The following is a 69974-nucleotide window of genomic DNA, read 5'->3' as shown; positions in this document are numbered from 1 at the left end:
CGGGCTACGGCCCATGGGAGGGAGGGGCCCAGGCTCCGGACCCCACGGGATATGATGGCAGCTCGTCTCAAGTCTGCAAGCTGCATGCATGGGCCGGGCTTTAGAGTGTAGACCTACCGCGTATACGCGAACGTGACGCGAGTCACGTGACGACACGCGAGTGCTCGCGTCGCTGAGGCCGAATGCGAATCGCCGTTCTCATTCCTTCCGCTTCGTCGTCTGATTCTGATCGTCTATTCGTCTTTGTCTCGTCGCGGTCTCGCGGACGGCGCGCGCCGCTCCGGCCATCCGCTCCCTCGGGCGAGGCTTTTTGGCGCGGGCGCGCGGCATCACGGACGCCGGACGACTGGAGAGCCCCTTCCCAGTTCCCCTTGGGACGACCGTGCGGCGCATGGACTCACGGCACCGCGCCGAGCAAGGCGGCGGTATTTTTTTTTGATCATTTTTAATCTAAATTAATTATTTCGGACTTCTAAGTACTCGATCTCATATAGTTTGGAACTATCTTTTTACGAGAAACAATGTCTATTATCGAGTTATATTCTTCCATAAGGCGTGCCTTACGAGCTCATCCTCGAAGACCTGGAGAACAAGAGCGAGCTGCTCCCCACGCACAACCCCATCCATGAGAAGGTTCCTGTGCTCCTCCATGGCGATCGCACCATCTGCGAGTCCCTCGTCATCCTTGAGTACATCGACGAGACATTTGACGAACCGGCCACCATCTCTCGTCCTTAGCTTTAGTACCGATTATTTTTGAACTTGATACTAATATTAGCAGCATTAGTATTGATTCTAAAATCGGAAGTCCTCGGCGACCCTCCAGCGCAGCGCCGGATGCGGATGGAACCCGACCTCGACTACCGGTTCGAGCCCCTCCCGCGAGAGGATTTAAGATTTTTTTTTAAGCACAGCGCACAGCGGCACAGCACAGAGCGGCACAGAGAGGACTTCCACTCCTCTCTCCTTCCTCTCTTCTCTCCCCATAGCAGATCTAGCACGGCGGGGCGGCGGCGGGGGAGGCGAGAGGAGGTGGCCGGCAGGGTGGGGTGGGGAGGTGGCAGGCGGTGACGGTGACGGGCAACCAAACATGCTAAAGCATTACTAGATGACGATGATGATGAGCTCAATGTTTATTTGGGCAGCGTCGAGTTGGCCACCAAGACGCACTTCTCCCTGATGGCGCCGAAGTAGGAGAGAAGCCGGGCCCTGTCCGGCAGGCACTCCTTCACCGCTTCACTGGAGCTGTACTCCGCCGCCCACCGGCGCAGAGCCGGGTATTCCTCCTCATCGTTGAGGACACGCACTCCAGCGACCTCCTCGAGCACACCAAGCCAGTGCGCCAGCAGGCCGCCGGCGGCTATGTCCGCGAGGCCGATGGCTTCTCCTAATGATGGCTTCTACTAGAATACTGCTACAAAGGAGAGTCAATTGACCAATGATGGAAGACGGGAGGGACGAAGCTGCTAGGAAACAACACTCTGTAAGAGAACAAATTCGCAACACTGTCGCCTTTTATTTCTGACACTTAAGAAACAGCAATAGATGTCACCGTCACGATAATACAACGCCGATCATCGTTTCAAGCAACTCCATCAATTCGGCGGCAGCATGGATTTGGCTATCGAGATGCACTTGTCCCTGTTCGCGGAGAAGTGGGCCACAAGCTGGTCCCTGTCCGGCAGGCACTCCTTGACGGCTTCGTCGGCGAGGTACTCGTTCGCCCAGCGGCGCAGGGCCGGGTGCTCCTCGTCGCTCAGGACACGCACCCCGGCGACCTCCTCGAGCACGCCGAGCCAGTGCGCGAACAACCCGGCCCCGGCTATGTCCACGAGGCCGATGGAATCGCCGCCGAAGAACCTCTTCTTCTTCTTCCCCCTGAGCTGCTCCTCAAGTATCGCCAGGTTCTCCCTCGCCACCGCCATTGACGCCGCCTGCGCCTCGCCCTCCGTCCACAGCGCCGGCCACAGCGACTTGAGGCACTTGTCGTCGAGGAAGTGCGCCCAGAAGTGGGCGGCGGCGCGGTCGTAGGGGTCGGCGGGGAGGAGCGGCGGCCCCGGGAAGGCCTCGTCGACGTACTCGACGATGATGAGGGACTCGCACACGGCGCGGCCGCCGTGGAGGAGCACGGGCACCTTCTTGTGGACGGGGTTGTGCTGGAGAAGCAGATCGCTCTTGTTGCCCATGTCCTCGCGGATGAACTCGTAGGGCACGCCTTTGAGGCGCAGCGCCACAGCGGCGCGGTGCACGAAGGGGCTGCTGCCGGAGCCGATGAGCTTGACCGCCTCGCCCATCTTGGACTTGGCTAGTGTTGCTTGTCGAGGCAAAATGGTCTGGGAACTAACAACTGTATATAAAAGGCAAAATAGACATTTTAGTCCCTAAACTTTTGCAAGTTCATCCCTCAACTTTAACTTCCGTTTAGGTCAAACCCATTCTTCATTTTACTCCCTGAATTTTACCCGTTTAGGTCAAACTCATTCTTCATTTTACTCCCTGAATTTTACACGAAAGGTTAAGTTTGCCCCTCAACTTTCAGATAGGTCAATTTACTCCCTTAACTTCCGTTTTCAGGTCAAACTCATCATTTTGCTGATGTGGTGCTATATATCTTAGTATGAGACTAATGTGAAAAGTCTATTTTACCCTTGACTCATGAAGATCAAACATGTATATGCTCATACTCCCTTGATACATACACACATCAATATATTTTTTAACTGATATAAAATATAGTTTTACATGTTCTCGTACTCTTTAAAATCATGCATGTGTTCACACGGATTAAATTTTGATACGCAAAATGTAGGTGCTGATACTCTTTCATGATATACACAACTTAGTACACATAATTTAAAGTACTCATGGTAGTGTATACATGCTTCAGGTATATATTCGTACTCTCTCGGTAAACATATATATATGCTCATACTTATTTTGGATAATTGAGGAGGGGAAGAAGAGGCCAAGGGCAAACATGACTTCTCGCATTAATTTTAAGCTAATATGAAGTCTCATGTTTGATCCAAAACAAAAATTGAGAAATTAGATTGACCATTTTAGAAGTTGAGGGATCCTGGGATCAAAATAGCTATTTTGCCTGTATAAAACAGTAGAGTGTCTTGGTTTAGAAACATTATTTCATACCGCATATTTTAACTGACATTTCACGCCACCTCTTTTACCGCAGCACCAAGGCTGGCTCAAGATTATGCTGCTGGAGCACTATCAGTGATCTGCACAAAGCACCGGAAGGGGAAGTACAAGTGGGAGAACTCTAGACACGCTGGTACTACCACTGATAGTGCGCTAGCTGGTACTACTACTACCTCAGAGGCTACCCAAATTAGCAGATCGCGAACTGAAAGTCCAACGGCATGCTGAATCCCAGCTCTCCGGGAGTCCGGGATCTTCCCGCCTATCACCACTACGGCACTGCCGGCTCGCCGTCCACCAGTTGGCGCCTGGCCCACTGATGTAAAAGCCAAAGCTAGCATCCCAGCAGCCCGAAGACTAGAGGAGGGAGAAGAAGGATTCGGACCTTTTCTCAATCAGGTGCAGTGTGAAGTGTTAGTTCTATTGGATCGACTAGCAGTAGATCTTCGGGTTATTTCGGTTTCAACAGTGGAGTTCTTGTGGTGTTCTAGTGCTAAGAGAGAGAGAGATACCCTCGCCAGCTGAGGAGCTGGAACTTCCGGCCATGGTGAGAATCTGCGCTAGGCAGCGACGCGAAGTGCAGAGTCGTGGGCGCAGCGGTGGCGGTCTTCCCGTCGCTTCTGCGCCTCCCCTATAGATCGGATTAGGGATGTAGGTGGGTGTAACGACTTAGGTTTAGATCAGCCGAGCTTAATCTTAAGACAAGTTTCCTGATCTGGTCAATTAAAACTCCTTTAGCCATTATGGCTAAGTCTGAAAAATTAGTCTGATCTCACGCCTTAGGGCGGACTTATCTTTGGTAAGTTGAGCTGAACGTCCAGAAAATTCCTTTATGGAAGTTGGAGAACGAAGTCCCTGCTACAATTTTGTTAGTTGGACCTTGGTCCAATTCACCTCCGAAGATCCCCAAAACTACAGTTCAAATCAGCCCCGACCCCTGAAACTCAGCAACCCGCTGTTTGTCTCTAAGTCCCGAAACCAGTGTTCCTCCAAACTTTGGAGCTTTGGATCCCCAAATCCATTGCGTTTTTGAACTCGGTCCAATTACAAGAGTTGGGCCTTGGCCTGAGTTCTACAACTCTTGTTAAGGGAGTCAAGGTGGTGCAGTTCAGAAATTGGGAGAGCTAGAGACCGGAAGATGGACCCAGAAAAAGGATCCCACGGTTCTCTCGGGCCAAGCGCGCCAGAGTGAGCGTGCGCCCTGTCTCAGAGCCTCTCTTCCGCGTGGCGTAACCTCACCGACGAGCGTCGCCTCGCCCAGTCGCCGGCCGCGACAAGATGGATCAATGCGCCTCCTTCCCAATCACGCGCAGAAGCGCCCTACAAACTCTCCACCCCGTCTCGTCCCGCCCGAGATCTCGCCGGCCGTGCCAGGCGTCCTGCTGCCGCTGCGACCGAAGATTGGCCGCTGCCGCGCCAGTCCGCCTCGCCTCCCGCGCACATCTCCTCACCAAGATCCCCGGCCGCGCGCCCCAACGTCTTCTGGCTTTTCCGTCGTTCCTCAGTCGCGCTGCCCACGCGCGCGCCCCGCGACGATACCGTCTTCGCCAACCACTGCGCCGGCAGTGACGACTCATTTCCCTCGCCTCGCCAGTAGCGTGCCACGGCAAAGCCGCTAGTCCCGCGCCTGCTAGCGTCGCTGCTTGCCTTGTCACCTCGCCTGCAGCGCCCTCGCCTGTCTCTCTCTCCCTCCTGTCCGCCGATACAGAGCCACCGCAGCCAATCCGGCACCTGACGCTACCATACACGCGCTCGACCTCGCCAAATCCTTCCGTCCGGCAAAACCGCGCCTGCATAGCGCTGTCTTCAGTGCCCAATACCGTAAGACCCTGTCCCCGGAGCTCCGCTTCACCGGTCAATGGAGGCGTCGACCAATCGCCGCCACGGCAGAGCACTCTATCCTCTTCGACCTTATCCTCACACTGCCCGAACTCCTTCTCTTCCGCGCAGCTATAAAAGGGGTACCAGAGCCTCTACCGAAGTTCCCTTCGCCATCGTTGCCTTTGCCTCATCTTCCTCTGTTTCGTGCTCAAGCGCTGCCGCATAAGCTCTTTGAGGAACTCCCCCTCTCCGCTCAGCACCCGCCTTTCCAAACCCACCAGCCACTTGCTTCATCCGCGCTGAGCTAGAGCTTACTTGTTGTCCACAAGAAGCACTGCCGCCGCCAGAACACCGCCGGACCTCGCCACCGCCAGAACCCTAAACGCCCTTCGACGTTCCGCCTGAGTTTGCTTCTCCCCGACCCCAAGCCTTCGTCGGTAGGCCCAAAGGTAAGCTGCCGACCCCTGTCCATTTCGCCCGACCCCTTTCCGTTTCGCCCGACCCCTATCTGCTTCGCCCAACCCTTGTCCGCCTCACCCGAGGGCTCGACTGTATCCTTTTCTTTGAACCAAGGGTATCTGTGTAAAATTTCAGAGACTTCTCTGTGTTAAGTCTGAGGACTCCGGTACAGTTATTCCGTAGGTCTAAGGGTCAGATCGTAAGTTTTTCCCGGTCCGACTCTTTATTCTTGTCTGAATCGACCAAGCTTGGGAAATTCATCTTAAATCGAGGAAAACTCAGAAAAATGTGAAATCACTTGGGTTGGAATCCTCTTTCTGAGTAGAATCCAATAAAATGGGATTTCACACCTTTCCTGTAGTTTTCCTACAGTTTCTAGCTAAATCTTGCAAGTGTTGTTGAAATAACCACCTAAATGTTGACCCTTGCATTTGCATTTCGTGTAGAGCTAAACCTCGCTGATGGCACGTACGAGCTGCACCCGATGCCAGAAGACGGAGTTGTAGCCGAGCTGCCGCCTGCAGGAGCTGAACCTGAGAGCGCCGAAGATCAGTTCGCTTCCACGCCTCTCGAAGGTAAGTCCCGAAGCATAACCCAGTCTTTCGAAACTTGTGCATGCCTTCATTTGTATGTATGTGCATTTACGTTACAGGAGTTGTTTGAAACCATAGATGCATGACTTAGTTCCCTTGATCTGAACACTAGCATGATAGGCCGAGTAGTTGCAGTGCTTAACAGGACTCGGTAAAAGTCGAGTGATTCCCTGTCACTCGCGATTTATAGGAGTTGCTTGTTCTCCTTTGGCACCACTATAAGGACGGTGGACGGGGCAGGGCCTTGTGAACTATTTTGGTGGTTGGTGGATTGCCCCGTCTGTCTACTTGAAATTGGACTAAGGTCGAGATGTTATAGTGTTCGTCATCAAGTGTTTGAAAGTACTAATATCATACCTAGTATGGGATGGGGAAACCTAGTACTTGATTGAACCAAGACGTGAGCGGTTCGATCCACTATCTCTGGAACAGAGATTTTTCCCTTGCGGCCGCATGTGGTGACAAGTGTGGTCACAGAACGGCAGAGGTCGGGTTCGTGGAGCCTTGTACCAAGAGAAGTGGGCCTGACACGGGTCAGGGGATTGATGGGGACGACTGACAAGGGAAGCGACCCTCTGTGGTGCACGGATGTCGTGAGATTAGGTTCGCCATGCACGGTTAAGAAATTCGGATCGATTCGTCTGCCTGTCACAGATTGAGACTACTTGATCACTATGCTACACTGAGTAAAGATGGATGATGATGATATGAACCTTGATGCTTGTTCATTAAGTTGTTTGAAAACTATGTTTGTTTAGCATAAGTTGCTAATATAGACTAGTTAATGAACTTAGAATCTGAGCTAAAATATTGAAAATAAGGACCTACTGTAGTCGCTTTTGGCAAAACAAACCCCTTAGCCAAAGAGCCTTGCATGTCTAGAAGTTGGTGGAGTAGTTTCCCACCGGTTGGTTAAGTTTTGTTGAGCTTAGCAGCTCAGCCTTGGTTGTGGCACATCTTTCAGGTGATGTTGAAGCTCCCGAGTTTACCGCTTGTGGCACTTGGCCTCCCCAGCTTCCTCCTGGGTGGACGGTCGAGTGGCATCCCTCCTCGGACGGCGAGGAGAGGGATCAGTGATGTCCTGATCGGCCTCATCAGTGACATCCGACCCCCGGCGCTAGCTTCCGATGGTTTATCTTTTTCCACTGTTTAAACACTCTGTGAAACTCTGATTTTCAAAACAGTGTTGTAATAAATTATTGAACTTGTTTAATTGTTGGATGGTCTGTTGTATTCTCTGGAACCACTCACCTTTGTGTGAGCTCTGCTAATCCGGTCCTGTATAGTGGTTCTATCGGGTGAAATCCGACGGACTGCCGAATTAACTTGATTAAAGCATGTGATCGCGTGTCAGACGACTTAACCATGCTTTAGTTAAGTTAATCCGAGCGTTTCCACCACAGCGGGGTGGCTGGCGACGGCAGCGAACCTCGTGCCCCGAGCCGTGGCCCCCACCTCCTTTATATAGCGCAGAACGACAGGGGCCCACCACCCAATGTTAGGGTGAGCACCCCCGATCAGGGCGCGGATCAAGGTCCTATTGGGCCGTTGGGCCCATTAGGAGAGAGATCAATCTAAATGTCGGGCATGCATCCCAGGCCCACGAGTAGACCCTGGACGGCCCACTAAGGGACGTACTCGGATATGGTTAGGATAAGGGATAGGCGTATCCCACTCGGACTAGTCAAGTATGTGTATGGAAAACTACTCGGGCCATACCGAGTAGAACTCTGTAGTAGTACTCGACTAGGACTCAGACTTGTAACCCTGCCCTCCCGTGCATATAAGGGCGGGCAGGGACACCCCTCAAATAGAACAACTCTGGCTCATCCAAGATCAATACAAACCAACACACAGGACGTAGGGTATTACGCGATCTAGCGGCCCGAACCTGTCTAAATCGTGTTCCTTGCGTCACCATTGATTCCTTGATTCTCGACGACCCTTACCGCACAAAAACCACCTAGGGTACCCCATAGGCGGGTTGCCGGTCTAAAATACCAACAGCTGGCGCGCCAGGTAGGGGAACTCGTCGAGTTTCTCAGCGCGAACTCAATGGCAACGGTCATCATCAAGCCCGTCTTCACTATCGAAGCAAGCGCCACCTTCGTTTTTGGATCCTGGCTCTGCATCGCCGATGGCGCTGGTTCGTTCTGGTGCCAAATCATCAACGGAGAAGAAATCGGAGGGTTTGGTCAGAAAAAACTAAGATTTCAAAGTCGACAACTTCGAGTTCGACTACGTGTCGGACTCGACTTCGGTTCGGACTAGTCGGTCCCAGTCACTTCCCAAGCCGGCTTCGACTCCAAAACAGTTTCCGCACGGACTCCGCAATGCAGCCGAAGTCCACCAGGGTTTTCTTACTCGAATTCAACTCGAACTCGGGCACGACGAAGACGACGACTCCGACTCGGTTTATCCCCCAGAGATACCATTATCTGGTCTAGCCCAAGGACTGGTAATAACTTCAACGTCACAAGGTAGATTCGTACATTGGCCAGGTTTGAGACCATCTCTTCTTGCCCGCGACTACAACTCGCGCCTTGTCGCTTATATAGACAACCTCCCATATCAAGAGGGTGTCCCACTCACTTCCAATCGCGAGGAAAGTTCCACAGAGATTGCAACATCAAGCTCCGGAAGCTACTACCCAGACAGGGAAGTCCTTATTATTACTCAAAATAACAACCCGGGTACTAGCCAGAACAGAACACCTAGGCGATTAGCACAGCTCGACAACATCTCAAAAGACGAGTCTACAGCTGACGCCCCACAAAATGAAACCTCCGATCAAAGGAACCAAAGAAGGATGCGCAATGCTACTCGAGCCGAGCGACGGCAGCCGATGGCTACAAATATTCCCATCACAAACATTGAAAGAGCTTTCGACGCAGTTCAGGCTCAAGAGCACAATACTCCACTTGCGGCAATCGCTTCTATCAATCTTTTAATAACGTTGATGCCTCAAGACAGGGACAACGAAGCCACAGCTCAGCTCGTGCAGTGCGGGAACGGACTAATCACACAACTCGCGGAGCAAGCCTACAAGCTACTCAACAAAGAATCACCAATTCCGTCTGTTCCTCGCATCACAGCTCACCAAGAAGGTAGCAGAGGTGCTGCAGCCAACAACAACGATGCTCCAAGAAACGACAATGAAGTCGTCAACCAGCCTCGGCAACACAGCAGGGGCCCAAGCAAACACAAGACCCCAACACGCCATAAGGATGTTGGATAGGCCAGCTGCACCAACTCGGTAAAAAGTATTCGCCCTACTCGGAAGAACCACGAAGTGTCAAACTTCAGTGACCTACGAGAAATCCTCAATAGTCGGCGTGAGCGAGAAGTCGACAACTACAACCACTTTCCTGCTTTCACTAATAGGGTAATGAAGACAAGACTACCTGACAAGTTCAAGCCAACAGGAATTACCAAGTACGATGGTAAGCAAGACCCTATCCAATGGCTACGATGCTACTCCTTGGCAGTTCAGGCAGCCGGAGGCAATAATGACACCAAAGTCATCCACTTCCCTATATGCATGGAACCTGCACCATTGACGTGGCTAGAATCACTCAAACCCAAGTCAATTGACTCTTAGGCAGATTTGACAAAAGCTTTCACCAACAACTACGCCGGCTCCATGGCTAGACCAGGCAACAAGATCGACTTAAGTCAAATTAAGCAAAAAGAAGGCGAAACCTTACGGGACTATTTACGACGGTTCTTCGAAAAGAAGGTAACCATAGTTGACATTTCAGAGACAGACGTCATCGAGTGCTTCCAGAACGGACTCTACGATCGACGAACATACCAAGACTTCGGTCGACGACGACCGGCTAATGTCAAAGACCTTAAAGTTATGGTACAACAGTGGGCAGATGAAGAAGACAAAGAGCGAGAACGGTTCGGCTCCCACCACAACCATGGACGCGACAACAACAACAATGACTAGGATAGAACTCAACACAATGATACTCGAAACAACTTCTCGAGCAATCACAATCGCAAAAGGAAGCCCGACAACACTGTTGCTGCCATGACCAATTCCAGGAAAAAGGGATCCCGCAAAAACGATGAAGGGCCGACCTTCACCGAACTACTCAAAAAGTAGTGCCCATGGCACCCGACTAGCAAACACTCGGCAATAGATTGCTACAGTATGCGCCGAGTAATGCAAGACTTACCCGCACCACCACCCCCTGAAGAGTACACCAAGAAAAAGGATAAGGGCAAGAACAAAGCCCACAACGAAGAAGAAGAAGAAGGCGACTTCCAGACCGCCTCAAAAACAGTCAACGTCATCTTTGGCGGAATCCCAGGCACCGCGTCCAAGCGAGCCAACAAACTCGTACTCAAGGAGATCATGGCCATCGAACCAACAGATCCAACACCGCTAAAGTGGTCAGAAGTGCCCATATCCTTCAGCAGAAAGGACCAATGGACCAAGTTCTCAGAACCAGGCCGGTTCCCCCTAGTACTTGATCCTGTTGTGGTAGGCTCAAAGCTAACCAAAGTACTCATCGATGGCGGAAGTGGACTCAACGTCATTTTCGCCAAAACATTGAGGAAGATGTGCCTCGACGTTACAGAAATGCTTACTCCAACAGATTCACCCTTCTACGGCATCGTGCCTGGAAACGCAGCTATATCACTAGGACAAGTCGTCCTCCCAGTTACCTTTGGAACTAAGGAACACTACCGTACCAAGTACATCAGATTTGAAGTCGCCGACTTCGAGACATCTTACCACGCCATACTCGGAAGGCCAGCACTCGCTAAGTTCATGGCCATACCACACTACGTTTACTTGGTACTCAAAATGCCAGGCCCCAAGGGAGAACTAACGCTACGAGGAGATCTACGGCGATCCTACGAATGCGACACCGAAGTCGTGGAAATTGCTGCGACTTCTCAAGCACCTAGCCCCATGCAACAAGTCTTCACAGCTTCAAAGAAGCTCCGTCCAAATGAACTCGAGATCCCAGAAAATAAGTCGGGGCCTACAAAGGTGAAACCCGCAAGCGAGCAAGACTTCAAGCCAGTCGATCTCCAGACGGGCGACTCCTCCAAGACAGCCCTGATTGGAACAGGGCTAGATCCTAAATAGGAATCCGCGCTCGTCAGCTTCCTTCGGGCTAACCACGATATCTTCGCTTGGAAACCAGCTGACATGCCAGGTGTGCCCAAGGAACTAATCGAGCACTCTCTTAATGTTGTTCCCAAAGCTACTCCAAAACAGCAGCGACTTCGCAGATTCGCTCAAGACAGACAAGAAGCAATCAAAAAAGAGCTAGCTAAGCTACTCGCCGCAGGGTTCATCAAAGAAGTCTTTCACACAGACTGGCTCGCCAACCCCGTGCTCGTTCGTAAGAAAAACAACGAGTGGAGAATGTGCGTCGACTACACCGACCTCAACAAGAACTGTCCAAAAGATCCTTTCGGACTACCTAGGATCGACCAAGTGGTCGACTCCACCGCTGGGTGCGCTTTACTATGCTTTCTCAACTGCTACTCCGGCTATCATCAGATAAGCCTCAAGGAAGAAGATCAAGCCAAAACAGCTTTCATCACACCTTTCGGAGCTTTCTGCTACAAAACAATGTCCTTCGGACTAAAAAATGCAGGAGCAACCTATCAACGAGCTATACAGATGTGCTTCAAAAAGCAGCTTCACCGCAATGTCAAAGCTTATGTCGACGACGTAGTCATCAAAACAAGAAACCAGGAGGAACTCATCGCTGATCTGGAGAAAACTTTCTCTAGTCTACGAGCTTTCCGATGGAAACTCAATCCTACTAAGTGCGTCTTCGGAGTACCTTCCGGCAAGTTACTCAGGTTCATCATTAGCCATCGCGGCATTGAGGCCAACCCGGAAAAAATATCTGCCATCACTAACATGCAAGCACCAGCTAGCATCAAGGATGAGCAGAAACTCACAGGCTACATAGCCGCTCTCAATCGGTTCATCTCGAGACTTGGAGAACGGGGACTACCCTTCTTTAAGCTTCTCAAACGCCAGGACAAGTTCAAATCGATAGAAGAGGCAGACAAGGCACTAACGCAACTCAAAGACTTTCTGTCAAAACCTCCTGTACTCACCGCTCCATCTCCAAACGAGGACTTGCTCCTATACATATCAGCTATTACTCATGTCGTCAGCACGGCAATAGTAGTCGAACGGTCTGAACCGGGCCACGCTTACAAGGTCCAACGACCTGTGTACTTCGTCAGCGAAGTACTCTCGGACTCCAAAACTCGGTATACACCGATACAAAAACTTTTATACGCAATCCTGCTCACCTCCTAGAAACTGCGCCATTATTTTCAAGAACACAACATCACAGTCATCTCTGACTTCCCGCTCGGCAAAATTCTCCATAACAAAGACGCCACGGGTAGAATCTCCAAATGGGCAGTTGAAATCGGAGCTCTAACCTTGGACTTCAAGCCAAGGACAGCCATCAAGTCCCAAGCTTTGGTCGACTTTGTGGCTGAATGGACTGAAATCAAGTACCAACACCAATCGAGCGGCCAGAGCACTGGGTGGTGTATTTCGACGGGTCCCTCAAACTTGAAGGAGCTGGTGCAGGCGTACTCCTCATCTCCCCAAAGGGAGACCAGCTCAAATACGTACTGCAAATCTTCTGGGAGGTATCAAACAACAAAGCCGAGTATAAAGCACTGCTACACGGCCTTCGCCTTGCAATCTCCCTCGGCATCAAAAGACTATTGGTGTACGGCGACTCACTAGTCGTTATAAACCAAGTCAATGACGAATGGGACCGAAACAAGGATAATATGGACGCTTATTGCAAAGAAGTCCGCAAACTGGAAAACAAGTTCTCAGGCTTGGAATTTCATCACATCGTCCGCGACAACAACGTAGCCGCCGACGTCTTATCAAAAATGGGCTCAACTCGTGCAGAGGTTCCAGCAGAAATTTTCGTACACGAACTGCACAAGTCGTCCATACCTGAACAAGTTACACCGCCAGTGGTCCAGACTACTGACGCCACTCGAGAAATCATGATGATAGAAGTCGACTGGAGGACACCCTTCGTCGACTACATCAAAGATCATAAGCTACCATCCGACAAAAATCAGGCTGAACAAATCTCCCGGCGAGTAAAAAATTACGTTCTAGTCGGAGACAAGCTCTACAGGAAAAGTGCATCCTCAGGGGTACTCATGAAGTGCGTTACCCGTGAAGACGGCCAAGAAATCTTAGAAGAAATTCACAAGGGAATCTCTGGCAACCACGCATCTTCACGAAAAATAGTTGGCAAGGCTTTCAGAGCAGGTTTCTACTGGCCAATGGCTCTGGCCGACGCTAAGCAACTAGTTCGAAAGTGCAAAGGTTGTCAGTTCTTTACCAAACAGCAGCATGTACCGGCCTACAAGCTAGTCACAATACCTCCAACATGGTCGTTCTCTTGCTGGAGGCTCGACATGATAGGGCCATTACCAACTACGCCAGGAGGATTCAAGCGAGTACTCGTGGCAATCGACAAATTCACCAAGTGGATCGAGGTCAAACCAGTCACTTGCCCCAAAGCAGACCGAGTCCTCGACTTCTTGGATGAAATCGTACACCATTACGGCTTTCCCAACAGGATCATCACAGACCTAGGGTCAAATTTCAACAATCATGACTTCTGGAAATACTGCGAGAATAGCGGAATCGACGTTCGCTATGTCTCGGTCGCTCACCCACGAGTCAATGGACAAGTCGAGCGTGCCAATGGCATGATACTCGATGCCCTCAAGAAAAGACTACACGACGTCGGCAACACCAAAGGCGGCAAATGGCTCAAGGAGTTATCCAATGCTCTGTGGGGACTACGAACCCAACCATGCAAGACTACTGGGCTCTCGCCCTATTTCCTCGTGTATGGCTCGGAAGCCATATTACCCGCCGACATCATGTGGCAATCACCCTCAGTTGAACAATACGATGACAAACTGGTAGAAGAAACAAGGCGAACAGATCTAGACAGTCTAGAAGAAGCAAGATGTGCAACGCTAGTGCAATCTGCCAGGTACCTTGATGGGTTAAGGCATTACCACGACCGCAACGTCAAGGAATGATCTTTCAACTTAGGCGATATGGTCCTCAAGCGAATACAAGACACGACAGGGTTGCATAAACTCAATTCACCATGGGAGGGTCCTTACATCGCATCAAAGGTTACGGGACCCGGATCTTACAGACTGCAAGAGCTCTCAGGAGAACAAGTACCAAACTCTTGGAATATAGAACACCTTTGTCGCTACTACCCGTAGCAGCACCCGAGTAATTGCATCAAAGCAAAAACTCGTGTCAACTACTCGAGCCAACAGCTCGACTACCAACTACAAGATATACTACTCTTGACTCAAGACTATCAACTCAACAGGCATTACTGCCCCGGTACAAAGTTTCAGCGGTGGAGTAATTCTTTACTCAGGACCGAAGATACATCAACAAGTTACATACAAGTAAAAGTACTTGAAATACAAAAGGACTACAAGCAACTGCCTACTGGCGGGCTGCATTTAAGCCTCAGGCTTTTACAATATCACAAGGCCACTCAAATCTGCCAACTACAATGGGGAGGGCCTACACGCAAGGAAGCTGCGCAAAACGCAGCCATATCCAGGTCCTCTACCCAAGGCGACGCTAGGAACTCCTGCACCGCCGCTGCCTTGACAACGGCAACGATGAATCCCGCACGCCGCGCCAAGAGGGAACCAAGGCTACTCTTTTGCTAGCCTTGCCGAGCCAACCCACTCTACGGCCACACCTCCACCTCTAAGAGAGCGGGATAAAGACCGCGTCACTCGTCACCTGTCACTTGCGAGTTCCAGCGCGTACTCCATTGGATCACGAGCTGCAAGATGAGGCGCACGATGAAACCTCCTACGAGGATTCTTCTAGCATCGCGGCTATCCCTACGAGCGCTAGAGTCTGTGGAGGAAAGGTGGCCTCAATATACGAGGAATCTTCTAGCACCGGTGTACTCTCTGAAGGCTCTCTACACTCAAACAACAACAACCGAAGGCAATCCATTGCTACTCAAAAACTTGATTCAGGTCGACCTCCAGGGGGATCTATTTATAGCCAAGCACTGCAACTACCACCCACCCAGGAGTTACTATGCGCCCGTGATCAATGAGTCTGACGACCTCTAACTCTGCCCACGTGAAAGCATTCACGCTACAATGGACAAAAGAGTACAGTACACCCGTGCATCCCCAAAGAGCAGAGTACTCGACAGCATCACGACTACTCGACACTCAGAACTACTCGACACTCAGGGGGCTTGGAAAAGGCCGACCCTCTACTCAAGGGTCGGGCGATACGAAGCCTTACGACAAGGGGTCGGGCGCATCCGACCCTAGGACCAAGGGTCGGGCGAGGCGGAGTTCCATCCTCTAAGGGTTCGATGCATCCGACCCTGGGACCAAGGGTCGGGCGAGGCGGAGTTCCATCCCCAAAGGGTCGGGCAGATCCGACCCCGAGACCTTGGGATGGGCGAGGCGGAGTGAACTACTCTTCGCACACGTCAAGACAGCTACTTCAAGCAACAAAAAGAGAACAAGCATTCATTTCTCAAAGTATCGTTCAGGGTACTCGAAAAAACTACAAGAGTATATAAAAGTTCAAGGCTCCTCTGGAGAGACAAATTCAGATTGGCTCCACCTCCTCGAGGTACTGCGCATAAGCTTCTTCTGTGCAGTTGCGCGCCACGCCGTCACCAGCCGCCGACAAATCTGCCCTTGGATAGTATGACTTTACCACAGCAAGGACTTGTTTGCAAACAGCCTTGTAGAGACCTGCCACCTTACTCGGGGCAGCCTTCAATTGCTCGACTAGTGATTGAGGTCCGACGTCCTCTTCCACGGGGGCAATGGCGTTCACCAGATCTTGAGCTGCCACAGACAACTCTTGGAGTTCGCCCCGAAGTCTTCCTATGGTCTGGACATGATCTCTACATGCCACCATGGCCATAGCAAGTATCACCCCATTCTGAGTCTTCCTGTCTCGCTGATGCTTGCAAGCAGCCTGTGCTTCTGTCAGCGCGACCCGAAGACGTTCAACTTCATCCGCCACTCGGTCGTGCGCGTTTCTCCAGTTAAGGAGTTGGCTACTCGTAGTAGCCTCTTGCCTCTTGAGCTCTGCGAACACGGCCAAGTTCAAACAACAACCGACTACAGTCGGACATACTCGAAAGATGCAAAGTACTCACCTTGATACTTTTTATTCAAAGACTTGTAGCGGCTCTCCAGTTTCTGCTGCAAGATTTCGTGATCTGACCGCTCCACAGCTTCATGAACCCTCAAGGATTCTGTAAGTCGGGCACACTCCTGCTCCAATTGATGGCTTCGTTCCTGCAGGGCCCGAATGTGCACAACAATGCGATCAGTCAAAGATCTTAAAATTACTCAATATGTTCGACAAAGCAAAGACAACACACCCGGAAGCTTCGAAACACATCGACAGCTCTCTGGAAATCATACTCCGACGAAAGCCTGAGTACTGGACTTTACGTACTCTTCGCAAGATGAGGAGATGCACCCAAAGCAGTACCTAAAAAGTTATCATCAGTCACCTGAATGCCACGACTACAAAACCAAGACTACGAATACATACCTGGAGCAGTTGATTCTTTGGATTTTTCCACACCCACTACAGCCAGAGCTCCGCTAGTAGATGTCGACAAAGATGCATTCCCAGAACCCGAAGCAGTGGAGGGGACCTCCACCGAGCGGATGACCTCTTGAAGCATGGACATAGTAGCTCCAAGACGACCAGCGTTAACTTCGAATACTTCCTCGACAATCAAATCCTCCAAGGGAGCCGATAAAGTAGTCGGGGGATACGACTCTATTCCTGTCTCCACAGGGATAGTTTCCTCCACATCCCTACATCAAAGCACAGTCATTATATGACTTCAAGACGACTTGACGATACACACCAAGGACAAACAAACTCACCGAGTTGAGCGTGGCGGCAATCGCACACGTTTCTTCTCAGCAACAGTTGGTCGAGTACTCGGCGCTGCAGGAACAGCTGCTGGCACTGTCTTCTCGCCAAGGACTGAGAAACACAGAGTCAAGACCACAAAACAATTCAGACTAACACAGCTAGTCGCGAAAGAAAGCTTACCACTGGCAATTACACTGGACAACAAAGAGCCAGTAACAACTACTGGCGACACTTTTTTCGCAACACCCGCTACTCCGGCGGGCAACCCCAAGACTGCGTGGTCAGTAACCGACAGCGCGGCAGCCGACGGAGCCTGTGCGGTCAGCTCGGGGGCTACTTCAGCATCCGTTGGCGGCACCTCCTCTGGCACCTTCTCAACAGACGCAATACCGACGCTCGGGTCGGTCACGACTACTTCTCCAGAAGCAGCCTCATCATCACCAAGTGCCGCATCGATAGCCTTTTGAACATGACAAAGTAATCACAAGATTGCAAGTTCAAGTCTATCAGCTACAAGTGAGTACACGGCTATATACCTTGGCACCATGAGACTTCTCAGGAGTTGAAGCAGACTTAGCCGTAGATATCTTGCGGACTACTCTGTGTTTCTTCACAGGAGGAGAGGGCTCATCCTCTGACTCCTCAACAACAGTTTCTTCTTCTCCCGACTGCGCCAAGTAGTCGGCAAGAACTCGGGACTACAAAAAACAAGTCGATATTTAAAACAAATATCACAAAGGTCAAAAAGTACAAGTCAAGTGCAAGGACATACCACTTCTGGCTCATACCACGCATCATACTGCCGAAGAGCTGCAGGGATTACTGGTACTCCCTGGTAGTTCCTGAAGAACTTGGCCAGCAGCGCCTCCATATTATCGTCAGATATATCCTCATCGGACATACGCGATGGATCCTTAAAACCTGTGTAGTCACTCCCTGAGTGAGTCCGTTTCTGAAGCGGCTGAACTCTTCTCTTCAGAAAACTAGCCGCCACGTTAATCCCGGTGAGACCAAGTGCTTTCAACTCGGTAATTTGCTGCAGCAAATGGTCAAGCTCTGGGGTATCTTCAGGTTCGCTCACCCAGTTCTCTGCATGCTTCGGTGCGTGATCAGTAACCACCGACAAGCGAGGATCATGGTTCCCAATATAGAACCACATTTTCTTCCACTCCCCATGGGAGTCAGTCAAATTGTACTCAATATACGCGCCCGAGTTCCTGAGTTGGAACCCGGCGCCTCCAAAGACCTTCGTCCTAAGTGCACTAGGCCGAGTTTTACAATGAAACAACTTCCTAAACAGCTCAAGGCTCGGAGGAACTCCCAAGTAAACTTTGCAAAGGTGTACAAAAATTGACATATGCAGTACACCATTGGGGTTCAAGTGAATAAGTTGAAACTTATAGTACTCGAGGATACCTCTGAAGAAGTCGGAGGTGGGCACCGCCAATCCCCTCTCCACAAAGTGTGCAAGCATCACCATCTCGCTGGGGTGTTCCTCAAATTGCCACGCATTTGCAAAAGTAGGGCGCCATTCGAGTACCTCCTTTGTCTGCAGAAGCTTGGCGTCGACTAGCGCCTGCACGACCTCCTCCTTCATCACCGAATGCTGCCACGTTGCTCCAGGCGGTGGCGGCGCAGTCTGGTTCATCGGCCCCACCTTGGGCACTGGCAGCACTCCTTCCCGTTCTTGACCCTCACCTTGCCCACCGCCGGAGCCTTGCCTTGGATCTTCTCGGGTTTCTTGCCCATCTTCTTGGTGCGCATCTGCCGATTTCAACCTCAGCAAAATGCACTCACCCTCGGATTTCTCTCAATGAGCAGCAATGGCGGCGGTGGCACTTGGCAATCGCGATAGAAGAGGAAAACAGGAACGGAAAAGTTGGGGAAGAAGAGAAACATATCTGCTACAGTTGGGCGTAAACCTAACCAAAAGGGGGCCCTCCAGTTATATCTCCGCCACCTCCGGATTCTACGCGTCAGTTATGCAACGGATGGATTTTAAGCAGATTAATTGCCTTAAACACCCAACGACTACTCTTTTCAACGGGTTGTTGACCACTTCAACGACAAAAATCGCCTAAGTGCTCGGGGGCTGCGGGTACCGTACCCGATGGTCAGAATTTTCTTTTTCAGATTTCCAAGGGTAAAACAGTCAAAAAGCAGGATTGACCCTAAGCCTGAGTCTTCGACTCAACCTAAGGCTCAGGGGCTACTCCATATGGAGTGCGATTGACATTGCACTATTATATAAAAAACGCTCGGAACATAAGCAAACTCAAAGAAACAAGAAGAGTACCTTCCAGCCACGCGACAGTACTCGAGCACTTCGGACACTGCAACCTCTATGACAAACTACTCGGATAGTGCCCACAGTACTCGAGACTATGACGTACGACTACAAAGTACTCGGGGGCTTGTCGGGCATGCATCCCAGGTCCACGGGTAGACCCTGGACGGCCCACTAAGGGACGTACTCGGATATGGTCACGACAAGGGATAGGCGTATCCCACTCGGACTAGCCAAGTATGTGTATGGAAAACTACTCGGGCCATACCGAGTAAAACTCTGTAGTAGTACTCGACTAGGACTCAGACTTGTAACCCTGCCCTCCCGTGCATATAAGGGCGGGCAGGGACCCCCCTCAAACAAAACAACTCTGGTTCATCCAAGATCAATACAAACCAACACACAGGACGTAGGGTATTACGCGATCTAGCGGCCCGAACCTGTCTAAATCGTGTTCCTTGCGTCACCATTGATTCCTTCATTCTCGACGACCCTTACCGCACAAAAAACCACCTAGGGTACCCCATAGGCGGGTTGCTGGTCTAAAACACCGACACTAACATTCTCCCCCTTGATCTCATCATATACTTTTAACTTTAAACTTTTGCTTTTATTCATTTCATCGTAGATTAGTGTGTAGAGCATGCCTCGTCGTCATAGCTCAATCGCCGATAGAATCAACAGCCACAACTCACCTTTCTATTTTGAAACAATTATGTTTCCTTTGGGCCCTTTATAATATTCAGGATCATAGGCTTTCCCTTAAACCCATGCCGGCTAAGTGTTTCTTGAACATATTGGGTGGTAAGCCTTTCGTTAGCGGATCCGCAAGCATATTCTTTGTCCTTATATGCTCGAGACTTATAGTGTGATCCTGAATTTTGTCTTTCACAACATAAAACTTTATATCAATCGATTTGGAAGCAATGCTTGATTTATTGTTGCGACCATAGAATACTGTTGACTCATTGTCGCAATACATCTTTAGTGTTCTATGAATGCAATCAACCACTTTCAATCCGGGTACAAATTTCTATAACCATATCGCCTGCCCCGTGGCCTCATGACATGCTATAAATTCTGCATACATCGTAGATGATGCAGTTACTTTCGATTTGGAGCTTCTCCACGAGATAGCTCCCCCCGCGAGAGTGAACACGTAACCAGACGTGGATTTTCTATCATCTCTGTCTCCCGCAAAGTCCGCATCTGAATACCCTTTTATCTCTTGGGAATCAGATCTTCTGTATGTTAGCATGAGGTCTTTTGTGCCTTGCGCGTAACGCAATGCTTTGTTTACCATCTTCCAGTCCTCTAAACCTGGATTATCTTGATATCTAAGTCAGGGCGAGTGCATACTATAAGCTTCCTACAGCTGAAGTATATGGTACCGCTTTCATATGTTTGAGCTCGTATTGGTTCTTGGGACATTGGAAATTCCCAAAACTATCGCCCTTGACTATAGGAGCAGGTGTGGCTTTTCTCGCATGCATATTGTACTTCTTTAGGATCTTTTCTAAATATACCTTTTGCAATAATCCCAAAACCCCATTCTTTCTATCTCGGTGAATTTCTATGCCTAAAACATATGATGCTTCACCGAGATCCTTCATATTAAAGTTTGAGGACAAAAACTTCTTTGTTCCCAGCAGTAGACTGATATCACTGCTTGCAAGCAAGATATCATCCACATACAGGATTAGGAAAATGTATTTTCCATTTTTGAACTTTGCATAGACGCAATTGTGCTCTATGTTTTCTTTAAACCCAAATTTCTTAATTGTATCATTAAACTTTAGATACCACTGTCTAGAGGCTTGCTTTAATCCATAAATGGATTTCTTTAGACGACATCCCATATTCTCTTTGCCTTCCACGATAAAACCGTTGGGTTGTTTCATGTAGACATTTTCCTCTAAATTACCATTTAGAAATGCCGTCTTTACATCCATCTGATGTAACTCTAAATCGAAATGTGCCACTAATGCCATTATGATTCTGAAGGAATCTTTACATGAGACAGGAGAAAAGGTCTCATTGTAGTTTATCCCTTCTCTTTGTGTAAAACCTTTTGCCACGAGTCGCGCCTTAAACCTTTCTACGTTCCTTTTGGAGTCGCGTTTAGTCTTGTAGACCCATTTACAACCTATTGTTTTGGCTCCTCTAGGAACCTTTTCAAGTTCCCAAACATCGTTGGAACTCATCGATTTCATCTCACCTTCCATGACTTCTAGCCACTTGGATGAGTGGGCGCTTCTCATGGCTTCTTCATATGAAATGGGATCACCTTCCATATGAACTTCTTCTGTGTTATAAACTTTATAAATGTCAGGAATAGCTGACCTTTTAAATCTTTGGGACCTTCTAGGTCCCTCATTTTCGGGCACATCTTGTGCCTCAGCTTGTGGCACATCATACAGAGGTGGCTGCTGTAACTCTTCCGCATGTGTAGCAATGGGTTCAGTTGGCTCCTGAAGGACAGGTTCCAAATTCTTACTCATCGTTTCCAGGGTGGAATCATAGCTGGTGCTTGCACTACAACTTCAGAAACTATTGCAAGTGCTTGCACCGCGACATCAGAAACTGTCGGTGTAGGAACAATAGGTAGTGAGAAGAATGGCTCCTGAATCATTGGAGTAGGTGCACACACCCGCTTCTCCTCAAGATCAATCTCTCGAGCCACCATGCTCCCCCTTACCAATTCATCCTCTAAGAAAACAGCGTGTCTCGTTTCTACAAATTTTGTATATCTGTCTGGACAGTAGAAACGATAACCTTTCGATTTTTTAGGATAGCCAATGAAGTGGCAACTTACTGTTTTGGGATCTAGCTTCCCAATATTTGGGTAAAACACTTTGGCCTCAACTGGGCTCCCCCACACACGCATGTGGTTCAGTGAAGGAACTCTTCATGTCCATAGTCCGTACGGTGTTTTGGGAACTGACTTACTTGGCACTCTATTAAGAATGTGAATGGCGGTTTTTAACACCTCCATCCACAGTTCCAATGGCAAGGTGGAATAACTCATCATGCTGCGCACCATATCCATCAGTGTACGGTTACGCCTTTCAGCTACTCCATTTTGCTGAGGCTCGTCCGGCATTGAATACTGGGCTACTATGCCATTTTTCTGTAGAAACCTTGCAAAAGGATCAGGAACTTGTCCATATGGGGTATGCCGACCATAGTACTCCCCCCATGGTCGGATCTTACTATTTTAATTCTTTTATCGTGCTAATTTTCAGCTTCAGCTTTAAATATTTTAAACTTTTTAAGAAAATATTAACTTCATCGTGCTTGTAAATTTAATAATCTCGTTGGTTCAAATTAAATTTATCCAGCGCTTCCAATCTTTCTTTTATTGGATAAATATAGCCATGATGGGAGTAATCGTCTGTGAATGTTATGAACGAATCATAACCATCCACGCTTTTCACAGGAAATGGTCCACAAATATCAGTGTGGATTATCTCTAAAGTTCCTGTGCTACGTTTAGCACCTTTTTTTGATTTGCTTAACGTACTTTCCTTTAATGCAATCTACGCATTGTTCTAAGTCTGAGAACTCTAATTGAGGAAGAATTTCATTCTTAACAAGTCTTTCTATTCTCCCCCTCGAAATATGGCCTAAACGACAGTGCCATAATTTCGATGACACATCGTGAGTTCTCTTTCTTTTCTTTGTGTCTTTCTCCGACGAGGATACCTTTACATTCACGTCACACACATAATTTACTTTTTTGCGCAGCGATAGTAAATAAAGCTCGTTGTGAAGGATGGCAACACCAACACATGCATTATTAAACCAAATGGCACACTTGTCATTTCCAAAATTACATTCATGATCATCTTTATCCAAATGAGAAATGCTAATTAAGTTTCTGTGTAATGAAGGAACATAAAGTATATCTCCAAGCAGAAGCGTAAAACCATCAACTAGCTCTAGAGAGACGTCGCCAATAGCTTCAACTTCTACTTGGACTCCATTTGCGACTTCAACGCATCTTTCGCTTCTTTGCGTAGTCCTCATCGAACGGAATCCCTGTAAAGAATTTGCAACATGAACAGTTGCACCAGAGTCAATCTACCAGGTAGATTTCGAATACTGTAAATACAAGGATTCATTTACAAATGAGATAATATTCTCACCATTCTTTGCCATTATCATCTTTAACCAATCGGGGCATTCTTTCTTGTAATGCCCCGTCTTCTTGCAGTGGAGGCAATGATCTTTGTTCACAGTGAGATGCTTTTGCTGATGCTGTTGCTGCGTAGGGGCCTCTCCACGTGGCTTAAAGGAGGAGTTAGCATGGAAATTCTTTTTCTTGTTCTCCTTCACATAGTTCAGAGAACCACCATGTGAGGATCTAATCTTCTCCTCCTCTTGCACGCACATGGCTACAGTCTTTTCCATGTCCCACTGTTCAGGCTGCATGTTATAGTGACTACAAAGTGGTCAAACTCCTTTGGCAGAGAAGCAAAAACCAGATGGACAAGGAGTGCAGGCTTAAGCTCCAAATCCTTGTTCAGTGGCTTTAACTTCGATGCTAAGTTGCTCATCCTAAGAATGTGGTCTCTAATGCCACCTCTAGTGTACTTCTTTGTTACTAGCTGCTTTATCAACTGAGTGGCATATGTCTTTATCTTTTCAAGGTACTCACCAACGGAGTCACACTCTTCGATCGAGCCCAAAATGGCAGGCTCAATCGTGTTCTTTATCACAGCCATGCACTTTTTATTTGCAGTGGTCCACTTTTTATTCTCGATGGAATATGACAGCTCCAACAGAACATATTCCCTCTTCCTTTTCTCCCATGCAGCGTCATCATCAGTATCCTCTCGTACTGGCACTGTTGGCTTTTTGGGCTGCGGAGTGGTGACTACCCAGTCAACCTCACCACAGACGAAAGCCATGTCGATCTTTTTCCTCCATTCACTGTAGTTATCACCTCTAAGGGTTGGAATGTCCTTAATGCACCCCATCAAGTAGTACCCTCCTGAAAACCACAGTAAGGTGAGATCCATGACAACAATTGCATGCGTTAATCCAACGTTGGTTAAAATTAAAACATACAACTGTTTATGCAATTATATCTACATCACCGTTGGGCAAAAATAGAAAATAATGCATATAACCTTTTAAATTATGATAAGTTATTAACAACGTTGGTCATAAAATAACATCATCATAATCAACTTTTTAAGAAAATATTAACTTTATCGTGCTCGTAAATTTAATTATCTCGTTGGTTCAAATTAAATTTAAACAGAGCAATAATTTAAACTTTTGCAGCGGAAACATTCAATTAATTCTATTTTCAGAAGAAAAAACACTGTAAAACTTTATTAATCTCTATGTCAAATTATCCCGTTGGTTCAAATTTGAATAGAGATCAAAACTAAAAAAACATCAATTAAATGCTTCTGTAAATAGAAAAAGAAAAAACAAAACGTTACTGTGCGCTATTTTTCTTTTCGGCCCGGCAGCAAAAAGACGGCCCAGAGCCCGTCTTCTCACTCGGCCCGCTCGCTGATGACTTTCGGCTCAGCGGTGAGAACCGGCCCGCGTCCGGACGCACAAGATGGCCCAGCGACCTGGCTGAGGTGCGTTTGGCCCGGAGCGCAGCATGCAAGGCGCAAAAAAATGCAGCCCAGACTTTTCTTTCGCCTGAACAGTGCAGGCCCAAATGACAATGCGGCCCTGCCTTTTGTTCGCTGATAGTGCTCCCACGTTCCAGGCCACAACCTGGGCCTGGGCCAGCAATTGGCCTTCCCGCCTGGGCCAGCAATTGGCCTTCCCGCCTGGGCCGTTTTCAGCCCGGACAATCGCGTCCGTCCTGATCCGACGGCCGCGCATCCTTTTCGGAAGATCAAAACGACCGGATGGCCTGCTCCTCCGCAACCCTAATTTCTTTTTCTCCTCCTCTGCGCCGCACCCAACCGAGCACCTGCGCATCGCCCGGCCCGTTCGCCGGTGAGGATCCGCGGCGGAAGTGGCGCGGTCGCCGCCTTCTTTTCTTTTGTTTTGCCGATTCTTTATCCGAACTTGGGTTCGTTACTCTCTTTTCTTTTCCTTCTGTTCTTCACTGATCCGAACCGGGTTAGGGTTAAGGGGCTGGTGTTCTTTTTTTGTTACGCTTTTCTGTTACCCGTTTAGGGTTTAGGTCCTAAAAGGATCTCCTCTCTGTTCTTGTGGTTCACCCGATTGGGGTTAGGGTTCATAACGAAACCCGATGCTCAGATCCGAGACGGATCTCTTTTCGGTGTCTAAAACTTTCCCCGAGTAGATCTACGATCTAGTTTAGGCTAACTGATACCATTATTAGTTCTATTGGATCGACTAGCAGTAGATCTTCGGTTTATTTCGGTTTCAACAGTGCAGTTCTTGTGGTGTTCTAGTGCTAAGAGAGAGAGAGAGACCCTCGCCAGCTGAGGAGCTGGAACTTCCGGTGCAGAGTCGTGGGCGCGGCGGTGGCGGTCTTCCCGTCACTTCTGCGCCTCCCCTATAGATCGGATTAGGGATGTGGGTGGGGTGGCTGGCGGCGGCGGCGAACCTCGTGCCCCGAGCCGTGGCCCCCACCTCCTTTATATAGCGCAGCGTGATAGGGGCCCACCACCCAATGTTAGGGTGAGCGCCCCCGATCCGGGCGCGGATCAAGGTCCAATTGGTCCGTTGGGCCCATTAGGAGAGAGATCAATCTAACATGAAGAACTTCCATCCCATTGTCCTCTTGTGTTGTTGGTGACAAATTGAGCAGTGTGGCCGTGTAATCAGACTTCGGGTTGGAGAATAATGTTAGACAGGCCATGAGCCCATGAACCCAAGTCGGATGCCAAGCCCAAACCCAAACCCGCCCCAGCTGCTGCTCGCCGCCGGTGGCGTCAGACGCTGCGGGGTCGAACCGAGCGACGGCGAGCGTGGGAGTGACGCCATCGACCGCAGCGGTGGATGCTTCTGACGAGCTCGACCTCGCGTTCCTTCCTTGGGGCCCGAGTAGGACCTCGGGTTGGTGGCGTACTCCCCCTTCATCAGTCTGCAGGCGGATGGGGAATGTCGAGGGGGCGGGGCTCGGTGGCGCGATGCCGCCGGTGGAGAGGCGGTTGCTGAGGCGGATGGAGGGCCTTGGCCGCTTCGCTGGAGGCGGACGCCGTTTGTCGTCCGGCGGCTCGGGCAGGGGCAGGAACCCTTCGGAGGCGGCGCTCGCGTCTGTTGCCGAAATTGATCTTTGAACAAGTGAACCGTGTACTGTTAACAAATCATCTTCATCTTTAGAAGCAAGGCATGGCACTCTTCAGTATTCATTCAGTACAAGAGTGTTCTCCCTTGTGAATATCAGTCTTATATGTTCTTGTAGCAAGCTCATGGCGAGAAGCCGAAAAATCCATCCATCTCATATGATTTATGTCTCGTGCAGTGTTTGCTCCGTCATTCTCCCCATCTCTCCCTCCTCCCGAATTCATTAGCAAAGAAATCATAATCTGTCATCTTTGAGTTAAATATTTCAAGTTCATATCTTTAACTTTGTCCATACGTTCTGTTTTCCAGGATAGGCACCACGCCTACTTTGCTTTCACCAAAGGCCATGACTTGCGGTGTAGTCTAGGGATTTATGCAGTTTGCTTTCGGTGGGGATTCCAAGTTCTGAACCTGCACTGCACTTCAGGTATCTGTGGATGCAAAAAGCTTGACTAGAAGACAGGCAGCAGCATATATCTGCATAACATGTTGTATGTTCTTCATATAGGAGCTTTCAAGTACACAAAAGCAAAACACAAGTCTGCAGCCATGAGTGGGGGACCTGACATGATCGCAAGTGCCGTGATTCAGCATGTTGGCAGCATGCTCGGTGACAAAGCCTGGGAGAGGATCAAGCTGCTATGGAACTTTGAGAATGATGCCAAGGAGATGAAGGACAAAATGTTTAACCTGCAGGTTGCACTTAACAATGCTGAGAAGCGCTCCCAGGAGTCCGAGGATGCATTGGCGAGACTCTGGCTCAAGAAGTACAAATCTGTTGCCTATGACATGGAGGACACACTGGATGAGTTGGGCGCCAACGCAATGATATGGAGAAATAGTACATGCACGGTACGTACTATGACACTGGGTCTTCTCATGCTACTAATTCTAGCTATTAGGATAATGGAGAGCAGTTACTCTTTATTCAGTTAGCGTCTACATGCATTCTCGTGGATCTGTGGGTGTGCACAGTAAACAGACACCACAAAACATTTGATATTTGTCCAAATTATTCCATTTACATATTTCTCAAAATGTTCCATATACATATGTTTGTGAAGAAGTAATAGACTACGATATGCTAAATCATATACGTATACACAGCCCTCAGAACACCCAACAATCATATGCACACGTAGTTTTGATGGAAAGTTGCAAGGCCTCTCACAGAGCTAGATCTGTACAATTTTTTGGCCACCCGATAATTATTATCTAAATTATGTTCCTTGGAGAAAATAGTTATCTGAATTTATTATCTAATTGCAATCATCGTATGACACTGGTTCATGGAAACACCTGCTAGTCAGTTGATTGACTAGTTGAACCTACAGGGAGATGCACGGATTTAATGAGAGCGCAAAAGTTTGACATAGTAGATCCGGGCCCTGTAACCACCATACATATCTTCTTCCACTGTGTCCCACAAGCACACGTCCTCTCTTCTGTTTAGCATTTGCTCCCTTTTAAGTAGACACATATTTCATATTTTATTCCCTTGCCAATTCAATAGCTTAAAAGGATTTCCTTGCTCACTTGAAAGGCTGGGAAAGGTTGTGCAGGGAGACCAAACAATTATTCTTTTTATAAGAAACTTGGTTGTTGGATGGAGCTATAGCCAATGAATTGCACACGTGAGCAATAGCTGCACCCACCTCGATCCGCTATAGCCGGAGAAAGCGGAGGCTATAGCTGACTATTTTAAACTATGGTTTTATTCCCTTGCCCATTCATAGCTTACGAGGATTTCCTTGCTTATTCGAAAGGCTTGGGAAAATTACGCAGGGAAACCAAACAAATATTCTTTTTCTAAAAAAAATTCTATTTGAAGGGGGAATTCACATGCTTTGATAATTAAAAATTTAAAATTATTGCAGCATGCTAAATACAGATTCCTTTCCCATGTTTCTAAGGGACAAGAGAGCTTCATATTACTTGGGTTACAGTCATGGTTCAGTTGTTAGACAACACACGTGGTGTTGTTGCCTCAAACACATAGCAGTAGTTCCTCCTAGCTTGCCAACTCTTCGCTACTTTGCTATGCTCTCTACTAAAGTCGGTCGCCAAAGAGCAATCTATCTCCAGAATACAAAGTTATTGGGCCCATTGTGTAATTAGCCTGATCCCTCCAATGCAAGGTCACAGTTGATTACTGTACTGGATATTGTATGGTCTATTTAATAATATTTTTATCAGCATATACTTATAGTACTAGTGTGAATAAATTACATGAAATTTCAAGGAAACTTTACACATTTCTGCATTCTAATTTCAGTCTGATTCACTCTTTTTGTTATTATTTCTAGGGGCTCCAGCTTAGTTTTGGTCCTCAAAAGGTTACCGAATCAAGCACAAAGTAAAATGGGTTAGAGCTTTAAATTGTCCATTGAACTGTATTCACACATTCCAAAAAGATCCTAATTCCTGTACCTAATTTAAATGGTCATAGAATTGACAATCTTTTCTAGCACAATTGACTAACGAAATTCGCAATTCTCAATTCATCGATAAAGAAATAGAATAGGAACATTGATCCACTTGTAGGATTAATTAGTATAATGTCGTGCGGTGTGACTGTGACACTACCACAACTTTTTTGTCAGTGTTGGTGACCACAATTTGGGAATCCATAGGAATTCTTGCATGCTACGGTCCAGAAATAGAAAATAATTTTCTAGTTAGGTGTTATATCTACTTCATAAAACTATACTAACTTTTTGGTAGATTTTTAGTCACACGTGCCTTCTGAGGAGATATGTTGTGGTTGTTTCACTGATTCCATCTTACAAAAATACTGCAGGCTAAATTTTTCTTCTCATCAATCAATCCACTCGTTGTGCGCATCACCATATCAGATAAGATGAGAAATATCCGGGTGATGCTAGATAAGATTATTGAGGAACAGACGAAATTCCGTTTTCTGACATTGCCTACCCCAACAAGCCAAGATAGTAAGAAGAAGTGGAGAGAAACCTTTATTGGTGACAGAGATGAAATTGAGGTGATAGGAAGGGAAAGAGAGAAGAAAGACATACTGACTAAGGTGTTGCAGAAAAATGGAGAGAAAGAAAGCTTTATCATTCCTGTTGTTGGCCTTGGTGGAATGGGTAAGACAACATTAGCAAAGGCTGTTTACACTGACAAGGAAACAAATATGTTTGATGTGAAAGCATGGGTTCATGTCTCGATGGACTTTCAGCTAAATAAGATTGTGTCTGCTATTATATCTCAGGTCGAGGGTAGCACCCCTGCTAATGATGTTGATCTGCAGTACCTAAAATCTCAACTTGACCGCATACTCCATGGCAAGATTTATCTTATAGTCTTAGATGATTTATGGGAGGAAGAGAGGTCTAAGTTGGAGGATCTGATGAACATGTTGCAATCTGGAATGAAAGGTAGCAATATAATAGTCACTACCCGTAGTGAAAAGGTTGTTAGTTTAGTATCTACCACTACCATACATTCTTCATATTTTCAGATTGTTGACCCAATTAAACTGGAGGGTATGTCAATTGATGAATGCTGGTCTATTATGAAGCCTCGTAATCTCGGAAATGGTCAACTTACTGACCTTGTAGACATTGGAAAGGATATTGCACAGCGATGCAGTGGAGTACCTCTGGTTGCTAAGGCTCTTGGTTATGTGATGCAGAAGCAGTGCACCAGAGAAGAATGGTTAGAAATTAAAAATAGTGACATACTGGATATTAAGGATGATGACAAAGGAATTCTGAAGGGCTTGCTGCTAAGCTATTACCACATGCCTCCACAACTTCAACTTTGTTTCATGTATTGCTCTATCTTCCCTAAGAACCATGATATAGATCATGATTGTTTGATCCAGCAATGGATTGCTTTGGGGTTTATTCAAGATACTAATGGGGAACAACCACTTCAGAAGATTGGTAGGGAATATGTTAATGAATTCTTGGGGATGTCCTTCCTCACAAATTTGACTCCTACAGTAAGTGTACTTGTAATTACGAAATTGCAATTGTTTGTCTTGAAAAGATATGAACTATGCTCTATTTTCTTTTGCAAGGTGCCAGCTTCAAGGAGTTTTGAACCCACACTTAGACTTCGTATGCATGATATGGTACACGATCTCGCAAGGCATGTTGCTGGTGATGAATTATCTTGCACAAATGGTGTGGCAAACAGCACTACTAAGGGGGACAAATTGATTTGTCACTATCAGCTATTGATGAATAGTAACGAGTCTTCATCCTCTAAGTCTTTGCCACCAAACGTTAGGGCCATGCATTTCAGGGAATGCAATAAACTGCATGTTCCTAAGCAAGCATTCTCACACGCATTATATCTGAGAGTTTTGGATTTGAGTGGATGCCATGTGTCAGAGCTACCAGGTTCTGTTTGTAAACTAAAGCTATTGCGGTATCTTGATGCTTCCAACCTTCCTATCCCAAACTTTCCTAAATCCCTGAACCGTCTCCTAAACTTGCAAACCTTGATACTTTCAAACACTTCTCTGAAGGCATTGCCCACAAACATTGGTTGCCTCCAAAAGCTGCAATACTTTGACCTATCAGGATGTGTCAACCTTCATGAACTTCCCACCTCTTTCGGTAACCTCAGTGCTTTGCTCTTCTTAAACTTGGCAAGCTGCCATGAACTGCCTACCCTTCCAGAATCCTTTGGCAAGTTGCATAAGCTTCAGTTTTTGAACCTATCCGATTGCTACAAACTCCACTCACTACCAGAATCTTGTTGTCAACTTCATGATCTAACACATCTTGAGCTGTCGGATTGCCATAATCTTGAAAAGGTCCAAGATTGCATTGATCAACTTTCTAAGCTTGAGTATCTGAACATGACAAGCTGTTCCAAGGTTCAAATGTTGCCCGAGTCCCTATGCAAGCTCATGATGTTAAAGCATCTAAATTTGTCGTTCTGTGTAAAACTTAAACATCTGCCTGCTTCTATTGGTGTTTTACAACTTCAGAGGTTGGATCTGGAAGGCTGCTTTTTCCTTGATGGCTTGCCGGATAGCATTTTTAACATGTCTACACTTGTACATGTCGAACGAGCAATATTTGGATTATATATACATTCTAAAGTTGATAAACTTAGGGAACAACTAAACCTGAAAAGGTCATGTGAGCTTGATGGACGTGGTGATCTATGGAGTCAAATTTTAGAGCTCGAGAAGACACCCTGCCTTGAGCTGGAGATCAAAGGCCTTCAGAATGTCAAGAATCTGGAAGGGGCAGACCAGGCAAAACTGTTGAACAACTCAAATCTTAGGAGGCTGGCGCTTTCATGGGAACATGGTGAAAGTAGTATGGTGGAGCATGCAGATGCATCGGTTGACAAATCGGTGCTGGAGAAGCTTGTGCCTCCTAGAAATCTCCAACACCTTCATCTTGATGGTTACATGAGCATAGACTTCTCTAGGTGGATGCTGGACCTTCCTTCCTACCTACCTCATCTTACCACCATCGGTCTTACCAAGCTGAAAGGGTGCAGCCACCTCCCTCCACTTGGGCGCCTGCCAAATTTAAGAGCATTGTTCTTGGATACAATGCCCAATCTCAAAAGTGTCGGGAGGGAATTTTATGGGGACTACGGAAGTTGCTGGAAGCTAAGAATGATTCTTATGGAGGGAATGGACAACTTGGAAGGGTGGTGGACAACGAGAACGTCTAATGAAGATGAAGAGTTCTTAATCCCTAATTTACATCTGCTGTTTGCTTCTAATTGCCCAAAGTTGAAATTCCTGCCTTATCCCCCAAGGAGCATGACCTGGATGGTAAACAACAGCGATCACGTTTTGCCGGAACATGGGTTTGGGAACCTCTCATCTATCACTTCTCCATATTACCTTTTCATAGCGGGCACATCCCCTTCTCCTGAAGCGTGGCATAGGGCCCGGTATCTCTGTTCTATCGAGAACCTTGCTCTTGGCTCCCTCACGGGTCTTACAACATTGCCAGAGGTTATCCGATGTTTCATCTCCCTCCGGGTATTCTTGGTTGAGGACTGTGATGACTTGGAGACACTGCCAGAATGGTAGGGAGATTTAACTTCTTTGAGAGAAATTCAAATCCGCTCATGCCCAATGCTATCTTCACTGCCAGAAAGCATACAGCGTGTTACTGAGTTAAAGAAACTGCGGATCATCAACTGCCCAGCACTGTCAGAGAAGTGCCAAGGAGAGGACAAGCACAAGATCGCTCATATTCCAGAAGTCAAATTCGAGTAACAGAAGCTTCACACCTCATCTAGCATGGTGAGAACCTCCTTATCGATGCTGTTTTCTTTTCTGCCAGATAACTTACGGTGCATGCTTTTCTTTAATTTCTGTGACTTGGCTAACGGTTGTGCGGACAAATTAGTCGATCGCGACTAAATATGAATTTCTAAAGTCTCGAGTCATTTTTTATTTTCAATTTTTGGCAGGCTACCTTGAGGCCTGTCAAGGATCTGCCATATACTACCCGGCCTCTCAAATCATAGTTAGCTTTTCAGCAGCTCATTGTATTTTGTTTGAAATGATGGTTAGCTGTCCAAATTCCATATGCATTATGTATACAAGGAGAGCCGGTATCTTCGTCCAAACGTCGTTGCCTGTGTCAAGCATCAGGTAGGTACGGTTTACCCAGATTTTTCTCTTGATCGTAGTCTCTTTAATTATATCCTTGCCTGCATGAAATTGGTAAAGAGTTTTTTTTCCGGCTGTATCAATTAATGTAACTTCGGTGATGAATTCATCTATTTGATCCTGAGCATTTCATCTGAAGCTAACAAGTACGCCCTTCCATTCATGAAATTAATCAGACGGGACACCATCAGGTTGCTCTCTCCAGCGTCTTAGCTGACCGGCCACTTCAAGAACCGTTGTAGAACAGCTCGAAGGCTCAACCGCCGCCACGTCGGTCATGTTTCCCTTGCATGTGAGTTCAGTTCACGCATGACTAATCAGCTCAGCCAGGTAGTGTATTTGGTACTGTACTTGGATAATGACGCCATGTTTTGCAGAGCGCAAGGAGAACCTGTTCATGGCCTCGTCGAACTACCGAGGGGAACGGGAGGAACACGTGGGGCCGCATGACCGTGACGTTGTGCACGGCGTCACTGTACTCAGCATGGCACCGCCTGACACCGGGAGTGGCGCCACGGACGTCCACGTTGGTCCGACATGGCACCACCACCACATAAGCTGAAAGTGTCGTCGAAATGTTCTTGCCTGTGTAAAACATAAGATACAGTTTCATTTCGGCTGTGCTTTCATCCTGGCCTGCATGAACTTGCATTACAAAAAGTTTCTTTTAGGTTGTATCTGTTAACTGCGTTGATGAATTCATGCATTTTATCTTGAATTCATAGTGCATTTGATCAGCATCAGTTATCTGGAGCTAACAAGTGAGGATCCGACTCCGGATATAGTGGTGCAGCACAGGCAATGAGAAAATGAAGCGAGATGGTCTGAAATTTGGTGTGCATCGTGCCTGATGACCACAATGATACTGCTGCAAAATGTTCATGCAACAATAGAGATGCCTACAAAGCTTATGCTGCTAGAGTACAAGTACAACACTCTGTTACTGGCTCAAAGGCGACTCAGGTTAGAGCTCTAGCAGCTGGTCAACTGAAAGTCCAATCAGCACCCCTTTCTCCAGATCGAACACCAGCAGGTTGTTCTCCATCGTCTTCCCACCGATCACCCCTTTCTCCAGTCGGCGAAGCGGTCGTGAGCGGCGAGCACAGCCGCGCCGTAGGCACAACCAGCGGTGAGCAGTAGAGGAGAGTAGGAGACGGCCAGCCGCCTGCAGCAGTAGGGACAGGCGGCGAGTTGCTGTTACCCTGTTGGTACTGCTCATCTGACAAGTTGGTATTGCTAAAATGTAGATGCGTTTTTCATTATCTGCTACATATTTGTGATTGAACTTTTTGATATGATCAATAAAATGAATGCAAATTACACTTAAATTGCAGGGAATTGATCATTGACCATCGAAAAGATTTGAGACTGATATAATGGAGCTCTTAATCCTCAAGTGCATCTCTATTTTAAGCAAGAACTTGCAGCCTACTAAAATTTCTAAATGGCCATGTCACTAGTTCCCCGGTTAGTTTACAATGGACATTGGTGTAAAGTGATTTCTTAATCTACTTTTATTTAAAATCGACTATATATTGTAAATTATCAAATATATATATGCACCTGTTCTCAATATTTGTTGAAGGTTCAATTAAACAACTCCCCCAGAGCAACTTGTGGGCCGTACTCCATGCAGGCTCATATTCTCATCAAATTACAAAATGGGCTACGGCTGGACTGATTGATGTCATCAGCCTGCTCGGCTGAGTGGGCTCCACTACAGGTTGGTCCTGTGGTAGTCCAATGGGCTATTGTTGGCGCTAGAAATCGGTCAACCGAATCCCAGCGACCGACACACGACCCGGGAGAATCTGCTTAGCTCCTGTTCGGGTGAATGCCCTGGTGCAGTTCGCGCGGCGTGCCAGCCAATCTGACTTGTTGATTGGCAAGGAAGAATACGTGTCAGGTCCAGAAATCTCGATCGGCTAAGTTTCCGATCTCGAGAGAGTTTATCAGCGAATCGGCCGATTTACTGTAGTAATGAAATCGGCTATAAGACAGCCTGATCTCTGCAGCCTTGTTGACAAAGAATTGCTAGAGTAATCGATACAAAGCTATGATAACAACACTAAGAATAGATCTAATCGGCAATAGACGAATCTTAACAGCAGAAAGTAATGAAGCCGAAATTACCGATTCCTAGCTGGATAACTGGTGATAAGACTAGGAAGACAGGTAAAAACCTATGATTCTAGTAAATATCGATAACTAGTGAATAAATCTAAACGAAACGACAGCGATACGCCCGACGTTAAAGCTTAGATATTACTCGATAAGCGGAACTTACAGAATCGGCCGGAGATCAAGCTGATGCAGCCCTGCCAACCCGCACGAACTCGTGAAAAAGAAGAAAATAATGGCGAAGTCGCCTGCTTGAAAGTAAGTACGAGGAAAAAGTAGTTTGTTGTATTGATTGGTTCATCCTTACAGATTCACAAAGGTAGCTATTTATAGCCCCGTACAGATAATTCTTTAACCGACTAGAACTCTATCCCTAATTCAAACCGAAAACAAATATCTACAAGCACGATTCGTGCTAGGTTGGTTACTCCACGCTTCGTGGGCTGATTTCCACCTCATCCTTCTATTCCTTTCTAAGCCCATACAGGCCCAATCAACCCATCCTCCTAATCGGCCGATTCCTCATCGGCAAAAGGCTACCGATTGGGACTCTGGTATATTCGACCCGAAGCGAGACAGGAGTCACCGGCCGATCTCACACTGTAGCACCTTTTGGCCGATTCCCAACTGTGCCTCTCCGATTTCCTCTCTTCTTGGCGCCGATTCTACTAGTGACGAAATCTGGCGTCAACAGCTATTTTTCGGACGCAAGCCCACAGCCCATCTCTTCTATTGGGTTATTGGGTGGGCCGAAAATTGGAATGTAGGATCCCGCCAATTAATTTTCACAAGTTCCTTATTACAGAGAGAGAGAGAGAGAGCAGGAAGAAGAAGAAGTGTGCGACCTTTCGAATTTTTCTTTTCGGCGTGCCAACATGAGGTGATGGGTGGATGATGATTAGATGAGACATTCCTCTTCCAATCAGCAAGCATCATGAGCAGAACAAACTCCACATTCTGTCTTGTTACCCTTCCTTTTTCTGAATGGAAAACTAGAAGCATGGTTGTGAACACGCCGCCGTCGTGATGGAACATCTTTCACGACCTCCCCTGGTCCTCGAATCCCTTCAACACAGAGGAAGGAATTTGCGGCTGTCTTGTTACCCTTGCGTTATCCTACAAACCGGCCTAGGATGATGTAGTTTCACGCCCTCATCTTTTGACAAACGGTCGATCAGCAGGCTGCACACACATTCTTCTTTTTTTATGTCCACACTTTGTAAAGTGCTGGGACAAACGCGAGATGCCTCTTGATACAGTAGTACTATAGAGCAATCTTAAGATAGAGTGACTAGACGCCACCGAAAGTCGACCAATAGGGCAAAGAGTAGTCAATAAGTAGGTTCACATGCACGTATACAAATGTTGAGATTATGATCGGTTCAGTTGGGCCGACCTGTGTTAGGTTCAGTGAAGCCGCCGGGCATATTGTTAATTTACAGTTGTTGATGGTACAAGTTCTGCCGTTGCAAGATTGGTATCTTTCTTGTGCTAATCAATGATATTTGTGTGAACCAAATGGGCACACGAGCCGCCTCACCTCTCCATCTGTTTCCCCTTGGAAACTGGAGGCTCTGGCAATCGATCAGGAGCAGTCGAGCAGTACTGCAGTTATTCCTGACGACGCTTGCACCACAGAAATGCATGCCCATGGTGATCAGCTGGTGGCCGGCCGGTAGTGGGATGTAGTGGTGGACAGGTAGAGTAGACGATGTGCGTGGTAGCTTGACCGGAGCAGCAGCGCGGGGGGGTGTCGAATGAATCTTCTTTGTTCTCCGTCTCTATCACACTAAAATCTCTATCACACACTAATATGTGGCCAGGCAACGTCAGGAGGAAAGTAAAGGAGCGATATGTTCTAAGCACTGATTGATGGATGTAACCGGCAATATACGTTCTCGCTGACCGGGCGTCGATAGGATAGGGGCACTACTAGCCACAGTTGCAGCAGCGAGTTGTGCTCGTTTCATTGTTTGAGACCAGCAATTGTGATCGACGTCGTCAGAGCTGTAATGCTTGCAAACAGGAGCTTTCACAACCCTTGGCTTCCAGCTAGGGCCGACTGCGGCGCAAGTTGACACTACACTAGGGTTAGAGAGTCACGGGTTGTCCACGCAAACTTGACGTACGTGACCTTTGTTGGGAGGATTATTGTTAGCTTAATGCTGGCAGAAGGTGTGGTTGACCCTATATATAGCTAGAGAGGGAGATATAACAGAAAGTATGCGATCGACCATGAGATCATGATCATCCCTAGCTAGCTAGGGTCCAACTCCAGCAGCATTAGCAGCACCTACGTAATGCTGAGATGGCTTCTGTCTTGGTGCGTGGTGGCTGCTCACTGTTTCCGGTTTACTGGCCAGTGATCTTCTGATGAACCAAGTCATTGCTGCGGCGACTGAGCACACAGGATGCTGTAACATACTGTAGTACTGCTGCAGAAAAGACGACGTACGGGCGAAGCAAACGCGCAAGATCCGGGCAAAAGATGTACAGTCGTCCGTGCCAGATTTTAAAGACGACGACGACGCACAGGCATGCATGTGCAGTTTGCTCCTACAGTTGAACTGCTCGCTGCCGTGCGTTGTGCAGCACAGGATTAACGTTAGGTCCGTGCGACGCGGCATGACGTACGTACGTTAGGCAGCAGCGGGCCGGGCTGGCTCCGATCCGATCGATCCTGAGCAACACAAGCAGTTTTTTTTGTTTTTTTTCCTGAAAATCGGCAACAGAAACAGTTGAATGCGCGTCCTGGTATCAGTTGCATTGCGGATTGGCGGCCACGCAACAAGCGCCTAGCCTCTCATCCATCTGCCGACTTGCCGAGTGCGAGACGACTGCACTGGTGCACTGCCTGGAAATCTAATAATATCCGTATTCAAGGCTTGCATTGCGCGGGGTCCAGTTCCAGCCTGACTCGACCTGCTTGCTTGAGCTTAGCTTGTTGCCGTGCAACGCGCCCGCGTCCCAACACAGGTGGCTGGGAAACGACGTAGTACTAGTAGTAGACAGGTGACTAGTTCGTTAGCAAAAAGGTGACCCGCGCAAATAGCGCGGTTAGAATCAAAGTTGGATCACGTATTGTGATATACTAATTTGTAAGACTTGATTTATATGAAATGTAGCTAAAGTTATTTGAACCCACAAAGAAACATCGATGATTCATCATCAGCTAGCCTCTCAAACCACATGATATAAACCTTTCTACATAGGTGCCAGATCATCGAGGATCTGAATTTTTTTTATCTTTTAGCTTACTACTAAATGCGCAAAGTTTTTTGGATTTGATCTTATGAAATTTTAATAAGATTATTACCTGAATGACTAGATATTTTTGAATCAAAAATTCCATTAATGTGTAAGTATTTTCTCCTAGTTCGGTTTGTTGACCCACACCACCACAAATAGACATCTCTGTAGTTTTCTTTTTCTCCCTTGATTGATTCATCTTTATCCTTCTTCAAAATAATAAAAAATGTATCTTTCTTTTTCACTATTTCTCAATTAATATTCCTCCTTTTTCAAAAGAAGAAAAAAGAGGAAAAACTTCCTCTTTTGTATGTTCCTTTTTATCTTTGCACTCTTCTTACTATTAGTTTTCCTTTGGGTTCAAGGCTGCAAGCTATTATTATTTTTTCTTTTATTTTTCCTGTACTCTTCTAAATCAACGTTTCTAGCTTGCCACTCACTCTCTCTCTCTCTCTCTCTCTCTCTCTCTCATGTTTAACGCCATGGCATGCCTGTGCTTTGTTACTTATTCTTGTGTTGTGCATCCTCACTTGTATATAGCCCCGATCATGAACAATGCACATACAATTGTAAGAACCAATGAAAATCTACCATGTAGCTATCAAGATCAGGCCTACCCTATCGTTTGCCACTTGCACCCCACTCATGATCTCGGCCAAGCCAGCATCGCCCACACTATGGGTATCACCGGTGTTTGCACTCCATGTATAGTCCCCCCCTTCATGTTACCACCAACTGTTGCCCACACTCTGGTTGTATCCTTATACCCTATCATTCATACTCCCATTGTTCAATTGTCTCACATATTTATTCAATTCCTTGATCTCTTGTAAAATAATGTTAGCATGTGTCCGCTTAAACATTAAAACATTGTTAAATTCATAGACATAATTGTGTTGTTTGGGCCATTGCGTCGCTGAATCCAAGAGAGGTTGATGCCACACACTCGATCTACTCCTTCGAGCTACTGCTAGCCTGTTCTATGCTGTCCTGCCAGCATGACAGAACCTACACCTCAAAGCCTCAATCCATGGCCAACAAACTCTCATGGACAAAACACATAAACTGCTCCTCCTATTGGGTCGTCGCCATGGAAGTCAATTTTTCTAGCGTTCTTGTTATTTGCTACCATTTTGTGCCCTCCAGTCATCGTTGATGATGGCATCCACATCAGGATGGACATAGCACAAATCTTGAGTGAGGCCACACTTTAAGAACATGTAAATTTACAAATCTTAAACATGGTGAAAATTTGTTAGTTCCCTTGACACAAAAAATTGAGTGAGGGCATGTGCCCTTACTCAGTCCTATGTAGGTCCGTCCTTGCATTAGGTGCACTCGTATGAGACATAATCGCTGGAATGTTGCATCTTGCCAACCTATTTGTTGATGGCGATACTGGATTCTGCTTCATGAAGATGTTAGCCTAGTCTGATTGATGATGTTTGGCTGCGGCGAGGGAATGGGCATATAGATACATCCAGATTCGGCATCATGAAGATTTCTTTGTTCTTCTATATTAATATGCAAGGTCTCATGATTTTCTTTTGGATGCCATAGTGTGCATAGGTTCAGTACTAATATATAATTAATTTCATTGATATGAATCGGTGTACATAGTCATGCATGCACAACACAAACTGCCCTTCCAACCTTGTTTTTTAAGAGCCTCAGGAGTTTGTAATTCGTTATGAGTAAGCTGCCATAAAAAGACTTTGATTTTCATAGGCAATTTAGCTTTTCATAAAAAATCCACTTTGCATTGTGAAGAAATGATATTACTTCATCTCTCGTGCATATGTGTCCCTTAATTAATTTAGCGTACCTACCATTCATCCATGGATCTGACAGACAACTAACCCATCATCAGTTCCTATATTTATCTCCTCGCGCTATGCAACAAAGGAAAACCAACAAGCTAACGGAAGGAAATAATATCTTGCCTATCACTTTGATTTCCTACTTTACTTTCCAATTGTATAGAAAATAAATTTATGTATTTATAAGTTGTATTTGATATGGACTCTTTGAATTAGTTTAGATCGTTAGATTTTTATAAAATCCAACGGTGTATATTCTTCTCTTTTTAAAATTAATGTGGTAATTTCTTATCCCTCTCGGCGAATGTGGTGGCTTCTTTTAACACTATTATCTTTACCTATTATTAAAGTGAGCAATGCTTCTACTCTAATTTTTGGTTTGGTCCAACTTCTATGGCTGACAGGTGGACCTAAAGCGTCTATCCTTTTCTGGCTCAAAATTTCATCGCTCCACCTATCCTGTTCCGATTGTTTTTTTGTCACTATGAAACCAAACAGAATCCGCTCTCTCTTCCAACCTGCACGTTCCTTGGTGCCGGACCCTCATAATAAGTCACATGCGGCTGCGGCTATCTTATCCTCCTCATCCACCTCGTGGACGTCGCCTCCGGCGATAGCAACGGCAGCGATTATGAGTTCATCTACTCTGGCTTCACTGTAGACGGCCATGGTCATGCAGGCCGGCCTGGTCAAGCTGACGAACAGCACGGCGCATAGCAAAGGCCACGCGTTCCACCCGACGCCGCTGCGCCTTTGCGAGCCACCACTGGACACGAACAGCTGCCATACGTGCTCGGCTGGAGCTTCGTCGTGGGCGACTCGGCTCCGGCCATCGACATGGGTAGGCGGCTGGCCAAGGCCCCAAGCTACCTCACCAAAGCTCCAAAACTCCATCCAAGGCCTTTGTAATTGCTCTTCCGGTAGCAGCCAGCGTCCTCGCCCTCGCCACGGTAGCATGCATTCTTCTCCTCGTCCGGCGACATGTAGGTCGAGCTGCATGAGGATTGGGAGATCGAGTTTGGGGCGCACCGGCTCGGGTGCTCCGCTCCACAGCCTCCCCGGCGAGTGGCACATGCAGTCATGCAAATAGGTTTTATAAGAGATTTAAATTTATTCAATGATTATTTCTTAAAATTAATGAGCCCAGTTTGTGTATAAAGTTATAACCTATTTTAGGAATAACTGATATATGTTTCTTCGGGTAGGGGCTTGCGGGGATTTATTTTGATCCCACGGCAACGTACGGCCATATTTATATTTGCTAGTATCCAGATAATATGTGCAAAATCGTCCGCGTCGTCCAAGTCACGCAACTACTGCAAGTACCTTGCCGGACGATGCATTATTGCTCTGTTTTACACGACGCGTTTAGTGGCCCAACGCGTGTGGTTGGCGTCGCGTAACACACGGGTGCTCCATCGGAGATGGTAAATTATTAGCAGGCCCTGTCGTAAACAGAAAGAGTTTGGATGTCTCAAGTTTTTGTATAGCATCTATCTAGATTCGGGACCGTAACCTTTGCATTAATGGACCTCAGTACTGCATGCTGCGAGATGGCAGTATCAGCGGAATAACGAACGGTATGGTCTTGCAGGAGTTGCCAATCATGGGCTGCGAGGTGTTCATTCCTGTTCGCCCAATCCTGCCAAACTTGGTGCCGTCCATTAACTGAAACGACCAGCGAATGCTACCACGAGAGGTCGGCATCAGCGCAAACGGTTTGTAGTTGCGTCGCGCACTCATGGCTCGCTCGTGACGACCGTGACGTGTTCCACTTCCTTGTCGAGCGTTCGCATCCGGAAACAAATACGGTGTTCCGGTCAAATTGCATGCGCGAGGCTGAAAAGAGCCGGGTCCCAAAGTCCCAGTCTACAATAATAAACGTCTAGTGCTCCAAGCTGAAACAAAGAAGGAAGGCAAGTCATGCTCCATCTAAAAACAGACAAGGGACTTGCAAAAAAACATATGGAGGTAGCAGCCCTCCGTGTCTCGATCACAGACAGCATGGTGCTACGTACTTATTAATAATAATAATAATAATAATAATAATAATAATAATAATAATAATAATAGTATTATATAATGTATGCATACGAGTGGGTGTCAGCGACTCAGCGGGGAACGTTGGCAACCACGGGCGCGGGAGACCGGGTGGCGGTGGACGGGGACGTCCGGGAGGGTCGGCTCCGACGAGGCGACGGCAACCACACGCGCGTCTTTCCCGGCATTCCACACTTTGGCTTTTGCCGTCGTTGCCGGTGCCGGACCGGACCCCCACACGACCACGACGCTTGCCCCTCACTTCACGGACGCGACGCGTGCGCGGCCGGTAGCGCCCTGCTGCCTCGATCGGCGGGCCTGCACGCTGGGGTCGAACTGGCCGTGATTTGCTTGATCCCTGTCACTGCCGGAGGTCCCAGCGTAGGGAGGAGGAGGAGGAGGAGGAGATCCGGGCGTGTGGTGCGTAGCGCGGCCGCGTGAATCTATCATAGCCGTGGGGCTCGCTCGCCTCCGATTCCGATCTCCATCCCTTCGTCCCTGCGAGCTCCGGTGGAATCGATCGGATGCAACGCATGCTGTGGGCCGCGTGGGATAACAGGACGTGCCAACGCACCAGTAGCATCAGCTTGTTGGATGACATATGGCCGGCGATATTTTTTTTCTCTTCTATGGGCTGCGAGCGACCGACGGGAGGTAGCAGCATCACATCACATTTGCAAATGTAAGCATGGGCTACTAGCTGATGGCGGCTGGCAGAAGAAACGCACGGAGCTTCATGCATGACTCATCAGCCATCACTGCCACCTGCCTTGCAAGGACTTGTTTAGTTCACCCCAAATTCCAACTTTATCACTATGCAAAAAGAAGATTTCTCATTACATCAAACTTGCGGTACATGCATGGAGTACTAAACGTAGACGAAGTTAAAAACTAATTGCACAGTTTTGTTGTACTTTGCGAGACGAATCTTTTAAACCTAATTAGTTAATATTTGGACAATAATTCACAAATACAAACGAAACGCTACAATGTGCTACAGTGCTAGTGCACTAATTTTGGTACTTCAAAATTTAGCAAGGCCCAAGATGTGTTGTTGTTGCTCCACGGGGATGAATGAACTGATCGATGGAATCTTTACACGGAGCCAGCAGCATGGTTCTATCTGCCAGGTAACAGCAGATGACAAACGCGGTGATGTGACGCCGCGGGGCCCACCGGGACCCCACAGACAGATACGTACGGGCCCCTCCAGCCAGCACCAGCGACGGGCGGGCCCAGCAGCGCAACCGAACATGGATGGAGGAAGTGAAGGCCGGCGGGGCCCGCAGCACCAGCGAAGGCCCTCTCGCTTTTCCTCACGCGGTTTCTCGCTTTAAAGCTCTCTCTCTCTCTCTCTATCTATCTTCTGGTAGCCGTTGAAGCGTCGGCCACCTCCCTGCGATCACGGAGAACGGCAAGGTGGTGGGCCCCGCGCAGGGGACGACAACCCCCCCGGTAACGGTTTCCACTTCCAGCCACAGCCAGCTCCACGCGGCGGCCATTAGCTGTCCGGCGTGCTACTGCCGCCGGCCAGGCCACCGGCGGCTGGCATACGTCGTGCGGAGCACGTCGGCTGGCAAGGCATTGCTGGCTGCGTGAGCTTCCACGAACCCGGACGACGACGGCTGCTGCAGATGTGCAAATTTGGCGCCTGTCTGTCCGGCTATCCAGTGGGGGTGCCCTCCATCGGAAGGTCAAATTCTTCTTGATATGAAACCCGGGTCATACGCCATCTCTGCAAATCATCCGCTCCATTTGCTACGAAGATCACACGCTTTTCAAACCTCACACTGTAGGGTCCTGCGTATCTGTTGCCAGCGACATCACAAGGACGATCTTCGAGCGGGCCCTTTTGTCAACGGCTCGAATGATTGCACTACGTCCAGATGACCGTTGACAATTGGTATAGCAAAATAGAAAAGGCAATTCCCTCCTCGCATAGGCCGGTCTTAGCTTTCATAATACTACTAACATGACATGCTGACTTTGCGAGTAGCATTTCTTTTTTGTCTCTCAAATGATATCCTCCAACAGATCATGCACTACACAACTTTTTCTCTAGATTTTTTTTCTCTATTATTTACGTGGATGGCTCAGGTATAGAATAAGAGAACTATTCATCTAAAATGTATATCGAAATAAAAAAAATGAATTGTACATTCTGCGATGTTTCATAACGTTTCAGAATGCTGGAGCTCCAGCAACCATGCTACAGCGAGATTTTAGCTGTGATTGTTGCGATTGCTTTCTTTTTTAAAAAAAAAACAAGCAGGAGAGCTGCGATTGTATTAAATTACGATTGCTTTTTATTTACTCAATCAAAAAGGAGACTAAAAAGGTATTCATGGCACATTTGAAGGGAAAAAAAAAAGGAACCTCCTAACATAAGCGATGCCTTAGCATTCTTTCTAGGCTATCCATACATGGTTGGCATCAAATGGTTCTGCATGTGGCACCATGTTCGACGAACGACGCGACGACGACGTACCCTCTCTCTCTCTCTCTCTCACTCATACCATTTGCATGATGGGTGTTTTGCAGGGCAAGCAAATCGTTTAGCATCTCCTTTTCCGTGCGAGAGGCGGACTTCAAAATCCAAGTGAGAGATTATTAGCAAGTAAAGAAACGGCCCACATGTCAGCGACTCCTGGGCTGGTTCGCCTCCCTGGCTTGCACGGCTCCGTGTCTGTTAATGGAAAAAAGGCCCCGGCTCCTTCCACCCGCTCGCCTCTACTCTATAAATACGCCGTCTCCACCACCGCAGCCCACCACCGCGACGGAACCAGAGGCAGATTACCACACGCACGCCACCAACAAAGCCATGGGCAAGATGAGGATGCCCGTGCCCTCCCTGTTCCGCCTCGGCCGCCGCTCCAAGTCGCCGCCGCCGCAGTCGCAGCAGCAGCAGCAGCAGCAGGCCAAGGCCGAGGCGGCGCCCGGGTCCCCGCCGCGGACGGCGGAGGAGGAGATGGCGCGGGTGTTCCGCAAGTTCGACGCCAACGGCGACGGCCGGATCTCGCGGTCCGAGCTCGCGGCCCTGTTCGAGAGCCTGGGCCACGCCGCCTCCGACGACGAGCTTGCGCGCATGATGGCCGAGGCGGACGCCGACGGCGACGGCTTCATCAGCCTCGACGAGTTCGCCGCCCTCAACGCCACCGTTGCCGGCGACGCCGCCGCCGTCGAGGAGGACCTGCGCCACGCCTTCCGCGTCTTCGACGCCGACGGCAACGGCACCATCTCCGCCACCGAGCTCGCGCGCGTTCTCCGGGGGCTCGGCGAGTCCGCATCCGTCGCACAGTGCAGGCGCATGATCGAGGGCGTCGACCAGAACGGCGACGGCCTCATCTCCTTCGAGGAGTTCAAGGTCATGATGGCCGGGGGCGGATGCTTCGCCAAGATCGCTTAGGTTCATGCGCAATCTGCTCGATCTTTCCTTCTTCCTCTCCCTTTTTTGGTTCCCCCTCCCTCTCTATAGTCTATCCCAGCGTGCCGTGTGCGGGTTCTCCAAAGTGTATATAGAAGCAACAATTATTACTAGCGCTAGATTCTTTCTGCTAATAATTGGGAATCGCGGATCATGATGATTTCTGCTCATATTGGTTGGAAATTGGAGGGTGGGAAGCAGAGGTTCAGAGCTAGTTTCTGTTCATCTCTCTGACCCGCGTATTGTTCCTTCAGTTTACGAAGAGAAAATGATTGGAATCTACTATCTACGGATATCTAATTCGTGTTTCCATTGTTCGGAATCTGCTAACCTTCATTTAAAAGCCCATTTCATCAGGGGGCTACATTTTGCAGAGTCTTGTTTACAGTGCTAGTTAGCTGGATCTCGTAGATGTGCACTTTTAGTTAGCTGGATCTTAAAATGAAATCCCGCTTAACTGAATTGAGCTGTGTTATCCTCTGTTTATTTTGGTCCCTTCCTTCTCCTTTTTGCTGAGAAATCCTGCATCTGGCTGTACAGGAAGCCAGTTCATCTGAATGAAATTGAAAAGTATAACTCAGCCTAGTTGCAGATGAACTGAATTGATAAGCAGTATAATTCAAGTATGGGGATGCAGTGCAAATTGGCTTGCAAAGCAGAGTGGGAGTGCACCGTTTTTCACACTTGCAGTTCAGTCAGAAAATCTGGAATCTCTGGGGACTGGGGAAACCAAAACTTCGCCCAGGTCTTTCCAGAGTAGTATTTCTGAATGAGTGGTAGGTCTGTACCAACTAATCACCAACATATATTCCTTGTCATCAGCATTTGTTAATTTCCGGAAAAATATTCTAGGATTGTATCAGAGACTGGAACATGGACTGGCTAGTGACCACGAAGTGAGGAGGAGGGAGATCATCTGGGAATATTCTTGGCGAAGATGGGCGGAACTGAGGGATTGTTGTTACGTAGCCATCATTGGCGTCATCGCAAGATGGAGCGGGAGCACGAATCTCCATTTGTTTATCCTCTGAATCCTGAATACAACAGACGATGAGCTCTGGTTCCATGATCTACCTGCTGGAATATACTGCCGCCGGGACACGGTCATATGAAACTCTGTCAGGAGTAACTAAACTGGCCGTTGCTGCTAATGTTTATAGGATTAGAAGCTGCCCGATCAGATGGCTAATGTTGGCTCCAAGAAAGAAAGGACAACAGATAACGAGCCACCACATGCGAGCTCGTGTGGTAAAAGATTGTGCGAGCATTATTACTGAACTAGAAAGAATATCCGACACCCTGTCTGCCCAGATGACCAGGGATGTGGCCATGTGCAGTTTACGCGGTGCAAATCTGAGCCATCTGGGTGTGCGAGGGCGAGGGTCCATCCGAACTCGTCAGGTTTCAGCATCATCGCTGCGTGCGAGAACAAAGCTGTGGCTCGCATGCCTCGGAGTTGCGTCGCATCTTCATCCTGGCTCAGGAGAAATCGCATCCTCGATTTGGTCCACAGCCAGTCAGCTCAAGCTGCTAACGACAGTTGAGTCTTCTTCAGTGCTCCTTTCTTTTTTTTTAGTCTTCTTCAGTTGGCCGGGCCAAACGGGAAAGGGCCGCAGGCCGGCAGAATAGTGAACACGGGCCGGGGTGGGCTTCTCTGCTCTGCGAAATGAGAATAGTTTTTGTAGTTTTGGGAAAATATGCGACGGAGGCTGACGTAACAGGTGAATCTTCTTGGATGGAAATGGAGAGGTCTCTGGCCCGTGTGCGTGTAGCTTTTCCCCACTCTTCCCTGTCTCTCTCATCTCTTCCCATCCCAGCTCCATCTCCTTGCTCCCGCATCCCTGTGTGCCACCTCGGAGCTGAAATGAGCGGCGGCAGCGGCGGCCTGGGCGCCGGCTTCTCGTACCAGAAGTTCGTCCACGTCGCGCTGGAGCAGACCCGCCTCCGCACCGCCCTCGCCCCTCACCCATCGCAGGTTCTTTCGCTTCCCTGGCTCATCTCCTGTTCTTGAGCTGCTTATACTGTAATACTCTGCTTCTTGCGCGATTCTTGCTACTGAGATCTTGCCTACATAGCTGCACTACTCTCACGCAACCATATGGGCCTTTTTTTGTTTAGATAATGAACCATATGAACCTTCTGTGCCAACTTTTTGGTCGTAACAAATTTGGGTATGCTGGTGTCAATCCCAACTCTGAACCAGTACGTTACAGGAGGCCCCACAAACTGCGATTTGATGTAGTCATTGGACCATACGTTTTGGTACTGAGTGAGGCCACACGCACAAATTTGTTCAAGAAGCAAGCTGCCTGTAGAAAATCTATTTTGCATCATCAATCTAAAAAAAATAGGCCAACCTAGGAGGAAGTAGCTTTTTATTAATTAAGAAGAAAAAGGCACCCAAGTTCACCTTTACAAGGACTTGGACCTTGACTGTCTAGGCCTGGATTCACACCCTCGACCAGCTGAGCTCCTGCACCATCAATCTTTTTTTATAACGAACCAACTGCATCAATCTTGAATACCAGAGAAATTATGTCTCCCTAAAACACCATCTTGCATCAATTATTTTTTCCATTGTCTTCTAAATTGCGATCAACACATTTTCCCTCGTGAAATTTGACCCTGTTCCTCATTTCTCCCAGGAAAAGTTCAAGTTCATAAAAACCAATGAGGATAATACTATTTTCAATGCTCTTTCATTCAGCGCCCCCAAGATTAGATTGCTTCGAAGCCTGACAATTGAGCAGAAAAACTCGGTTCAGGTATTTGGTCTGTTTTGGTTCCCTATCTACTCAGGTGTAATCCTCCGTTTGGAAAGTTTATGAGGTGGCACATATAAAGCTCCATGCCGTCAACCGTTTTAGTACATTTCTATGAGCAACATCATAACTGAAATACAACTTTAGAGTTGGGCAGCTGTGCTATCTTCTTATTCCACAAAAAAAGATACTCTTGTGCTTCGTAGAATCATAGGCATATTTGTCTTCTTTATCATAACAAGGGTTTGTTAATTCAAAATCCCGGAAATGCTTCTGACTTCTTAATGGTGCAATATTTCATTTTTCCAATTATGTTAATCCTAATTTCAGGTACTAGTGTATTACCATTTTTCTTGAAGTTACTAGTGTATTACCATTTTTCTTGAACCTTCTGTGGAACACCTGTTTCAGTTATGTTGCTATAGCAGTAACCACATGAAAATAATATATGGCTTTTTTGGGGTTTCTGTTGCCATTTCTTTGAATTTTGTGACTGAAGTTTTAACAGTGTAGCAAATGATGGCCCGCCTTGTGTAGGCTTCTTGGGTTCTCATTTTACCATTCTAGATAAAATTTGGCTACACTCTTGCTTAGCGTTGATGGCCTCATCTGTCCAGGTAGATGTTCTAGTGCATATGATGCTTATATATATATGCTTATGATGCAGGTTCTTGACTTTGCTGCCTTCTCAGAACCTGAATACGACCTTCCTATATTTTGTGCCAACGCTTTTACATCTCCTGCGCGTAGTATTGTTGTCTTGTAAGTGCCAGAAATTTGTTGACATTGCAAGCAAAGTTGTCCTTTGTTCATGCGATGCCTAGGCGTGAATTCGAGTATGCCCTGAATGAATAATTTGAACTACTTTCAGGGATCTGAATCCTTTGTATGACACCACTGAGCACAAGGATTACAGGGGAAAATACTATAGGAATTTGATGCCTCTTATACACAAATACAGTGAGGTATTTTGATATTTTCCTTCACCCAACATTATACTTCAGAAACCTCAAAAACTTCCTGTATTTACTTTATGTGTAGCTTGATGTCTTTAATAGATGAAATGCAGCTTCTGCCCTGGGGTGGCAAGATTACAAGCGAGTCTCTGAGATTCTTCTCTCCTATTGTTATCTGGACAATACTTGAGCCAACTGAGGCCAACCACCAAGTTCTATACTCTGCCTTCATGGATTACTTCAAGGTGTGCAGGTTTTTTTTCTCTCCAGTTTCTTTGGGCTGCCAGAGTTCTCATTATTATCTGGGCGTGCAGGTCTGGCTGGAATTAATGGATGAAGCAGTTCAAGGAACTAGCGTAGAAAAAATTGACCGAAATAGAGAAGCACAGCATAAATATCTCACATGGAGAGCCGAGAAGGTTTGATTCATCTTCCACGGAAACCATTCTGTGCTTAAAGAGCTCTTATCGATTGGGTTTACTGTTGTATGTAATACACTGATCACTCATCACCCTCAATTTTCAGGATCCTGGTTATCCACTGTTAAAAAAGTTGATTGGTGAATGTGCTGCCAAGGTTGTTTTCCTTTCCTGTCTTCACCCACCGTAACAGACCAAGAGTTGTTACTTTATATTATTTTGTGGTGTTTTTCTAAGTTTATTATTGTTGCCCCCCCACATACAGGAGTTGGTGAGGGAGTTTCTGTTTGAAGGGGTAGACTCGCTTGGAACAAAGTCATTCTTGGAGTATTTCCCCGAATATGCACAAGAAGATGGGACGGTAAACAAAAAGAGGAGCATGGTGGGGAAATCTTTTGAAACTAGGCCTTGGGATGCCCATGGGCAGTTCGTCGGCGACGCTGGTGATGGATAGCAGCTCTGTTCTAGCTACATCTAGTAGTTGTTTGTTCTTGAAATACGCGCAACTTGGGCAGTGGCGCCCGGCAACTCGTGGTAAAAAAAAAATGGCTATGGGCCGACGGCCCAACGAGAGACTGCGATGACGTGGACGTGGTTGCTGCCATCCCGTTGATCAACGATGAACATTATCTTTATCAAAAAAAAATGATGAACATTATCAGTTCTTGCAGGCCCTGAATGCGATCGATCTGTATGAGGCTGAACGTACACTCAGCTCTTTGGATCCCTCTCGCCTCAAGTACTCCCATGGCAGTATGGCACAGCACAAGAAGGAAGGAACCGGGAAGTTGCCGAGCCCTTGCTGCCAGAAACAACCGAACAAACCAGAGTGCCTCGGATCCTTTTCACTCTCCCCAAGCAGTCAGCACAAAGTTACACAGCGACGTCTGTCAAAACGAGAGAAGGTCCATATGCATGTGCATGCGCGGACAGAGAGAGTCAGGTTGGTTTGAGCAAAAGACGATTGTACTCACTCTGCAAAAGTGAAGTACTGTAAAGGTCTCTCCCTCTCTCTTCCCATTCCATTCAAAAGAAGAAGAAAAAAGAGCCAGGCACACCAAGTGAACAAGACAAACTTGGCTAGGTGTGAAACCTGCGCCAGCCATTAGGCAGGCTCTCCTTGAGATTTGGAGGGAGTTTTTCATAAACCCACTTTGTAGGCAGGCTTGTAGTCCTTGACCAATCCATCCATCCCACGCCCAACTCAGAAACTAAACACGTCTCTGCTGGCGCATTGGCAAGCAGCCAAACTCCTACACATGCAGCCATCCGCATGCTCATCGTCGCCAGGCCAGGCCACATCTGCATGGAGCCGCACTTCATAGATTCACTATGCTCCGCACAGAGAGGGGGTACGAGACTGCCATGTGAGAGCTCTGCTCGGCGACACCACAACGCAACAGGCATGACCGGGACCATCGCCGTCGCGACTCGCGAGGCATGGATGGGATCTCACCTCGCATGTGACTTGCTGCTGTTGCTGCCATCGTCTTCGTCTCCGTGGAAACGGCCGCAAAAGCTGCATGGAAACCGGCAAGAAGCTTCACTACCAATGGAAGCTGGGGAGTTTCCTGAGAAACAAAAAGGACACCGTAAACGATGGAAGCTGCAGGCTAATCTCATGGGGAGTCGCGACCAACTCGCTGATGATGAGCGCATCAAGGTAGAGGTAGGAGTACAACAGTCCAGAGGGCCTGCCACTCCCGTGTAAGCTACTATAGTACGTATGGAGCAAATATTCCCTTGGGGGTTTATTCGGTCAAATACTGCAGCACTGGCATCCTTTTGACCCCTTGCATGTGTAGTCAGCGATTTGCACGGATTAATAAACAGAAAGTTCAGAGGGTTCAGAGCAGCTCGCATGTCGGCAACAGGCCTGCCATCTAAAATACTGCATCAACGGCCCCACCATGCAATGGGTGTGCAATTTCCTCCGGCCAAAATGCAAGTCCCCTGTTGCAGATTCGTAGGACCTGGCAGGCCCTCTGGACTGTTAGTCAGCCAGCCAAACGAGATGCTGTCAGCGCCTCGGGGTTCTTTGAAGAAATTCCAAGGCAATTTACAAGACCATGCATGATCTAGCGCTAGGTAGGCTGCTTATCATGATTCTCCTCTGATGATGGTTCGTTGTAACTGATTAGATGCTGCTTCAGTGTTCAGTCACAAAAAAGTTAGTACTCTACTTGCTAGAAAAAAGCGGCACGGCACGCTTGGAGAATAATGACTGCAAGTTGTGAACCAAAACTTGCCTTGCGGTTCTCCTTTTGGAAACTGACGGGCCGTTTGAACAGCAGTGGAAACGGCAAGGGCTAGATTTGGAATTGAAATTAGGGCACACAGTTTTCTGCAAGGAAAAAAGAAACAAAGACGGCAACCATCGTCTGCGCTGGAAGAGTCTGAGAGATGGAAGTGATGAAACCATGGGCTAGCGGATATGGCATGCCATGCTGCATTTCTAGAACGCCTTGTATCAGACGTTCTCGTCGAAAGCACAGGTCACAGGCCTTATCTTTGATGTTGAAGAAACATTTCTGATCAAAAGAATTTGACTACAAGATAAGCATGCAGTATCTATCCTTATTGGCATTGGTAGGGTCATGAAGTTCTGTCGAGGCTGAGCCTACTGTGAAACATTTCGAGTTTTTCCAGCGGTTAGGGGGTGTTTGGAAACTTTAGATACTAATTAGAAGTACTAAACATAAACTATTTACAAAACTCATTGCACAGATGGAGGCTAAACGACGAGATGATGTGTTGCTACAGTAACCATTTGCTACTGATGGATTAATTAGACTTTATATATTCATCTTTATAATTAACTCCTAATTAGCCTCCGATAGTATAATGGGTGATCCAGAACATTACGGCTTAAATAAACAGCTCAAAACAGTGCCGGTAAATGATAAGGAAGCTGGCCAGAACCAACACGCTAGACGATGGAGAGGAACAGACAAAAAGGGCGCGCTCAGTCGCTCACTTTAGCCAGTCAGCTGAAAGACGTGGGCTCGCCACGTTGCCATCGCAACCACACGTCCCCAGCCCGGAATCAGGCCTCGTCCAGCAGCAAATTCGAATCTCCAATCATTCATCCTACGCGTACAGCCAAATTTCTTCCAAATCTCGACACCACCGGCAGTTGGCAACAGATACAATCTCGACATGCACCCATTAGTTGTCGGAATCGGGATTCAAATAAATTCAAAAAATTCGAAAGAACCAATCATTCGCCTTGCCGTTATACTCACTCTCTCGCGACAAATAATTTTACAAGGAACTTGCAATTGCATGCGCGGGGGTCTCGCTAATCGTGCATGGATTAGCAGCAAGCAAGCAAGCTCCTTTAATGGCGTACTCCTACTAGTAGATCGATCGTAGCAGCCTATCATCCTGCGCGCCCAAAAGATCTTTGGAGAAGATGATATATAGCGCGCATCAGGGCCGACGGGGCCATCCCATCTTTGGCGGGAAGCAGGGAAACAAGCCAAGATGATGATGGAGAGGAACGGATCACAAGAAGGCCCGCGCGTCGACGGCGGCGGTGGCGGTCGCCATCATCATGCGCGCGAAGTCCTGGAAGCCGACGAAGCCGTCGCCGTCGGCGTCGACGCCGCCGATCATGCGGCGGCAGTCGTCGAGGCTGCATCCCTCGGCGCCGCCGCCGAGGATGGCCTCCATGACGGCGCGGAGCTCCTCGGCGGTGATGCGGCCGTCGCCGTCGGCGTCGAAGACCCTGAACGCCTCCATGAGCTCGTCCTCCCCGCCGGGTGCGGGGGCCTGCGCGGCCATGGCGGCCACGGCGTCGAGCTCGTCGTCGGAGGGCTCACCGTGGCCGAGGCGCCGCAGCACGGCCTCCAGCTCCCGCCGCGGGATCTCGGCCGGGGACAGCGGCATCAGCACGGACCGCGGCGTGGAGGACCGGGCGAGCGTTTCGTCGGAGGAGGACGAGGACGCCGACGCGAACGACGGCGCCTCGCTGCGCGACAGGGAGCGCTTGCCGCTCCCGTCCTTCTTGCCGCCGCTCCACGACCGCTTCGGGGACGGGAGGGAGAGCTTCCTGGCCAAGGACTGGACGGAGAGCTTCATCTTCTGCTGCGCCGTTGCTGGCGGTGGGAATGGGTATCCGGGAGGCTCGGGAATGGGGGAAAGGCGGTGGTGGGGTGGGGATGGAGGGGACGACGAGACGGGGGCAGCGGGAGGTGGGAGATAAAAAGGCGGGGGCGGGAGGGGAGGGAGGGAGCTTCGTGGAAGCTTCGTGGGCGCGATTTTTGGGCTCCGCTCCGCTCCGGCCCGTCCCGTCCCCTCCGGTTGGTTATTACGGAGTACTAATATCTTCTCTCTCCGTCCTGGGGAATGCTGCGGATTTATCTTTTGCGAGCGACCGTTTCTGTGCCCGGATCGGCTGCGCGAGCTGGAGGCTGTTGCGAACCCTGTGGCGCCTGTCCTTTTTTAGGGCTACTAAAAGAGAGGTGGCAGCCACCTTGTTCATCGAGTTGGCAGAGCAGATGGTGATGGTGTTGCCGAAAATAGCTGAGACGTGGTGTACTTGTGCTATGTTTGGTGGATCTAACGCTACAAATGAAGAGTTTGAGACACTAGCTAGCCTCAACACGTGACACCTAGCACGGAGCTACAGTTTCACGGTACCATGAAAGATTGTACAAGTATACATTATTTTGTTTGATACGTTACATGATCATTATCTCCGGCATATATTGCGGTTAAACGTTTCAGTATCCAAAGCAAAAATAACTTTCGTACGATGAGTACATAGTAGTGAAACTGTGAAATAATAAGTCTAAGCAATAGCTTCCGTCATGAAAATCGGTGTTACCTCAAGTCAAGTCTTCATCTTCATATACTTAAACTAGCTATGGGTGTGCTATGATGCCGACCACAACTCACCACGTCGAGGCTTTCCACGTACAAAATGGAGTGGAATTTCTCGCCACATATTAGAGGTCAGATTTTTGCGTCGTGGCATTGCCATCCCTGCAAGTACAACATGGCAGGACACGGCTAAGATCCAACCACACCTCATAACCTTTGATTTTATCGTATTGATTCTATTATCTTTTGTTGAGTCTGCCCTTAGTTCAATTCCGACATTGTTGTCGCTTTCATAGCATAACTAAAATGTTGGGTTCTTCTTAATAGCCAAAATTATGTTGTAGCTTCTTCTCAAACTAATCCTTAATAGGACTTGTATCTCATGTTCGCATACTTATCTAATTTACTTATTTGTTTTCTCTCTCTGAACATCTCTTTACTAATTTTAGTTTGGACTAGGACATATTCGAGTGATTACAAGCTAATCAAAATGCCTGCTGTTTATGTTCCAATGGACTTGTAACTTTATCGGAGGAAGTACTAAAATGGCGCTTCTGTTGTGGCCACAGAGGATCTTGAGTTTATCAGTTTGGGATGGACAAGGTAGGTCCCCGTAGGAGCATGTTGGGTTCGCCTCATTATCGCAATTTTATAGCCTCCTCTGTGCTCAGTTTGTTTATTGCTGACAGAAAGAAGAGAGAGAAAGGGAAACCAAAGTCAGTAGCCTGTTCCGTGTTAGCTTGTGCTCTTATAAAATTCTGATACTCCCTGTTGGCTTTCGTTTTTAGCTGTCGCTGAGACGCCTGATTAAAGAATTTTGTCTTGAAACCGAAATAAAGATTTATTATCAGTACGCACTAATTCTGTTGTCCTTATTATTTATACTTTTTTCCTTCAAACTCATTTTTATACTTTTAGGCAATGTCCTTGTGATTTTTTTGGGAATAATGTCCTTGTGATTTAGGACCTTACGAAATCAAACTCGTCCATTGATTCGAAATCTTGAAATAAACGTATAGATCAAGAGGGCACACACAGCTTCTCACCCTGGCTGTTCGATCTTCTTCCTTCCCTCTTACAGTGTACTAGCTCTAAGAATTCTCTTTCGCAAAAAAAAAATATTTTAAGGCCATTCTCAGTGAGGATTTCATCAGCAATAAATAAGGTGCCATGTAGACAATTTTCATGACATGACACACTATTTATGAAGTGAAAAAGAAAATCTATTTTATTATACACTGTTTCCAACACAACTTGTGTGTTGCATGTAGTCTTGGAAACAATAAAAGATGAAACAATGCAATGCGTGACCTATTTCATCCATGAACTAAATGCTCTCATGATTATGTGGCATTCTTGGAAACATGAATACGAAAGGTCGCATTGAGAATAGGCCAAGAATTTTGCAGTTTCGTTCTAAAAAAAAAGAATTCTGCAGTTTCGGCTGGAAAAATATAAGACCAACTTGAAATTCTTTGATCTGTGAACATCTTTACACTGGGTAGTAGCTAGCGGTACTAGGACGAAAAGGTGCGAATTAATAGGGGCAAAGATAGCCGGTTCCCTGAAAAGGACTCCTAACCGCATCGTATCAGTTGCACCCTAAATGAAAAATATCTACAGTACATAGGTAGATACTTGCATGCATGGTAGGTATTTGTTTGCAAGTTTACAATGATTTTTTTTGTTAACCCAGTTAACATAACATAACATGGGGTGATTTCTGATTGGTAACTGACGGCGCGGTGAGTTTTATATGTTGGTTAGGTAGGAGAAGTTTAGATTGCAGCAACAGCCGACTTGGAATAGATGATTAGCATTACTGATTTTTTATTTAATCGTTTTCGTGGAGTACTGCTGCTGCTACAGCACTCTGGCTCTGTGCAGCAATGAATGCCGCAATCAGATAACTAACAGGACTAGGGTTTCCCTCCAAACTCCCAACTTTGATACTATGCAAAAAGAAGATTCCCCATCACATCAAACTTGTGGTACATGCATGGAGTACTAAATGTAGTCGAAATCAAAAACTAATTGCACAGTTTTGTTGTACTTTACGAGACGAATCTTTTGAGCCTAATTAGTTAATATTTGGACAATAATTCACAAATACAAACGAAACGCTACAGTTGCGTATTTATGACAAAATGCCAATTTTGCCACTTCCAAATTAGGAACTAAATAAGGTCTAGCTATGTCTTCCAGTACTCTACGCCTGTTACTGATGATCCACCACGCACACGGTCATCACACGGAGGTTATTCGGTGGCGGTGGCGGATCAGCAGTCAAAGCTGAGCATGGTGAATAATCTATCCTTGCGATGATGATAAGCTATCGAGATTTGCAAGCCGCACGTCCAACATCTGGTTTGTTGATCTCGGAAGCGCCGGATCACACACGTATAGTGTCTCCTTTTTGTTGCGTTGCTCCACGTTGCTTTGTCGATCGACAGGAGCAAGCAACACTGAGGGTCTGTTGTTGTTTGGATCCCAACTGCTAAAGTTTAGCATCTGTCACGTCAATTCTAATTAATTATATTAAATATAGGTTGTTTATAAAATTAATTGTACAAATGGAGTCTAATTCGCGAGATAAATCTATTAAACATAATTAGTTCATGATTTGACAATGTGGTGCTACAGTAACTATTTGCTAATGATGGATTAATTAGGCTTAATAGATTCGTCTTGCAGTTTAGCCGCCATAGGTGTAATTAGTTTTATAATTAACTCATATTTAGTCCTCCTAATTAACCTCCGAATATTCGTTGTGACACGGCTAAAGTTTAGCACCGGTATCCAAATACCCCGAAAACTCGAATAAGTGCATGATTGGATCCAAATTAAATTAAAGCTACCGGTAGATGTCGTTGCACCGATCGCCTCGCCAGCAGTACTACACTTTCCAGGAAGCTTCCGGCGGGCATGGTCATGGTCTCCGATCGAGCTCATCGATCAGGCCTGGAATAAGAATAATCAGGCTCAGATAGCTCTGGGAGGCTTTGACACGGCCTGTGTCCACTCCCCCCAAACCGTGTCGAATCCTGAAACCGACCACTCCTAGCTTGCATCGCTTGGTAGTGGAACTCGATGATCTGGCTCGTTAATCTGCACTGCACGCCTCTGCACGCGTCCTTCTCAACCTACTAATAATGCAGTAATTCGCTGGATGCGTGTATAGTTCAGACTATCATAGCAATCCATATGCCAGAGTGATACATGGATTGTTCTAATGATCTGCATGTAATCCGTTCTTCAGAAGCTGCAAGCTGTTCTTCAATTCATACTAATCTTCAAGCTTAAACAGACAGTGTGCCTTGCACTGTTCAAGATTTACTACGACTACGACAGCACTAATAAGTCGATGTGCACTTACATTAATCTCTTTCCTACAGTTGGTTAATGTCTCTCGTTCCAGGCAGTAGTGGGCAGGCACAATCTATGGTTGCGGTGGATTAATCATACTGTATGTACATTCAGGTCAACCAAACAGTGGGCTGCTTTTGCTTATGTTTTTTCTTTTCTTTTCATTCTTCTTTTTTGAGAGAAAGCTAAGCTAAATTATCCTGTACTTGCTAGCTATTATGCGGTTCGAATGTGAAATGATTGCCGCTCCATTTCCTTTCTTTTTTTTGTTGAAGAATACATGCACTAATCATAATCAGGATGATGGAGCTAGCTACCAGGTGACGAAAGATGGACAAATGTCTCACTCTCACGGGGGGAGGGAGCTATGGTTGGGTGCTGAGACCATGTAGATGGGATAGCATCAACTTTTCTTGTACTTGTTTTTCAAAAAAAAAAAATCATTTACGCGCCGCGCATGGTCTTTTGAAAATGTTAAGCATAACATGTGTATACTGTAATACTGTATAGTAGGGTTGGGAGGTGCGTGCACAGTACGCAGTGCATGTCTGCAGGACAACGTGCAGAGGCCCTACCTTTTGGCCTTTGGGAACATTTCTAGTCTAGAAAAAAATGAATAAATGAGGCCGGCCATGTGAGGTGCTGTTGGAGAGATGGGTTGGTGCGTAGCAAGTGCGAGCGACCAGTGGTTCAGTAATCCCTCTCTGTTCAGCTCAATCATCGAATGATGGCTGCTCGCTCTGGACCATTGCAACAAGTCTCCGAGCCAACCGAAAACGGGCTACGTGTTCGAAGGTCCGATGTAAACGCACCTGCAATCATGAATGGGTTCAAATAAACCCATGATGATTGAACGATCGACGTCGCAAATCTAAGTCTACACGAATTTCTAAATATTTTGGTTCAATAGAAATCGATCCGATGAACTGATCAATGAGCTACTCCCTCTATTCCAAATTGTAGGTCGTTTTGATTTTTCTATCATACTAATATCTATGAATCTGAAAAACTAAAACAATATATAATTTGGAACGAAAATTAACCTCGTGCCGTTGTGCTCGCCGTTTACGGGCAGGCAGCCGGCAGCAGTGCGGCACTGCTCGTGCCAGAGATCTACTGTGCGCAGTTACTGGCCATGGCCCCATCTGACACACAGCTCGTTGGAGGTCGGCCGGGACGACGAACAACTCGATCGATCCAGTTCGTGAGATCAGATCAGAGCGCCGTAGTGTATCAGCTACCCAAAGTCCCAACCCGGCCGGGCGCACGCACGCACGTTTATCTCGCTCGCGGTGGAAGTGGGATCGTGCAACGAAGGCCAAGGCCAGGCCTAAAGCCGAAAGCCGAAAGGGAGCGTTCGTGGCATCAACCCAACCAACCCTGCTGACGTGGCCGCCGTATCATCTGCTTGTCGCCAGCATCCCCAGTCGTCCTGTCGTGCGCCACGAGCTGCAATTGGTCAACGGCCACGCCCAGCACTGGATCGAGGGAGCACCAGTGCCGCTGTCGCCGACCTCCCTCCGTCTCCGTCGCCCCTGCAGCTTGCACGGCCGTTCCCTTCCGGTTTCAGGTCCCCCAGCCAAGGCTGTGGTCTGCTTACTATTGATGAGCACCAGAAGGCAATAAACATGGCGCGAGTTCACGCGGGCTGCCTGCCGTTGGGCCCGAGTTCAATCAAGGTTCTAGGCCGGCCCAATACATTCGTCGCCCAGATTGACCGACACAAGTACAACGTTTCCTATGCCGCCGGCCGAGTCCAGGCTTTTGTTTCCTTTCTGTGACTTCTTGATCCAGAAAAGGCGAGATGAGTGAGCTAGAGTTTGAGTCGAAGAAGCTAGTTTGGAGTTTTATGTGAACAACTTGAACTTTATAGGTGTGGATCTTTTATACTTCCAGAAGACTACTGCTCTTGGATTTCGGAAAAGAATGGCCGCTAACCCCACAAGGGCACAAAGCCGACGAGCTTGTCGTTCTACAACAAGTGCCCAGCCGGAACAAAAAAACCTGCATGCTGCCTTTATGATATGGACCACAAAGTCCGGCCCAACTCGACCATTTCAGTCTGATGACCACGAACCCAACGGGCCCACTGCTTCCTCACCACACAGGCCCACCATGCGCCTCCTCTTCCAGATTTCCAGCAGTCCACTCCTCCCTTTGACCTGGTGGTGGTGGTGGTTTTCCCCTTCCAGGCTTCCACCAGGCCGCCACCCTGGTCCTAGGATTTCCTCCTCCCCTCCTCCCCCCCCTGGCTGCTAGGGTTTAGGGTTTTGCGGCCACCATGCACCACCACCTCTCGCGCCTCCTCAGGCACCGCCTCCTCCTCCCCACCGCCTCCTCGCCCTCTACCGCCGCCGCCGCGGCATTCTCCACGTCCTCCAAGAAGCCTTACACCCGCCGCGCCAAACCGCCGCCAGCGGAGCCCCCCGCGGCGCCGAACTCCGGGGACGATGCGGCGGCCGCCTCTCCCGTAGCGGACGCGGCGGTGGAGGCGGAGGCGAAGGCCGCGTGGCAGAGGGAGAAGCTCCACGGCGACTTGCCGCGGCCGCCGACCATCCCGTTCCAGCCCAAGGTGGCCAACACCGTGCGCCTCGTCGGCACCGTCGGCGCGCCGGTGCACCTGCAGCGCACGCCCGACGGCCGCTTCTCCGCAGTCTCCGTGCTCGTGCAGGACCGCCGCATCGACTTCCCCAGCTTCTGGTGCGACGATTGCTTGCTTCCACTTGTTGCTTTTCTTTACTATATGCTACCTGGTGGTCAAATTAGCACAATTAGGTAGTGTTTGTAACTGAATGGAGGCGTAAATGCTCCTACAGGAGAGGTATATGGTCACTTGGGGTGCTCCCATGTCGCTAGTTTTGGTTTTCACTGTGTGGAAATGACTAATTGATTGAATTGCTGCCTTATATCTGTATATTGTGAATTGAATTGACCTGTTCGAGTGCCACAATATCGCAAATCGTATGGACTTCATGTTCTGTTATAAATCAGATTTTGCCCTGGTCTTTGATTATTTAGTGCAAGGATATGTTACTGAACCTTTAATAACTTTATGTAGATAGAAAAAGTTTGTCAATGATAAAAACCTAGAATTCTTTCACTTTTTTTTAGCGCACTAGTAAAATTTTTTGCAAAGGCCAGCAGAAGTATCACTTTTGTTGGTTCTGCTGAAGTTTCATTTTTTTTACATGTCTTGTATTGTCATTTGGTACTTGTTTCATTTTCTAGAATATTCCTGTGCATGGTTTTTTCATTTTCCTTGTGCATTTATGTATTCTGATGTCGCATTTGTTTTTACCTTCAGGGTTCCCATAGTTTTCAAAGATGACTTGGCCCAAGTAGCTGCTTCCCACTTGAAAGAAAATGACCTTGTCTATGTGTCTGGGCAATTGACTTGTGATGTTCCACCTCTCAAGCTTGATGATGGCCAAGCAAACATTCAGGCATGTAGTTCTTGCACACACACATTTTTCTATGTCAGTCTGTTCTTTGTCGTATAGCATGAAGGATTAACCAGGTGCGCTGCTAGTATCTTAGGATTTATGTTTGGATTTTAGCTCTTTGCTTAGCATATCGCAATAAAGAAAACTGAGCGATTCTTACTCTTTCTCTGCAATTTTTCGCCTTCTTTCTCTTATATGATGTTAAAGTTTTCTAATAATTCATGTGTTTGATTAATGAATGAAGTCAACAGTAAAACTGAATAAATGATAATCTATTCTAGGTTTTAGCGCATTTGCTGTCATTTGTTGACAGTAATGTTGTTGATACGGAAGCCGTAATGGATGAGGAAGAAGGATTTATGGAAGTCGTCGAGCCTGAAAAGAAAGTTGAAGCAAAAAGAGTCAGCTCTAAATACCCACCAGGCACATTTTCAGGTACAGTAATATTTATCTCCCACATCCACTTGGCTGTCCTGGGTCCTGCTCCAAAGTGATAGGTTCACTTTGTTTAGACCCTCTCATGGGATATTTGCACCTAATAATAAGCTCAAAATCAATGTAAAACTGAATCTTTCAAACGGTTGGTCATGCATCTTTGATTTTTGTCATGATACTTCTTTGGCTATCGTGATGGTAACAAGAAACATGTTTCTGGCACTTTTGGAGTTTTGTTGGCATGTGCACTGGTTTTGGTCTATGTGATGAATCTGTTTGTCTAAGCTTTGATTACTAGATTTGTTGATCTACAATGTCAACGTCCTTGCTGCAGCATATTTGCAAATGGGTTATGACTCTATCAGAACTATCTTAACTCCTAAACTAATGATATGATGTAAGGGAGTGTGCAATGGATGCTCGAAAGAGGAAGTAATTGATGTTTTTGGCATTCAGAATTGAGTCCAAGCCCCTGCAGCATGAGAAGCTAGCTAGAATTTCCTGGAGTCTGAGCAAGTTGAAGCTCTGGAGCTTTAATGTTAAAACAGGCCATAGGCCCACCTGCTGTAAGCCTTTTGAATAAAAAAAGGAAGATTGATGGAGAAAGGGTGGGCCCCATGGTTGGAGATGATAATTTGTTTTTCATTATTTAGTGGGAGTGTGGGGCCATGCTTTAGATCAAATTTTAGAACTTGGCCTCTGTGTGACATTGGCTTGAAAGAAAAGAAGTTAGCCTCTCTGCTACTCCATCCGTTTTGGCTTTTCTAGGTTCATAGATGTTTGTATATTCATCTAGACATACACTATATGTAGGTGCATACAAACATTTATGAACCTAGAAAAACCAAAACAGCCTACAATTTGGGACGGAGGGAGTATTATTCATGAGAGAATTCCCTATTTGACACCAGAAAAATGACCCGTTCCTTCCTTGGCCCTCAAATTTTTTTCCTTCCCTATTTGACGACTTCAACTTTTGTTCCCAAATTGACACTCTGTTCGATTTTTCATGCGACCACCGTTAAATTCCCTGTGAAAGACTATTTTGCCCCTTGAAGAACGTGGGTCCCACTGCAACCATCCTTCTCCTCCCTCCCTCCCCCTCTCTTATGGCCTGAACAGCCCAAGCCGTCCCTTTGCAGCACCGCTAGCCCGCTTGCCATCGCCGCGCGCCCCGCCGAGCGTCCCTATGCCGCCGGCGCCACGCCCCGCCCATGCCTCCGCCTGCTCTATTCTGTTCCCCATGATGGATTCACGGCAGGTCCGCGGGGGCTGGAGGGTCGGGGCTTTCGGGCACCAGCAGCTCCTGCACATGGCACGACATGCCCGATCCTCACGCGTGTGGGCAGTGCGTAGGCGGCAGTGAGGTCGCGGCTGCCAAATTGAAGTTGCCGCTTGCCCCTACTAGCGAATTGAAGCTCGCGGCGCAGTTTGGATGGATTGATTTTCTCTTTCTTTACCACTTGCTGCAGCCGATTTTGATGCAAAAGACAAGAAGCATTTGCTTGCCTATGTGGCTCCTTGCAGTGCTCGTTAGCCCTCCGTCGTGCAGCCCGGAGCTTGGCCGCCAGCCAGAGCTCCACCAGCCGGAGCTGCTTCGTGCGCCCCACCCTTGCTGTCCACCTACCGAGCTTGAACTCTCCCGTGCAAGCGCCGTCTGCTGCGGGCTCCGGCCGGTCCCCGCGCGTCCGGCCCCATGCGCTGTCGGACGGCCACCGCCGCCGCCCTCCAGTCCGGTCCCGTGTGCTTGCTATACGCCTCCCACCATGCTCCGGCTGAACCCCGCGACGAGCTGACTTGCCACTAGGCAGTGAGGAAGAAAGGAGCCGCGGGGCGCGGGCACAGGCGGGTGCCAACCAAGGCACGAGCGAGCGCGGAAGCTGGGGAGTCGGCCGGAGCAGGCGCAACGGCGGGCGCAAGCTGCGGCGCTGGTGAGATAGGGAGGGAGGAAGGAGAAGGGTGGTTGTGATGGGGTCCACGTTCTTCACCGGGGGCAAAATGGTCTTTTCATAGGAAATTTAACGGTGGTCGGATGGAAAATCGAACAGAGTGTCGATTTGGGAACGAAAGTTGAGGTCAGTGTCAAATAGGGAAGGAAAAAATTTTGAGGGCTAAGGAAGGAACGGGTCATTTTTCTTGTGTCAAATAGGGAATTATCTCATTATTCATACCCTAACATAAGAAGCGACTATGGGTACACTTTCACAGTGCTTGTGATGTTTTGGAACAGGTCATGATAACTGGTGCACCCAGAGCTGGTTTTATTTTAACTTACATATAAGGCTGGCAAGTAGTTAGCTTTAGCTGCCTTAAGGGCATTGCAATACACATAACTAATATGTCAATATAGACCATATGTTTTTAGGATGTCATGTATGTTGGTTGCACTTGCAAAGTACATTACAGGGGTGTGCAACTTGATTATGACACTTTTTGAATAAGAGGGGTTTTGAATCTTAGTGAATTTGTTAAATTTCAAACTAATTTTCTTAAAATTCCTGATGCATCCAAATGTGCTGAAAATACTCTTTTTCTATAACTAGTTCCTGTACTGTGATTTCAGTTGTCAATTATTCATGACTTCTGCCGTTTCTGATGATGACATGATATTGAATTCTCAGGTTACCGAAGCAAGTGGGATAAGTTCAATAAGCTCTGGAATGATGTTATAACGAGGCCAGAAGATTGGAATGATCACCGGCCTCAAAAGAAAAATGGATCTGTGAGCATACTACTTGTAGAAGTTCATTTCCGTCAAACAAATACAGTTTGTAAGCTTCTAACACTCTTATAATGCAGAAAAGTCCAAAGTTTCCTGATTTTACGAACAAGGTTTCAAAAGAGGCACTCTGGCTCGACAGTGCACAAAGCACAGTGCTGGAAAAACTGGATGATGTGGTCTTTGGTAGTGGTTATGCTGCATGTAGAGAAGATAAACCCTACAGTACTGACACACAGAAAGGTAAAATTTAACCCCCTTTTTTCATTCCTTTGTTTATTCTCATTTTTGTGTATTAATAGCAGGTACCAGTACAAACTGGTCGAAGTTTAGGAAGAGCCCAGATGCTTCTGCTTCATCAAAACAAAAAATTGAAGAGGGTAAGAAATATGTTCTTTGTTCCCTGCTATTACATCCGTTACAATGCATAGCTGCATGTTCAGTTGTTCAAAATCTATCTTGAGAACCCCACTTTTGGTTTCCTTACCATACATACTGCTTCATTATTTTGCGGGTGGCATGTTGTCCACTTGCTAATTCACATATAGATTGTGTTGCATGTTGGTGCCTATAAAATTACTACAGCTAGTGTGTCTTCTTTCCTCAGAAAAACATTCCATTTTCCTGGCACAGAAATGGGTATTTTGCTATGTCTGACCTGTTTCGCTGATGTCACATCATTTTTCTTTCAGAGGAGTTGTGGCGAGATCTACTGGACAATCCAGCAAATTGGTGGGACAACAGAACAGACAAGGTGTGTCAGGGAAGTAAATACATTTCAATTCTGATTTTCATGGGTTGGACCTGTGCAAAACATTGAGTTTCTCTGGTTTGAACATGCAGCGCTCACCAAAGAGTCCTGATTTCAAGCACAAGGAGTCGGGCAAAGCTCTGTGGATAGGATTTAAGACACCTCAATGGGCTGTAGATGCCCTTCCATCCTTGAATTTTAAGGGAGGCAGCAAGGGTACAAGAAAGCAAGAGACCTTGCTGTCATGATGGATGGATATATGAGCTTGGCCTCAGTGGTAAGCCCTTGCATGTGCTGTATGCACAACTCCCTTGCTAAATATTGGGGTTGCCTTTGTGTAAAGGCGTGTGGCAATTATAATTATATGTGCTAACTCCTGATTCAGGTAGAGTATACTAAACAAAATTCAGGTTGGGCCATTTTGTCACGTCAGGATCAGGATGTAAATAGTTTCCGAATTGATGCTAGTACGATATTGTCACATCACATCCTGTCGGCTTAATTCGATGATGCCCTTTCAAAGCCCAGTTTTGGCTATTGTACCCTTTACTATTTTCTCGGGTTGATTGCTAAAAAAATAACCCGCCATGTTTCGTGTTTGCTACTTTCTCCGTTTCAAATTGTTGGTCGTTTTATCAAATTGTGTTACGGTCTTACCATGCTGGACCGTAACGGAGATCACTCAAACACCAGAAACATTCCAGAAATAAGAAGAACTGGAAGAGACAAGTAGTGATACGAAGAAGAGGGAGTCGAGATAGGAAAGAAGAATGACAGCTAGCAGAGTAGAATTGTGATTTCTCCTTTTCATCATTGATTCCCTAATCACGTGATGCTTACAACTTTATACTCAGGTTTTACACGGCCTTGGGCCCACCTCACAACAACCTTTCCCACCGAATAAGCGCCAGCTCAGAAATCACGCACAACACCCTCGCCACCAAGTCTGACGCTCGTCCGATGATAACACGGACGGTAGCACGTCCAGCACCCTTCAATTGTTTCTGCAACATCAGCACACCCTCTTTGCCTTCGTCTTCAGTCAGTGTATTTAGCTTGCCATGGCCCTCAAGGACATGACAAATTGTTGGTCAAATTGTTGGTCGTTTTACCTTTTCTAAGTTTATAGATATTATTATGTATTTAGATATACATCATATTTTAGTACATAGTAAAAATTATACACCTAGAAAAGCAAAAAACGGTTTATAATTTGGGACGGATGGAGTATGTTTTTGGTCCGGCACCGATTGTGAGATGCATTGGTAGATTATGATGGCATTATAGGCCAATTAATATCTTTGGATGGATGCATGTATGGATTGGTGTGTAGTTTGGTACCGTGGCCCATATGAATTATACTTGATCCCGATCCTGGCTGAACGAAGCCTACATTCTATGGGCCGTAAAGGCCTTAGCCCATAGATACTTTGGTAACCTTTTGGAGTTATTGTTCTCTTCAGTTTTTGTTTAAATCTTTGAGCTACAAGTCATGCTGGGCTTCTTAAGGTCAAATTATATCCTGGACTTTACAGACAGTTTAATGGGCTCGTACCAAATTACTGTCTTTTCTTCCTGTCTTCAACTTGTGTGACTGTTCGTCAATCATGATAATTTGGCCGCTCACGTTGCGTCGGTGCTCCGAATTATGAATGGCCTTATCATGAGACAAATGATTGGGCACTAGGTGACGACTCCCATGACTGTCCGTCCAAACTCTTGATCGCCAAAGATCTTGTGTATCCTCAGATGCTTGTGATGATGGCTTCGAAAATGCTACTGTACTTGGAGTCACCATCTCCTGAACCGGTGAGGATCTTCCATACCCGTTCGTGGAAATTTAACTCTGGTCATATTGTTCGTATCCTGAAGTCTGGAGCTGCTAGTGCCTCTGCATGCCTAGGTTGTTACGTCAATTTCCAAGACAAAAGCACGGCACCTTTCAAGTGCAACCATCACTTATTGGTGTGGCAACAATCTTATCTCTGGAGATGACTCGATATTCCCGGGACAAGCATACCAAGAAGCAGACCGAACCCCAGCCCATGGATGTGTAGATGCTAACATTGGCTAGTTGAGGAGAGTATCCTGAAAAGACTAGACCAGAAAGAAATTCATCCCTCTCCAATGCTTTTTCCAAAGCCTTTCGGGCCCCTCCCTATGCGCACAACATCATCAGCCTGTGTCTGTCTCCTTAGTGCTGCCGTTGACCAAAGCCGTCTTTGGCAACCCATCATGGCTGCTCATTCATCGATCACCTCTCAATCTCTCATCTCATCAATCCAAAGACGACGGCTCCAAATGCGTATATCTTTGCCACCCCTTTTATCCCTTAAATGGCCTTTCGCAATCGCCGCCCATAGTGTTCCTCATGGTCTTTGCTTTTTCTTGCTTTCTTTTTCGAGGATTCCATGTCTAATCCATATCTCTGATCTGGGGAGGGATAGAGAGAGATGCAGCACATCGCATCCTTTGATGGGAAAAGACGCAGCATCGGTGCTGGATTTGCACATAAGCACCTTCATTTCACAAAGTGTCACATGATGGCCCTATTTGTAATCTCTCTGCCTTTTCTGTCTTTCTCTCTCTCTCTGCATAATGGACATTTAACTTCCAATTTATTTTGTTAGTGATTCCTAGTAGTTGATGGTCAGAGTTTGAAGTCAGCCAACATTTTGGGTGGTGGGTTTTGTGTGGGTACGTACTGGTTGGGCGGCCATCCAACGTGATAGAGTAGAGGACCTTTTTAGAACGAAGGGATTGATGGAGACGACGAAGCACTCGTGATCTTTGGAAGGAATTGGGGCTTGTGGATCTCTTGCGTCTCTTCAACCGATCCCATCACCTCGTCTTTATTTCTTTTCCGTATGGGAAAGAGACCTAATTCTCTTTCTCTCTCAGGCAGGTTGCGCAACCGAGGGAGTTGATATCTAGTAAGAAGAGCTAGCAGGCACCGTCAATGACCCCATCATGCGTGTAACTATTTCCACAAGAAAGATGGTGAAGGATGTGACATGTTGGGCTCATCTTGGTGTTGCCAGTTTGGGCCTTCCATTTCTACCATTGTGAAAGCAGGTGATTTTTTTTAAAAGAAAAAATCTCTGACGACGAAGACCCAGCCAGAGAATGAAGATGGCTGCGTACGTGGCATCTTAATGGCAGGTAGAGAGATGGTGAGTAAATGACCTACACGTCTCAACAACCAGCTGTGTGGCTGCAATGCTCGCGTACAATTTCTAAGCCTGACAATATCAAATCAAATCACCATAAAAATAGCTTTGGCTCCTTGCTCGCCCATGTCACCGTCATGCCGGCATTTCTCCAGCTGAGCTGCTCCTGCCTGGGCTAAGCTTTATGTGATTGCTTTGCTTGCTTGCCCTCCATCACACTTGCACTAGTGACAGCAACGCTCGATCGATCAATTTGCGTTTGGAGGATACGAGTCCATATCCTGGAAAGGACACAACCAGGTTGTCACCTATCCATAGATCTCTCAAACAGATAAAGAGATTGTCCTGGTCCGATCAGGGGCATCCTCACCAAGAGGCGCAACACGGCAGCCATCGAGTTCATACCCAGCTCGATGGAACGTCTCAACAACCGAAAAATTATCATCTGGATCATTGGATGCCTTGTGCAGCACCTGATCCATCGTTTTCAATTCCTAGCCAAGCTACCTAGATCCTATGTACTCATCTCTACGCCTCTTTCTCTCTCACACACTTAGTTCACTCGTCTCAGTGATGTGCTCTTTCTTTTTTTTTTCCTTTGGGGATCTATTCTGTGGTTAGAGTGAGTCGTTCAATGTGAAATGTGAAGAGAAAACAGTGTGCATGGGACCTCCCTCCACTTGTGAATGAAACACGCATACTCCTCCACTCCATTAGGCATGGTCCACGCCGCAGCAACAATCACAGTATCCTAGTATCCACTAACACAACATGCTGGACCACCGCCGACGACACAGCGCAAGACAAGAAGATCGAGCTCTGGTTTGTTTCCAGAAATGGAAACTAGCTTATTAGAGGAGCAAACAGGTTCATATACGATAGCAAAAGTTAAGCTCCTAAACAGTGTTATCGCATGATTACATCAGTTTAATCTGTCACCTCTCAGCATAAAGAAAAGGTGATCAATGGAGGCTAATCTAATCTAATCCCAGAGCGCTTGCATGCATCTCCATCTGCCTGTCTCTCTCAAGCAACCACGCAGACAGTTATATGGCGGCAAAGCAATCATTTGCTGCGCTCACTGTGACCGCACAGCGATCTAAGAGCTAGGATTCTCTGCACCAGAGCATAATACACCGTGGATTTTGACAAGCTGCCTCTTTGGCTTTGTGCTCTTTCCTGTGAAGGTCAGTGCAAGCTAAATGGCATACTATTTCCTAAAAGTCATGTACAACAGAAAACGAAACAAGTACCTGCGACGATGTCAAAGGATGCTATTCATATGCACTATATCTGTGATGCTATTCATATGCACTATATCTG

At 47.2% G+C, this 69974-nt stretch overlaps 6 protein-coding genes and 1 pseudogene across 10 annotated transcripts; 4 read left to right on the top strand and 3 right to left on the bottom strand.

The window, feature by feature from the left end:
* Positions 1–1496: 1496 nt before the first annotated feature.
* Positions 1497–2322, bottom strand: LOC117855326 (glutathione transferase GST 23). The gene has a single exon (XM_034737647.2). It carries the CDS (start codon positions 2292–2294, stop codon positions 1596–1598), a length of 699 nt encoding a protein of 232 aa, XP_034593538.1. The 5' UTR covers positions 2295–2322; the 3' UTR covers positions 1497–1595.
* Positions 2323–23366: 21044 nt separating this feature from the next.
* On the bottom strand, positions 23367–24333 carry LOC140222927 (uncharacterized; annotated as a pseudogene).
* An 845-nt stretch (positions 24334–25178) lies between these two features.
* LOC117858080 (uncharacterized) lies at positions 25179–33867 on the top strand. Its single transcript, XM_034741065.2, has 7 exons — positions 25179–25337; positions 26834–27376; positions 29325–30491; positions 30570–32777; positions 32948–33131; positions 33326–33441; positions 33527–33867. Exons 2-4 carry the CDS (start codon positions 27011–27013, stop codon positions 32559–32561), a joined length of 3525 nt encoding a protein of 1174 aa, XP_034596956.1. The 5' UTR covers positions 25179–25337; positions 26834–27010; the 3' UTR covers positions 32562–32777; positions 32948–33131; positions 33326–33441; positions 33527–33867.
* An 11270-nt stretch (positions 33868–45137) lies between these two features.
* LOC117857312 (probable calcium-binding protein CML10) lies at positions 45138–46103 on the top strand. The gene has a single exon (XM_034739912.2). The coding sequence runs from the start codon at positions 45201–45203 to the stop codon at positions 45783–45785; it is 585 nt and encodes a 194-aa protein (XP_034595803.1). The 5' UTR covers positions 45138–45200; the 3' UTR covers positions 45786–46103.
* Positions 46104–46257: 154 nt separating this feature from the next.
* LOC117857311 (phytochromobilin:ferredoxin oxidoreductase, chloroplastic) lies at positions 46258–50604 on the top strand. Of its 3 annotated transcripts, none has more exons than XM_034739910.2 (9): positions 46258–46579; positions 46656–47778; positions 48449–48568; positions 49233–49327; positions 49437–49530; positions 49635–49766; positions 49836–49940; positions 50047–50097; positions 50206–50604. In XM_034739910.2, exons 2-9 carry the CDS (start codon positions 47470–47472, stop codon positions 50392–50394), a joined length of 1095 nt encoding a protein of 364 aa, XP_034595801.1. In that variant the 5' UTR covers positions 46258–46579; positions 46656–47469; the 3' UTR covers positions 50395–50604. The 3 variants fall into 3 exon arrangements, with proteins under 3 accessions (XP_034595801.1, XP_034595800.1, XP_034595802.1); XM_034739909.2 differs by having other exon boundaries at positions 46258–46583; XM_034739911.2 differs by lacking the exon at positions 48449–48568 and having other exon boundaries at positions 46258–47778.
* Positions 50605–53112: 2508 nt separating this feature from the next.
* LOC117857313 (probable calcium-binding protein CML35) lies at positions 53113–54139 on the bottom strand. The gene has a single exon (XM_034739913.2). It carries the CDS (start codon positions 54021–54023, stop codon positions 53448–53450), a length of 576 nt encoding a protein of 191 aa, XP_034595804.1. The 5' UTR covers positions 54024–54139; the 3' UTR covers positions 53113–53447.
* Positions 54140–60301: 6162 nt separating this feature from the next.
* Positions 60302–66008, top strand: LOC117854494 (protein OSB4, chloroplastic). 3 transcript variants are annotated; one of them, XM_034736704.2, is made up of 9 exons: positions 60302–60833; positions 61438–61576; positions 61858–62011; positions 64633–64733; positions 64811–64973; positions 65033–65110; positions 65423–65484; positions 65574–65758; positions 65867–66008. In XM_034736704.2, exons 1-8 carry the CDS (start codon positions 60415–60417, stop codon positions 65727–65729), a joined length of 1272 nt encoding a protein of 423 aa, XP_034592595.1. In that variant the 5' UTR covers positions 60302–60414; the 3' UTR covers positions 65730–65758; positions 65867–66008. The 3 variants fall into 3 exon arrangements, with proteins under 3 accessions (XP_034592595.1, XP_034592594.1, XP_034592596.1); XM_034736703.2 differs by having other exon boundaries at positions 60303–60833; positions 65574–66008; XM_034736705.2 differs by having other exon boundaries at positions 60306–60833; positions 65036–65110; positions 65574–66008.
* The last annotated feature ends 3966 nt before the right edge of the window (positions 66009–69974 follow it).

This window comes from Setaria viridis, chromosome 5 (genome assembly GCF_005286985.2).
Source record: "Setaria viridis chromosome 5, Setaria_viridis_v4.0, whole genome shotgun sequence".
NCBI lineage: Eukaryota > Viridiplantae > Streptophyta > Magnoliopsida > Poales > Poaceae > Setaria > Setaria viridis.
The sequence above is the reverse complement of the archived record's forward strand: the minus strand, read 5'-3'. Positions and strand labels throughout refer to the sequence as shown.

Excerpts from the sequence above, each read along its gene's own strand:
- LOC117858080 (XM_034741065.2), top strand. The coding sequence starts at position 27,011 with ATGTTGTATGTTCTTCATATAGGAGCTTTCAAGTACACAAAAGCAAAA. Across the intron at positions 27,377-29,324 it reads GGAGAAATAGTACATGCACG|GCTAAATTTTTCTTCTCATC; the intron begins GTACGTACTATG and ends AAAATACTGCAG. Across the intron at positions 30,492-30,569 it reads TCACAAATTTGACTCCTACA|GTGCCAGCTTCAAGGAGTTT; the intron begins GTAAGTGTACTT and ends TTCTTTTGCAAG.
- LOC117857311 (XM_034739910.2), top strand. The coding sequence starts at position 47,470 with ATGAGAATAGTTTTTGTAGTTTTGGGAAAATATGCGACGGAGGCTGAC. Across the intron at positions 49,328-49,436 it reads GCGCGTAGTATTGTTGTCTT|GGATCTGAATCCTTTGTATG; the intron begins GTAAGTGCCAGA and ends AACTACTTTCAG. Across the intron at positions 49,531-49,634 it reads TTATACACAAATACAGTGAG|CTTCTGCCCTGGGGTGGCAA; the intron begins GTATTTTGATAT and ends GATGAAATGCAG.
- LOC117857313 (XM_034739913.2), bottom strand. The coding sequence starts at position 54,023 with ATGAAGCTCTCCGTCCAGTCCTTGGCCAGGAAGCTCTCCCTCCCGTCC.
- LOC117855326 (XM_034737647.2), bottom strand. The coding sequence starts at position 2,294 with ATGGGCGAGGCGGTCAAGCTCATCGGCTCCGGCAGCAGCCCCTTCGTG.
- LOC117854494 (XM_034736704.2), top strand. The coding sequence starts at position 60,415 with ATGCACCACCACCTCTCGCGCCTCCTCAGGCACCGCCTCCTCCTCCCC. Across the intron at positions 62,012-64,632 it reads CCCACCAGGCACATTTTCAG|GTTACCGAAGCAAGTGGGAT; the intron begins GTACAGTAATAT and ends TTGAATTCTCAG. Across the intron at positions 65,485-65,573 it reads GGGACAACAGAACAGACAAG|CGCTCACCAAAGAGTCCTGA; the intron begins GTGTGTCAGGGA and ends TTGAACATGCAG.
- LOC117857312 (XM_034739912.2), top strand. The coding sequence starts at position 45,201 with ATGGGCAAGATGAGGATGCCCGTGCCCTCCCTGTTCCGCCTCGGCCGC.